The sequence below is a fragment of the Carassius auratus genome, chromosome 25, assembly GCF_003368295.1.
Source record: "Carassius auratus strain Wakin chromosome 25, ASM336829v1, whole genome shotgun sequence".
NCBI classification, from domain to species: Eukaryota; Metazoa; Chordata; class Actinopteri; order Cypriniformes; family Cyprinidae; genus Carassius; species Carassius auratus.
The window spans coordinates 18592741-18664829 of NC_039267.1; the positions used below are offsets into that span (position 1 = coordinate 18592741).

Below are 72089 nucleotides of genomic sequence, written 5' to 3' on the forward strand. Positions count from 1 at the left end.
TGGTTACCAGATGTTCGGGGTGGTTGCTAGGGTGTTGTGGTTCCTTTGGTGGTTACCAGATGTTCGGGGCGGTTGCTAGGGTGTTGTGGTTCCTTTGGTGGTTACCAGATGTTCGGGGCGGTTGCTAGGGTGTTGTGGTTCCTTTGGTGGTTACCAGATGTTCGGGGCGGTTGCTAGGGTGTTGTGGTTCTTTTGGTGGTTACCAGATGTTCGGGGCGGTTGCTAGGGTGTTGTGGTTCTTTTGGTGGTTACTAGATGTTCGGGGCGGTTGCTAGGGTGTTGTGGTTCTTTTGGTGGTTACTAGATGTTCGGGGGGGGGTTGCTAGGGTGTTGTGGTTCTTTTGGTGGTTACTAGATGTTCGGGGCGGTTGCTAGGGTGTTGTGGTTCTTTTGGTGGTTACTAGATGTTCGAGGCGGTTGCTAGGGTGTTGTAGTTCTTTTGGTGGTTACTAGATGTTCGGGGCGGTTGCTAGGGTGTTGTAGTTCTTTTGGTGGTTACTAGATGTTCGGGGCGGTTGCTAGGGTGTTGTAGTTCTTTTGGTGGTTACTAGATGTTCGGGGCGGTTGCTAGGGTGTTGTAGTTCTTTTGGTGGTTACTAGATGTTCGGGGCGGTTGCTAGGGTGTTGTAGTTCTTTTGGTGGTTACTAGATGTTCGGGGCGGTTGCTAGGGTGTTGTAGTTCTTTTGGTGGTTACTAGATGTTCGGGGCGGTTGCTAGGGTGTTGTAGTTCTTTTGGTGGTTACTAGATGTTCGGGGCGGTTGCTAGGGTGTTGTAGTTCTTTTGGTGGTTACTAGATGTTCGGGGCGGTTGCTAGGGTGTTGTAGTTCTTTTGGTGGTTACTAGATGTTCGGGGTGGTTGCTAGGGTGTTGTAGTTCTTTTGGTGGTTACTAGATGTTCGGGATGGTTGCTAGGGTGTTGTAGTTCTTTTGGTGGTTACTAGATGTTCGGGGTGGTTGCTAGGGTGTTTCTATGAGGACGTTCTAAATGTTCACAACAATGGTGTCCTAGGTGGTTGCTATGGCATTACTTGGTTGCTGTAGCATAGCTCTGGAATTCAGGGTGTTGGTGTGTGGTTGCTAGGGCGTTCTCGATGAGTTGTTTGACATTGCTTTGCCGGTTTTCTGACTGGTGGGTTAATAGGGCGTTGCTCTCTGGATGTTCTGGCTGGCTGGTTAGGGCTGTTGGTAGAAAGAGTGTTCCTATGTTGTTGCTAGGTGTTTACTAAAGTGGTCTGGGCAGTTGCAAAGGTGTTCTAGGAGTTTGCTCTAGGTGTTCTATGTCATTGCTAAGGTGTTCTGGGTTGTTGCCAGGGTAGTACTGTAGGATAAAGTTGCTAAGTGGTTGATGTGGCATGGCTGTCAGTTTGCTAAAGTGTTCTAGGTGATTGCTAGCATATTCTGGGGTGTTGCTAGGGTGTGTTATTATGTAGTTGATGGGTGGTTTCTGTGGCAATTCTATGAGGTTTCTAAGTGTTCTAGATGGTTGTCAAGGTGTTGCTAGGTACAGGTTCTGTAGTTTTTACATACTGCTACTGTTTTCTGTTACTTTTCTCTTACTGGCAGTGCTTATGAACATTTCTAGTAACAAACGTGATTTGTTATAATAAATAAAATGCTGAATGACTTATGGGTTGTTCTGTTTTCTGGCTGCATTGTAATTGGATTGGTACCTTTTAAAAAGCGGGACACATCCTCCAGCTGAGGGATGTTATCAGGACTGTAGCCGCAGTGTTTCTCCAGTAAGCAGAAAGCCTCTAGATGTTCACTGCAAGCATGGGTGGTGTACAAATCCCTGAGGGTGGAGTAGACCTCACGCCTGCACACACAATTGGTTGCATGTGAGAAGTCTGAATAAAAAACACGGCGTGAGGATCTCTGGCTGCGTATCATCTTGGGTTGTTTGTTTATTTCAGTTGAACAAACCATGTTTCGATCTCCTCTTCTGTATATTCCACTCTGGGAATCGGTTCTCCACTGGAAAGAGAGACAACTGTGTGTCAAAAATCTGTGCCAACATTTCCAGACATGCAAATACTGCATGGTAAACATGGTTGCAACATACTGTTTGTATTTGAAGGCAATGTCTCCAATCATCTTCCGGCGTTTTCTGTAAATGGGGTCAGTGAATCCCTGCAAAATAAAACCAAAAACCAGTGCTTGTTATAGAACATTTTGAGGCTTTTTCACTCGTTTCCTGCCATTGAACATCGCTATCTCATGGCCAATTCATGCATAGTTTAATTCCTACAAATGTTCTACCTCGTAAAATACTAATGATTATTCACAATTCGTATGAATTCATACGAGTGAGGCTGTACAGATTTGTACGTTTTTGTCAAAATTATCAAAATTGCTGGCAATCTTTTTAAAAGCGCAGGCAGGGAAAAAATTAAATATGAAATACATTACATATTTTAGGTAAATGAGTGTATATTTATTTTAGAAATAGAGAAGAGCTAATCCAACACTTACTGGATGATCCTGATCCAGATCCGGATCAAATTTGGTGATGAGATGATGGCATTTATTCAGTTCAGCGATTTTTCTTGGAAACCAGTGAACTGGAAAATGACAAAAGTAGAAAAGCTAAGCATAACTGACATTCAGATAAGCAAAAGATAAAACAGAGCAACGTTCTGCTTTAATAGACTCACATTTGACCTCTTTAGTGGTTTTGACGTTCTCTGCACTTCTCTTGAGAGAGCTGACCAGTGTGCTGACGTCTGAGAGGTGCACCTCACACTGAACATAATACTCCAGATCCTCCAGACCGTCCTTTGGTTTTCGGCTCGGTCTGGTCTCAAGGTGATGGATCTTGGCTTCAAATGTCTGTGTTGTTCAGTAGTTGAACAACAAAATAAAATGTAAGAGAAAAATACAAGAAGTGAAGGCAATAGCACTTGTTTGTTTCATAATGTTCAGTTTATTTTATATGAATGCGTATGGATATATATATATGTGTGTGTTTGTGTGTGTGTGCGCGTGCGCGTGTGTGTGTGTATGCATTGAAAGATGTGTACATATATGTCTGCATATGTCTAGCTTTTATTATTGTTTCTTGTAGTCTTATTGAATATGTTTTGAATATCTATTTTAATACTTGAGTATTTTGCAATTTTTCTTGCAATTTTATCTTTCAGTGTACTTTCTGCAATAATTAAATCTCAGTATTGCTTAGTAGAAAAGTAAATGAACTAATGTATAAAAAACTATTTATACACTTGTTTTTTAAAGAATCTAAATACATAAATAAATGTTCACACACACACACACACACACACACACACACACACATATATATATATATATATATATAATATTATTAAATCTAAAATTAAATTAAATGATTTTAGTTACTTAAAATCATAAATCAAGAATATTTTCTTCTCTTCTACAGTACATATTTTTAAAAGTATTTTATGTTATAAATTAATAAATACATTTTAGGTGTATATTATTTCTTTAGTATTTTATGTTACTCAAGAGCATTTATCAAGAAAATAATAGTATTCTTCTTCTTATTAAGATAAGTAAATCAATTAATAAATGAATCTTTTAGATTTCTATATATATATATATATATATATATATTATTTATTTTTTATTTTTTTTCTTAAGTGATTCATATATGATTCTTATTTGAGCACATTGTGATTCTTACTAATATAGAATTTCCAAGATAATTTATTTTACGTTTTTCCTCAGGAAATCTTACCTCAAAAACCTTAAGCGTGCGGGACAGCGCTGGACTCTTTGAACTCCTCAGAGAAAAGAAGAGACTGAGCAAGGCTTTTCCATCGCTCTCCTCAAACACGATCTGCTCGCTGAGTCCCGCGGACTCCGCCGCCGCGGCCGCCGCCTCGCGCTCCTTGCGCGCATCCTCGATCAAACTCTGCCGCCTTCCCACAAACTTTTGAGACTGTCACAGAGAAGAGCACGATTCATTTAAGATCACACATTTCTATCCATTTCAAACTTCAATCTAGACCAGAAATAATAATAATAATATAGCCCTGCTTACCTTTTGGACATCAGATGGAGGTGATTTACATCTCCAAAATCGCATAAGAACGTCAGTGCATTCTACGTAATCCTGCCATATAGCTCAGACTTAATGAATCGCTTATGATCCAATGATACAGCCATAGACTGCTTTCCTTGATCACCGCGTAATGCTGTGCGTAATGGAGAGTCCATTTACGCACAGCAAAACAGTGATCTGTAGGAATGGAGGTGCATCAAAAATGCTACACTATTTTTAATAATATCCGAAAAGTTATTTCACAAAATACTACTCAACTGTATGCATTTAATTGCATTATATAACATTAAACTAAATAGCACTTGCAAACAAATGCGAGGCTAACTTCATGAATTCTATAGATTGTTTTATTTATTTATTTATTTATTTATTTATTTTTTATAGGCTAACAAGAAAAATGCCACTTGGTTCGATGTCTTGTTTTCTAATGAAATAAAATTCATACATTTTAGATGATGCAACATACTTAATTTTGGGATTACTGTATTTGCATACCTGTATGAATTGTCATAAAAAAGTACATTTATTTCCATGACGAGACTCCCGTGTAGTTTATTTTATTTATTTATTTTTTATTTTTTTTATCATAAAATATTTCGAATTTGACGAGGAGGGTATTTCAAATTAGTCATTTTTTTATTCTTAATTCTAATGCTATTAATATGGGTGTAGAATAGAGTTGAAGACTCTTACCGTGATGGAATCGGAGCGCTCGAGCTCAGACGCAGCTCTCCGGATGCTCTTTGTGGAAGATGTGGAGCTGCTTGAATTCGGCATGTCTGAACGGAAGAAGGGATCTTGTGCTCTCTTGGGACTGCAGCTCACTTACTTCCATCTGCAGCTTTCTTTCCCCCTTATTTATAGAGATGATTTCTCCTGCCTGACGTCAAGCTGGCCTCCGTCATTTAGCATCTTGAAGCTCCTCACACCACTCTCGTTCATAATTTGATTCCGACTTTGCTATACGTAACTGTCTGTTTACATTGCCAGCGCCTGTCTCACTAAATCATCTGCTAATTATCAATGTAAGAATGAACAATCTGCACTGTAAAAATGTGATTACCTGCATTTGTTACCTTAAACAGTATTTTTTTTTTACCTGACTTGACTTGAAAAGTTAAAAATATTGTATTACTTCCTATAAAATGAATTAAACAACTATATATCATTCATAATCTGTAAATGAAGGTCAGAATCTCTCTCTCTCTCTCTCTCTCTCTCTCTCTCTCTCTCTCTGTTTCATAGTCTGTGTGTGTGTGTTTTAACTGTGTTAGATTGTGCTGAAAAGCATAAAATATATACTTCAAAGTAATGTATGTGGCTATAGAGAATGACTGAAATAAATATTATTTATTTTTTGTTAATAACATAATAGTTAAAGCCATCCCAGTTATATTTAGTGTAATATTCAGAAATGTAGGCTGGTTGATTGATTGGTTGATTGATTGATCGAATGATCAAAAATTTGATTTGTCAGCCATTGGGCATCATTAATATATATAACATATTTCTATATTATTTTATATTTACTGTCTGAAAAATGTAAACCCATCTTAAATATTGTTCAGAAATGTATATTCATTCATAAACGCATTCATTTATTTATGATTATGGGGCAGCTGTGGCCTGATGCTTAGAGAGCCAGACTAGTTACCAGAAGGTTGCTGGTTCGAGTCTTGGTGCTAGCAGGAGTTGGAGGTGGAAGGGAGTGAATGAACAGCGCTCTCTACCACCCTCAATACCCATGGCTGAAGTGCCACTAAAGCCCCAGTTGCTCCCTGGGTGCTGGATATATAGTGCACTTGGATGGGTTAAATGGGCTGCCATACTTGGCAAATCTAACGACTTTAACTTTTCATTAAAAAATGTGATTTGCCACCAATTTAGAGCCCTGCATTTCAGCCCGGGCTGACGGGCCATACTTTTCTACGCTCCTAGGGCCGGTCTTCGGGCCAATGTTCACCTCATAGTTCAGACGCGGGCCGGGCCTCAGGCTGGTTTTAGGCTTCTCCTATTTTTTATGTTTTAGACATCCATCAATTATTGATTAAGAAAAAATGCTGCGCTGGTGAAAACAATACCAGACCGTACTGCCTCTGTCAAAGGCGGCTCAACAGTGTTTATTGTCCAGCCGGCAGCAGCATGTATGGTGTGTGCCATCAGTGCAGCTGAAGAGTTCTGCGTTCAAATGCACTCAACAGACTAAAGCTTGTCACAAAGCACAGGTGTCCTGACATTTTATCCTACCCGTTAGATCGTCCTACCAGGGTTTACTGTTCATGCACACATCAACATTGAGTCCCTTTTCTCATGCTAAACAACATTTAATGTATCTGTATTACTGTAAGGGTAGGTTTAGGACTTTTGGTTTTCTATAGCTGTATCCCTTCTAACTACAACCGTGAATATAACATAATTACTGTATTTGCATTTCACTGTAAGGTTTAGGGTTGTGGTAGGTGTAGATGTTGATAAACCATCATTTTACAGATAGCATTTTCCGGTGTCGAATTACCATAAATGTGTCAGGGGTAAATAGTAAGGAGATTTTTTAATTTCTTGTAATAAACTAGAGTTTTTAAGTTGGCAATCCTTGGGTGCATTTTCTAAAAGCATTGTTAGACAACTACGGTCGCAATTTCTGTCATTACCAACACACTGCAGTTCAACATTTCAGTTTCCGGAAACCATAGTTCAAATGAACATTAGCAAACAGCATAGTAAACTTACATGGAACTACAGCTATCGACCTGTGGTAAAAGCATGGTTTCTTGTTAGTAACAAAACATATTAAATTAGTAATCGGGTGCCATGTTCAATATAGCAGCAATTTAGAAATCTTGAATAAATTAATGAGCAGAAGTTATTACTCCACCACATGCATTTGACATAATTAAAAACAGCCCTAAATTGTTGAACTAATGTGGGTCAAACTACGGAGATGCGACCATGTTCGGGAAACAGTCGTGACCGGCTAGTTAGTTTCCACAACACTGATTAACCTACTATGGTGGTTAATCAGTGAATTGTATTGGAAATACACCCAACTCGCCATCTCCTCATTAGACGTGCCTTTAGAGAGAAGTGCATCTTTACCGATTATGATTATAATAAAAAAGGTTTTGTTTATGATTTGTTTTATTTCGTTAAGTGGTAATTTAAAGCTTTCTGTAGATATATTTATCTTGTCTGTGAGTCATGTATTCACAGAGTTTCGATTCATTTTTGTGAAACACTCCTGTTCCAGACGAGATGGCAGAAAGCGCATCATGTTTGTTTTCTTCATTTTATAAAAGCACAACATTTTGTTGATGTTGTGAGTGCACACAAATACAAGAAGACCCTTTACAGTTCTGAATGATGTATTACTCCAATCTTTATGAGCGAAAATTATGGTGTAGGCTGTAAGTTGTTTCCACTGAAAAGTAATGCAAGCGATCTCGCCGGCACCTCCTTGTCTTGCAAAGCGCGCTTTAGCTTCTACGTGCACAAACCTTTTTCTAAATTAACTCAATTAAAAAAAAATGCATAAAATGAAACGAAATATAATAATTTTGCCATTACATACAAAACTGAACTTTTAAATAGCTGAAACTGTAGTATAAGCCATTTGGGGAGAAGAGAAAAAAAAAAGACAGGTCTTGCTCGGGCCGGTAATTCTGATAAGCTGTTCAACATGGGTCGGGTTAGGGCCTATATTTGAGACTCATGCAAGGCTCTACACCAAATTAGCATAATTTTATTTTTTATTTTTTTTAATTTACAGTGTACAAAACAGCTGAAAAAAAAATTACAAATTCATTAAAATTTCCATGACAGTTCATTTTACAAGAACCACTGTTTCACTTCCCTTTTTTAATCCTATAGACCATACAGGTCTAGTTACTCATCTATAGGTCTTAGACACGTGGCATTTAATGTTTTTAATGAAATGACAGTCAGCCTGGAGCAAGCTGTGGTTGAGGGCATGGTGATGATGATAAAATAGGACTACTTTAGATTGAACCTCCCAACCTTTGTTATAGAAGCCAAGACCCTTAAACATTATCCAGTCACCCTTAGGGTCTAACATTTATGTTACATGACATGAGCCAGATCTGGTTACTTTCAAATGTAATCAGTTACCTTGTTGAATACAAATCAGTTTGCAACTTAGTGGGTTGTATGGCGCTAAAATGGTATGGAATTCAGAAATATACATTTCTTATCAAAATAAAAACAGCAAAAGAGCTCTTCTAATCCACCATAAAAGCATTCATGTGACTGACAAAATGTCTTCACTTTCAACAAAAGTCAACTGTGGAAAATTAAGTCACTTTATCAGCTCAACCGAAAATCCATTGTCATTTTCCTCAGCAAAGGTAATTGTGATTAAAAGCTGCCAGTTGTTTTCTGTCTTCTACCTAAACATCATGTGTTCTTTCCAGCCGTGAACAGTTTGATGTGTAAATTGATTAAAGTCGCCATGTGCAGAGCCCTGCGGTCCAGACGCTAAAAGGATTACCAGCAGTTTCAGCCACATGTGCAGCAACAGCTGGAAAAGCGCTTGGGTGCTGGGGGTTTGTAAGATAAAATGCTAAAGAGTACTTACGTACCCTTGGGCCATGCGCTGGAAGACTGTCCTTTACTGGGAGGGGCAGAGGAGAGGAAAAGATAATGCATGGTGACATTAAAAGAAAGCACACTGATTTTCTGCACTGTTCAGTCAGTTTGAGGATGAAATGCAACTGAACTTGTGCTTCTCTGATCTTTAATGATCTGTACACAAGAATACAGTGGATGTTGATTTGGATAACAGGTCTAACAGGCATTTCAGTGTTTGCTGTTTTCATACTGTGGCTTTTGAAAGTGAAGAAGAATGAAGAGTGAAGAATGATGAAAATATGTAGTTTTTATAATAAACAACAACAGCATTTGGTTCTGGTCCTCAAATCAGTTCTGCCTGTTTGTGTTAAATTCATGTCAGAAAGATTGTACGTATGTAGGAGTTGAATGCACATAAACGGAATGCAAATTACTGTGAATTTAACGGTAAAAGACTGTAAAAATGAAACAGAAATATCCAGTTAAATGGTTAATGGTAAGTTCCCCTACTACATACAGTGAAAAACTGTTTGTATACCCATATACTGTATACCGTTTTTGGATGTGGAAAAAGAACATATAATTTACAGTGAATAACCGTAAATTGACATTCACAGAATTCTCTGCTTTACATTTCAAATCTGGTGAAATCGTCATCCTAATTGTACAGCACTGTACGGAATCCCACACATGACATGCAAGAAAAAATAAATAAACTGTGCGCACGATTTACTAATTTGTTCCCTCAATGTATTAAAACGTGCTCACAATTACACAATTACTATTGTGTTCCCTCAATTTACTATTGTGTTCCCTTTAATTGTGCGCGTGATTTAGCAAATCGAGGGAACGAATTAGTAAATTGTGTGCACCATTTATAAATAGAGTGAACGAAATAGTAAATCGAGGGAACGCAATAGGAATCGTGTGCACATTTTAGTACATTGAGGGAACGAATTAGTAAATCATGCACACGATTTAGCCTTATATTTTTTCCTGCATGTTATGTGTGGGGCTCCGTTGCATTGTTACACAAATGCCTAAAACTTTTAACAGTACTATAGCTTTGCAGGTTTTCTTGAAGCATCTTGGAGACGTTGCAACAGTTCTTCTGGATTGAGTCTGTCTCAGTTTGTTCTGTTTCTTTTTTTATTTTTTATTTAACCTTTATTTAACCAGGAAAGTCCCATTGAGGTTAAAAACCTCTTTTTCAAGGGAGTCCTGGCCAAGAGGCAGCAAAAACACAGTCAATTACATTTATAAAAGTTATACAATACAAATAATTAAAAACATTTGCAATTTAAACAGGTCATTTCAGGTTCTCTCAATCTGGACTTAAAAGCATTTAAGGAAATGAGTTCAGATAATTTCAAGTCTTTTTGCAAAAAGTTCCATGCAGAAGGAGCTGAGTATACAAAAGCCCTTTTTCCCAGTTCTGTACGGGCAAATGGAACAAAGAGCAGCAAGTGATTTTTTGATCGCAATGAATAAGAATCAACACTTCTCCATGTGATTAAACTACAGATGTAGGATGGCAAAAGACCAAGCATGGCCTTATAGATAAAAGTATGCCAGTGCCCTGATCTCCTGTTGGACAATGATGGCCATCCCACTCTGGAATATAATTCACAATGATGGGTCAAGTTTTTACAATTCGTAATAAATCTCAGAGACGCATGATAAACAGTGTCAATCTTATACAGACATTGTGCTGAAGCGGTCCTATACACCAGGTCTCCATAATCTAAGACAGATAAAAATGTTGCAGTGACTAGCTGCTTTTTTGCTTTAAAAGAAAAACAAAATTTATTTCGAAAGAAAAAGGACAGTTTAAGTTTGAGTTTCTTCACAAGGTTGTCTATATGAGGCTTAAAAGTGAGAGCATCATCAAGCCAGATACCAAGGTACTTATAAGAATGAACCACCTCTATGACACTTCCAGTCAAAGTGAACACAGGAGGAGGAGCTTGAGAAACCTTCTTAGTATTTCTAAACAGCATCAGTTTGGTCTTATCAGCATTGAGAACCAGCTTAAGCTGCATAAGCGTACGTTGAACCACATCAAAAGCTTTCTGCAAAGACTCAACCGCTTTAGCTGGGGATGATCCAAAACAATAAATAATCGTGTCATCAGCATAGAAATGCATATTAGCATCTGACATATTGTGGCCTAGTTCATTTATATACATAATAAACAATAGAGGACCTAATATTGAGCCTTGTGGCACCCCCTTTTGGACCTTCACTAATGCAGAACATAGACCATCACATTTAATGCACTGAGTCCTGTCACTCAGATAATTCATGAACCAGGAAACTACACAATCAGACAATCCCAGACAAAGAAGCCTTTGCTTTAAAACATCATGGTCCACTGTGTCAAAAGCTTTCGACAGATCAAGAAAAAGTGATGCACAGAATTGCTTTCTATCAAGAGCGACAAGTATGTCATTAATTACTTTTGTAACAGCAGTGATGGTACTGTGCTTTTTCCTGAAGCCTGACTGCAGTTTAGAAAGGAGTTCATTTGAGTATAAAAACTCTTTTATTTGGTCTGAAACAAGGGATTCTAAAATTTTTGACAAAACACACAAATTAGATATAGGCCGATAGTTAGTTAAAACTGCTGGATCACCTCCTTTAAACAAGGGAGTAACAAAAGCTGACTTCCAAACTGATGGTATTTCATTGTTTTGAATTGACAGATTAAAAATAATTGTAAGGGGCTCTGCAACAAAATCAGCCGCCTTTTTCAAAAAGTAAGGCTCTATTAAATCTGGTCCAGGAGGTTTTCTGTGATCTAATGCTTTAAGAGCTCCATGCACCTACTGCACAGTAAAAGAAACAAAATTAAAAGGCTCTCCAGAAAACACTGATGAGTATGTGCATGGAGTGACAGCGACTACTCCTGTCGACTCGGACAGAGAACCAACTGATACAAAATGCTCATTAAAGCAATTTAAGACATCAACTCTGTCTTACTCTGTCCATCAACTTCTTCATATCATTCCAGACAGACTGGATTATGATTAGATTAAATTTCTGTGTGGAGCACTGGCTGTTGTCAGACATAAATCTCTGGATTATTACAATTAATGGCAAAAATGAATGTTTGGAAATATAAACTAATATTTCCCACTGACACACTACAGCAAAAGATAAAAATAACTGACCATTTTTAGCTGGTGAAAATACCAGTGTTCCAATAATTTTGGCCACCAGTATATATATATATATATATATATATATAAAACAACAATAAATGTCCAGGTAATGGAAAAGATTCAATTTGAGATTCAAAGCTGTAGTCCAATACCACTGATTATCTATTTAGTTTACAAAAACATATCTTGGGAACATATCTGTGTTTGCTCTGAATAACACATGGATATTAACTGACGGATATAGGCACAATGGTTATCCATGAACCACCTGATGCGCTGACTCACCGTCGTTCACGGCCAATTTCCCCACACTGCAAATTGAGTGTCTTTGTTCTAAATGCCGTACCGAACTAGGTGGCATCACTTTGGCATTCATTGCGCACTGTTTATTCATTTTTCCCCTTTTCTGTAAGTTACAGAAGAACCCACACCGGCATAGGGACAACAATTATCACAATTATGTATTGATTGGTTGTTAGCCTCCTCCCGAAGGGGCCCGCAGCATAATTGTTAGACTTCAGACAGAGTAATTGCAGCACGCTCACAGCTGGCCGATTATTCTTCATCCCCCACAATTCTTTTCTCTTTCCTTCATTCGTTCTTTCTCTCGCTTTTTTTCTTCATTGAATGTTACCTTTCATCTCAACAGTGGTCATTAAATACACAAAATGGGAGGGACAACAAATAAATATTCTATTCAATGTAATCAACTGTATTACTTATTAACCATAACAATGAGTATTTTTAATCAAATGCTGACAATAACGCATGAATGTGACAGGTTTTATGTAGTAGTATATCAGGTCTGTGAAACCTTTGGGTGACATATCTTGCTGTAGGTTTGTCTTGTTCACTGTGGTTTAAATGTATAAATCATGTTTCCTGATACACCAGTTCTTAATATCTATGGAAAACAAGGCTTGTGGCACCTGTGGATTGTGCTAGACATACTTTATTGAGGAAACATTACTCTAGCAAATTGAATACCACTCCACTAAAAATTGAATTATTTACCATATTTAAAGGCAGCTTTGAGGGTTTAAAGGGTTAGTTCACCTAAAAATGAAAATTAGGCCATAAATTACTCCCCTTAAATTATCATACATAGGTGTATATGACTTTCAGACGAATCCAGTCGAGAGTTATATCAAAAATTGATATTGTTGCAGTAAGCGGGTGTTGCAGTGCTTCAGTCCAAAAGAAGTTAAATAAAAAGTGTCCATCCAATAAAAAAAGGGTCTCACATAGCTCCAGGGGGTGAACAAAGGCCTCCTGTAGCGAATCGATGCATTTATGTAAGTAAAATATCCATATTCAAAACATAATAATCACTTTAATCTAGCTTGTGCCAACAGTTGTACACGAAAGCAATTCCTGGATGACGACATATAAGGTCGGCATGGAGATTTTAGGGTTAAAATTAAAATGCATTCATCATTTGACCCTCATGTTGTTCCAAGCCTGTGTAACACAAAAGGAGACATTTATTAGAGTGGCGCAGGTGCTCTTTTCCATAAAATGAAAGTGGACAGTAACTTTACTGTCACGCCTAAAAATTTTAAAAAATTACCACAAAAATACTTTTAATGCTGTCAGGATTCTGGACTGTCTGTGTCGTGTTTTGCCCTTGTTTCTGTTTGTCATTATTTGGTCATGTTCCTGTCCTCATTTGGTTTGATCCTATGCATCTGTATTTCCAAAGTTATCCATTAAATTTAAGTCTCAGCCTTTGCCTTCAGTGCTTATTGGGTCCACTTGTTTCTATGTGTTTTTGCTCAACTCCTTTTGTGTTCTGTGTCTCAAACGGTCTTCCCACAGCAGTGTACTGTGACAAATACAGTCTTATATGTATTTTAAGACACTGACAGAGCTTCGTCGGAGGCTAAAATTTATCTCAAAGACCATTAATTTACATCACCCTGGGTTATCAAAAACTCTCTATTTTACCCTTTGACCACAGAAATCCTATAGGTTATCAGAAATTTGTCTCTGACATCAAAATTGTTAACCTTGGACCTGGAATAGTGGAAAAACTATTGTTCAAAATTGCACACTTGTATAATACTTGCAATTTCTCATTAGAAGCACTTCATGGTTTGTGTATAGCCTTTAAATTGAAAAATTGGAATTTATCAAATTTATAAATTAGGAAAGAAACTTACTTGAAAAAAATGGAAGGATGGTTGGATGGATGGATGACTAAATACTAACTTTTGTTGAGCAGAGTGCAATGAAAACTTATTTTTGAGCAACAAAACCATATCTGTAGTATGTGTTTTGCTGGTTATGGTGTGGATGTAATTACCCGTTGGCATAATTGCACTTCAATGTGTCAAAATACAGCTGCCAACGGCTAATCAGAGTGCACCTCCGTTAGTTTTTGCACATGTTATTTGTCAGAGGTGGTTTGGGCCATGACTGCGGTTGTGTCGTGACAGCTTAAAATCCCCATAAGGACCTTGTAATTGATTTTGATGCTCTTTAGTAACTGTAGTGTCTATTTGAAGTGTCTTTAAAAACTGAAACATATTGAGAATATATTGAAAGGGATAGTTCACCCAAAATTTAAATGCTGTCATCGTTTACTCTCCCACAAATTGGTCCAAATCTGTATGAGTTTCTTTCTTCTGCTGAACACAAAATAAAATTGTGAAGAATTCTAGTAATGAAACAGTTGCCCATTCCAATTGACATAGTAGTATTATTATCATTTTTTCATTCTATGTAAGTCGATGGCAACAGTTTGGTTACCTGCATTCTTCAAAATATCTTCTTTGATCTTCAGCAGAAGAAACAAACTCATAGAGGTATGGAACAACATGAGGTTGAGTAAATTAAGGCAGGATTTAAATTTTTGGGTGAACTGTACTTTTAATGCTCATTATGTACATGCATGAATGGTTCCAGTTTGATCAGTGAGCACTTAAGGAAACAACACAGTGTTCTTGAAACATTATTATGGAGTAATGTGTACTATGTAATTACTTTTCTGAAACCTTTCATTTTGACTTTAATGAGATGATACTATTTTTGTTATTGAATTGCCACCTATTTTGAGTATAGCCAAAGTGGAAGATTATATTTAAGCATACTTAGAGAAAAGCCCACAAGAGAACATTAAAAACAACACAAATCTTTAAAATAATGTCTAATACATGTATACATTAAAAATGTATGTAGTTAAGAAGTTATGGTTTAATAATTGTTAAAATAATGTAATGATTAGTTTGTATTTTATTAATATTAATAATTAGTGTTAGAGACTGGCCATATTCTATGTACTTCATGTACAATGGCAGTACATTGTGTCTGTTTTGTTTTGTTTATTTATTTTTATTTTTATTATTATTATTTTTTGGACATGTACAACTTATTAATTCATTTATATTTATTTCATTAAACTGGTAATATTTAGTTAAATATTATTAAAGTTAGTTATATATAATTGTATGTTCAATGAATTATTATGTGTTTTTATTTATATGTTTTTAAGCTGCATTTCTTTAACACTGAATAAAAATAATTTTCACTTCAAAATTGCAAGTAATTACAGGAACGGCAAATAACACATTGGATTTAACATGAAATACATCTTAGAATTATTATTATTATTTACTGTAAAATGTAATTAATTAAAAAAAAAATAATAATTTATACCACGTATGGATTAAATATTTTACAGGGATTTGCTTTTTGCCTCCAGTGCCACTGGTGTGTCATATTTGATCAAGAACAGGGTCTTCACAAGTCATATCAACACAAACAACTCATATGCACCATTATATGTCGATCAAAGTTATTCAGCTTGTCTGGGCCCATTCAGAGCAGAACTTTTGTTTTGCTGTAGATAATAGTCGAGTACATTTATGTTGTAACTTAAACCCAGAAGACACATCAAATGTATTGTACTCATTATAACCGCTCTCACCTGAGGGGATATTTTGGTCCAACAGCTCTGCCTCCCCTCTCCCATTAGTCCCAAACCTTCTCCACGAGTGAGTGTGTTATTGAATTTACCTCCTGCCGCAGGCAAAGATGAAGCTGGATGTGATAATTATGACCACCCTAAACCCAGAGACGCACCTCCTAATTAAACTCTGACATTTTCTTGCCACCGAACACACACACTGTTTTCCTCAGTCTTATCTCCTTCCTCTTGCTCTTTGTTCTCAAACCAGCTCTTATGATAACGGGGGAAACAACTAGAAAATGTTCTTTAATACCTTTCTTGAAATGTTAATGAGCTGAGAAAATGTTTGGCATAATTCACAGATAAATCCACAGCACTTAAGTACAGCAGGAATTTATTTTGCTGGTGAGTTTTACCCTCGAGTCATGAACTGACAGTAGGCACATTTCCATTACAAATTTGTGCAAATCTTTGCCAATATTTTATAAATGTAAAAATTATATTTTATATATATTTTATAAAAGTCATGGCAATGGATTTTGATGGGATTTTGACGGATTTTGGCTGAACTAGCTATTATATTTAATAGAAGGAGGTGCATATGCACATATATTGACAGAAGCAGTGTGGACAGCAACTTCTGGGATGTTAACTCGAGTGGCCTCGATCAGCTCCGGTGGCCGTTTCAGAGCCTTAACATGCTGCAGACAAACAGTATGCAGTGTAAATATTCTAAGCATTTCCTGGAGAACCACTTCATGCGAACTGAAAAACTATTTTGCGATATATGGGCATTTCATTACCAACCATCATGCTGTTCCAAACCAGTATGCGTTTCTTACTTCTCTTGAACACAAAAGAAGAATGTTGAAGACTGTTGGTAACCAACACTGGCTTTTACGGTATTTTTTTCCATATATGCGGAAGTCAAGTTCCCTTTCAAGGGAACTTCAAACTACATCCTCTAGGGGTTGCTATGGGGGAATGCCTCGTCGTGACACGTGTCTAAAGCATACATTGGAAAAACACCAACAACATGTTGGCCGGCGACAGCCTATGACGTCACTACCAGTGTGACTATAGTATAAATAGGCACCAGGAGAACACTTCATTGTCTTCTTCGTCTTCATTGCCGGTTTGTTTGAAGCATACAGCATTTAGGAGGGCATATTTCTCGCCGTAGGCTTTGCTCTGATACCTGCAGTTCACACGGCTCATGTACTGAGGGTGTGTGTGTGTGTGTGTGTGTAGTGAAAAGCAAGCGTTCAGCTCTCGAGGGAGTTGGATGCACACTTCTGTGCTCATTGTGATGCATTCGCGAGACTACTAAGGGGATGTGACTATTTCACCATTTACCCAAGTTTGTAGACAACATTTGCATGTGTGCGTTTGCCTCCTGTGGGAATAGTAATGCATTCCCGGCATCAGTTTTGCTCGCGCTTGATTTCTGTGGTACTCTAGCGAGTGGGCAGAGCATGTTTAGCTCCCGCAGGAGCTGAATGCATGCTGCGCGTTGCGTCGCGGAGAGAACATGGAAAGGATTTGTCCCTATCAGTAATTTCCTCTTGTTTATGCTGCACTACGGCTTGAATTGTTTTAAAAAAAAAAAAACATAATAAAAACTCCACAGATTCCATCATACTAGTTATGCCAACATCGCGGGGATGCATGAGAATGGTTGTGAGAAAGATGCCACCTGTTGAGGAGAAATTGCCATGCTATCTGTCCTTGGGGGAAGCATCTTCTCTTAAGATGTATGTTAAGATGATCTCTTAAGATGTATGTTAAGGTGTTTTAGGATAATTCTTGCCTATTAAGCTTAGATACCTCTGTCGAGGTACCTTCAAATCCTTAGTTCTACGAAGGTCAAGGTCTGAACACGTACAACCCAGGATTCCTGGCCCTTCTCGATCTGAGGATCAGAAATGGGCACAGAAGGATAGTGTCATAGCTCGTGCCCCCCTGCAGGTAGGAGGAAATTGCAGGTCAAAAGGTGGGAGGCAAGTTAAGAGATGTGATCCAAACGAGGCATCAGAATTTTTGTCTGGATTAGAGTGATACTTGAGTATCTACTCATTACCTTCGGGGATTTAACATCTGCCTTATCTTCCCCTTCCTATTTCCCCCGTGACCACCATCTTGCCACCTAACCGAGGTTAGGTAGGAACTTTCTGCATTACAAACCCGATTCCAAAAAAGTTGGGACACTTGAGATTACAAATCTCATTAACATATATTTTATTCACAGTAGAATATAGATAACATATAAAATGTTGAAAGTTAGACATTTTGAAATGTCATGCCAAATATTGGCTCATTTTGAATTTCATGAGAGCTACACATTCCAGAAAGGTTGGGACAGGTAGCAATAAGAGGCCGGAAAAGTTAAATGTACATATAAGGAACAGCTGGAGGACCAATTTGAAGCTTATTATGTCAATTGGCAACATGATTGGGTGTAAAAAAGAGCTTCTCAGAGTGGCAGTGTCTCTCAGAAGTCAAGATGGGCAGAGGATCACCAATTCCCCCAATACTGCAGCGAAAAATAGCGGAGCAAAATCAGAAAGGAGTTTCTCAGAGAAAAATTGCAAAGAGTTTGAAGTTATCATCATCTACAGTGCATAATATCACCCAAAGATTCAGAGAATCTGGAACAATCTCTTTGCGTAAGAGTCAACACCGGAAAACCATACTGGATGCAGTTTGAAGTTCCCTTAAAAGAGAACATCTCAGGTTACTTATGTAACCATGGTTCCCTGATTAGGTTTATTTCCATGCTTTGGATGCAAGCTTCAGATGAAGAAGTGAATGACGTGTTCTCCCAGTGCCTATTTATACTATTGTCGCACCGGTAGTGATGTCATAGGCTGTCACCGGCCAACAGTGTTTGTGTTTTTTCAATGTATGCTTCAGACACGGGTCACGAGGCATTCCTTCATAGTGACCCGTAGAGGACGCAGTGTCTCGTTTCCTACTTAGGGAACCATGACTACATAAGTAACCTGAGACATTTTTCATTTTTGGGGTAATTGTCACTTTAAAATGTGCAGTGTGTTGTTAGGGTGTTCCCCAGTTGTAAATATAAAGTGCTAGGTATATTTCTTAGAAACTTTAGTCCATTAGTGATTAAAAATTATATGACAAATATTTGAATTAGTACTGCAATCTATTATATTACACATGTTGGTGTAATATAATTGGACTACTGTTGACCTAACTTGTTTATCACATTAATTTAAATAGAATTTAAATCTTATTGAATTTAAATATACAATATTGTACCATACTGATAAAAAGGTTACTGTAATCTGATTACAAGTATTTTCAAATATAATTACAAGTACTTAATGTTTGCAATCTGATTACGTAATCCAGATTACATGTAATCAATTACTACCAGCACTGCTTGATTTCTGACTCATATTAAGATAATTCTGATAATATGTGAAGGCAGGATAATAATAATAAATTTAAAGACATAGTTCACCACAAAATGTAAATTTCTTTCTTCCATGGAACACTAAAGAATATATAGTGAAGGGAGTTTCAACGGTTTTGTCCAGTAAGTCAGTGGTGTAAGCCAGTGGTTCTGAAACAACATCGGACATCACTGAATTTCATTAAAAGCATTTTCAAAGTATCTTTTTATGTCTTTTTAACAAAGTCACACAGGTTTGGAACAACATGAAGGTGAGTAAATGATGGCAGGATTTGAATTTTGAGGTGAATTATTCCTTTAAACTAAGACTCCAGTTTATTCATGGTTTTGAATCATAAAAAGGACACTGGGTCTTCTAAGTAATATTGTTTACCATTTTTGCATTTGGACAGTATTGAGTGACTAAAAAATTGTGAGAAATTACTAGGTAAGACAGATCATTTCTAAAGGAGAGGGCAGAATGATGTTTACATGTGGCGATAAAAAGCTTTCTGTCATGAAATGTGTTAGGCGACACAACACAAATAAGACATTGTGTCTGAAATTGCTTATTGGAGCAGATGCGAGTAAATTGCCTCTGAAATGCAGCATGACCGGAGAGCCAATGCCGTCATAAGGCTGGATCAATGGCTTTTCGGTAAACATGGCAGTCTGTGGCTGTGAAGTGGAAGCAATGGGTGTTATAGCTCTCATTGACAACATCCACTTCTGGATAATGGTTCCAGCTGCGGCATGCGTCCACGCCGGCCACCTAACCTCACACAAGTGGCTTGAGGTCTCATCAAGTCTCCCAGGGAACCATTACTGCAGAATTAGGCTCAAGAGGACCTAATGGAGACCAGGGGATGCGCAGACAGGCAGTCCATACTCTACAATCTGTTTGTATCAATAATGTGATCTCTCATTTTCTCCCCCTTCAGTCCAACTCGATTCCACGATTAGATGTAAAAACAGTGAATATACAGGGCAGGAAACATTTGCCAGACAGTTTCGATTTCCACATCCGTCAATAATTTTAGTTGAGTAAACATAAATTGGGCTGAAATTCATTGTAGCCTCCTCTCAATTTGTATATGCAGGGAGGACTGGAAAGGCCCGGCGCAATCTCAGTCTCATCTCTGACCAATAGAGTTGAGGGTCACGCAGACATCAGCGCTCGAGGGCTTTTGCAGCCTTTATCGCCTTTATCGGAGTCAACAGAGCCAAATGTATTTATGGGATGTGAGACAGTCTGAGTACTCACTGCCTGACCTGACCCTGGAACAGAGGAACCTGACATTTCTTGAACTCTCAATGAAATGAAGAAGTGCTGTTTATCGAATGTACAACCCTCAACCTTACCAGTTCATTCACATAAATCAACAAACAATTTACATTTCCTGAAGGAAATCCTGGCACTTGCAGGAAAGCAGTAGTGTTTATTTTTTGCTGGCAGAAAACAAGTGTCATATAATTTTCATTCCAGTGATTTCCATTCCTGCATATGGGAGTTCGGGAGACCAAATACACAATCTCATGCACATTTTACTATAATCTAAAGTTTTAGTTTGGTGAATTTTGACCTGCAAAATTGCCATGTAAAGACATGTGACCAAATAAAGGGCAATACATCATGGCATGAATTAGTTTGCAAACTTTAAACACACAGGATTGTAGCATTGCAGGAAAGTGATTGTATATTTTTACATTTTGTATTTTTAATCAATTGTTATATGTTCAATTTACATTTAAAAATTGTGTGGTATCCCAGCTGTTACAGTGTCTTATACATTTTTTATTCAAAGTCTAATGGGACTGTGGGTTAAAAGTGGCTATATATGGTTAAACAGAAGAGCATTTACAATTCAGTATGAAATTAATTCATGAAAAACTATAACAATTTATTTCAACACTGATTAATATATTGTTATAACTAAATCATTAGAGTTTTTGGCTTCAAAACCCAACAATAAGCAATTAATTGATAGAATCACTTTTAACTCAAAATTTAACTTAAAATGATGAATTAATCGTTAGAATTACACTTAATTAGACAGTCCCACTCTCTCTGCATCAGATGCCTTGATCCGTTAGCACAAAGAATCGTTACTCCTGGAGACTTCGTGTGCTGCATTGGATGGCCATGCTTACTTTTGTGCTCTAGCAGGCCCTTTGCACTCCACAGTGCATTACTGCTTCAGCTTTCTTTCGCTCAGTCTGGCAAGTGCAGTCTTCACATGCTGGGTGAGCAAAGCCATAAATCACTGGGGGTCTGTGACCCGACGGCTACCCTCAACCTGGTTCTGCCTGCCTGGCGAAGCCGTTGCCTGGTGTGTGGCCGTTGCGGATGCTACAGCCACTGGGAGCCAGAGGTGAGGGATGGGTGACCGGTGGGGACCAAAGGTGAGTGAGCTATGAAAGAGCACAACAAGCCCTCCACCAGAGGTGTTACCCCTCCTCATACACCCCTAAATGTGGCTTTGTTGTAGTACAGGGCAACTATTATTAGTCACAGAGCTGCGAGGGCATAACTTCCTCTCCCAAAATGCTGGTCAGAACTTCATGGAATCCCTAATGTGCCTAATGTGTATTTTCATCAAACCAGTCCTGATGAGTGCATTCCTTGGGGCCTAGCGCCTCCTTTGCTGTCTCCTTCACTACAGTACATACCTGAACTGGTTCCATTTCTCAGTTGGATTTCCAGTTAGTGGTCCATTGGCATACAGCTTCTTATGCAGGGTGGACTGAAACTTGTGAAGGTAGGAAGGAAATTTGAATGCTGTGAGAATGACCTTAGCACACTTTGGGTGGTGAGGGACGTTAGTTATCTTGTACTTATTTGCCATCCTGAATATACTGTTCGTGATGAGGAGCTCGAACTCTGCACATTTGCTGAGAAGTAGTAGGCCATTGCTGTTTGTCTTTTCCACTCCATGCTTCCCAAGAACTTCTTTACACATGGTTTTATCTTGGACGACACAAGCACTGAAATCTCCTAACAGGATCAATTTATCGCTGGCTGGTACAGAGCGAAGAACGGAACAGAAGTCGGAATAAAAATGCTAAATTTTCCCCTCTGTGCTGGTTAGTGTGGGGGTGTATGCACTGATGACTGTCGCGTACTGCTTGTAGATGAGAGGTAGGTGGATCTTCATGAACCTTTTGTTGTAACGTACGAGTTCTTTTGCAACAAGTGCCGTTCTCCTTTCTGGTCTTGCTGTCTCTTCTCTGTTCAAAAGTGTTCTTATGTTCCACGCTCCCAGCAGGAATTTCTTTATTGGATTTTGTTTTTGTTTAGACGGCTTGATGGATGATCTGCCAACTGGGTCTGCTGGCCAGATATACGTAGGGCAGGCAATGTTTGGCTACCTTTTCTAGGCCCCTCCCTTATCAAGGGTGAGCAGTGCTATCCTGAAAAAGGCTGCTCAGATGCCCAGAATGCTGCCAGACTTCTTCTCTGCCCCGGATGTGGAGCACCGTCCATGGGCCGCCTATGTGCAGGGTTGTGACTACAACTGACAGTGCTGCCCTACAAAGGCCAAAAAAGTTTTTTACTTCTCCAGACAAATTAATTATAGGTAGGACACTGGTAATTTAACAATTAGATGTTTTAGTAATTACATTTATCTACATAAAATAATTGTGAGCTCAAACTTGATTTTTACCCCTAATTTTAAGTTAATGTTCTCCGCCTTTGCATTGTCTGTGTGTGATGTGACGTGTAATGTGAAAAGTCACACAAAGTCAAAAGGCAGTAACTTCCAGATAATTAATATTTGTTTGCTGATCACCATTTACAAAATCATTATAGTAACACCTGTATAAAATCTAGTGATCATGGGCTGTCTCATATAGGATATTGTAATGTGACTGTATTAAGGTTTTTTTATGTATTTATTTATTTATATAATTGCTTTTATATTGATTTGTATGAAATAGCCTAACCTAAAAGAACGGCTTGTGGATTGATGTGCACGCCAACAAATGGGAATAAATCTCAGTGCTTGTGGATTAAACATCTCCGAAGACATTCATCGCCATGGATTGATTTTATCGGTTACAAGAATAGGTAGGAAATAGTTTTAATTGTGAACTGTTCATAGGCTACTGATTTTATGATTGATCATGCTAGCTACGACATTTGAGTCCACACACATCCAAATAGAAGTGACAGCCTGATGATCAATCTGTTTTACAAAAAGAAAAAAAAAATATCTAAAGGTTATTAATGATTACATATTGCTGGCAAGGTATCTTGTCTTTACAGTGCTTTGTTATATGGAGATGTTTGGTTTCAGATTTGTTTGTCTACTCCATAGTAAAAATGTGGCAGACTTTAATGGACAGTCAAACAAAGGCAGAAAAACGTATAACTGAAAACTGGCACCGTAACTTCATATTGATGTACAGCTAAACAAAGTCAGAACACGGTAACTCAATGTGAACATTCTAAACAAAGTGAAAGAGCGGTAACTGATGTAATACAGTGTTCTGCCTTGGTTTCTCCAGGGCTTTTCGAATTTACAGTCACAGTTGAATTTATGACCCATTATTTTCTCAGAAAAACAACAAAGTTGACCCAAGATACTTATAAACATTATGAAGGATGTCTGAATGTCCCAAAAATATCAATAACTCTTTTTCGACAAAAAAGAGAAGTTATGGTCTTTTGCCTTTTCATGGCAGAGTGGTCATCTCCACCTGTTGTGTCGCCACTCGCCCATCAACATAGGAATTTGAATTTGCACAAAGAAATCTGTGCATGAGGAAGATTAAAGTGGAAGAGCCTGTTAAAAATGTGGAGGAGGATTTACTTGAAAAAAGCTTGGAAAGTTTTTGAACTCAGAAAAGGCTAGTAAATTTACAAACATTTGCCAAGTAAAAGCCTGAACATAATTATAAGTAAGTTTAATTAGAAATTTTGTAAGTTAAGTTTACTTTAAAATTCCCAGTTAATTTTGTTGATTCTTTGTTTGTAAATTTAACATTAGGTAATGCTTATCACTTTAAAAGTGTAAAACAAAAAATTATTTTGCAAATTCTGCACCTTTTAAGATAACATACCCACTTAATAAAATGAATAATAAATTGAACACAGAGACCTCAATAGTTGGTACACCACACACATTGACGGTAACAATCAGTGAATAGTGTTTGAGTAACAATGGGTCATTTTGAGTAGAAAATAAACTCCAGGTGTCACAAAACAGTATGCTACTAAAACAAACAACAACTAACAACTAAACTAAACAACTAATAACCAAAGCAACCATAAAACAGAGTACATTTTTAATTATAAATGCCCCATTGCATGATGGGAAATATGAGATCAAATCTTTGATATTTACTTAAAGAATCCTTGTAAAAATAACAAACAGTTCCAAGTAAAATATACTTTAAACTTGTATTTCTACTTAGGCAGTTCAATTTGAATCTACTTCTGTATTTTAAGTTAAATAAATAAAAACGAAACCTCAAGTAGCTTATTGAATTAAACGTGATATTTTGAAGTAAAAAGACAAAATAATATTTGTTTGTAAAATTTACTTAACTGATGCTATCTTTATTTACAAGTTAAAAAAATCACAGTGCACAGAGACAGTCCCACAAGAAGTCTGCGGCAACTACAGAGGTATCGCTTTACTCTCCATCGCAGACAAAATCCTCTCACACATTATGCTCGACAGACTTCTGACATCAGTCTATGAACTGGACCTGCCTGAGTGCCATATATCACCATCAATAGCACCCAGCTCTCAAATGTTACTACCTTCAAGTACCTGGGCAGCACAATTTACAGCGACGTTGCAAGCATTTTGATAAGAAAGGATGTTGAATACGAAAATGTAAGACTCAGTGTGCGAGGACTTTTAGGATTTCTTAAATTGTAAGAACTTTCACCATTCAAAATCTAAACAACAGTAATGACGTCCTTGTAATATTTGCATACTACTGCACGACTGGTCTGCTTTCTTGTATTTGACTGCTTTCAGAAATCATTTTAACTAGTTGAAGGCCAATGGCCATGGTAAAAAGCACTACTAGCTGCTCAACCTCCTGCTTGGGCACAAATTAAGATGCATCAACCATCGTCACATGTTTAGAGCAAACCCAAAACATCTCCTCTGCCTATGACTCAGTAAAGAGAGAGACCCTTAACCTCCCAATTATCCCAAAAGGTGTCCCAAAAACATATTTTCACACAAATGATGTACTTTACTAATACCTGATCAGGCAGATGTTTAGAATGTGACATTGTTTTTTGGCCACATGTGGTTTAGGGGGCACAGAAGGGCAAATGACATGGGCTATGCCACTGTCGGGCTTGTTAAAGGGCCTATTGTCTGTCACAGGTGTCTGCCATCATGCCATCTTGTTTGAAAATTACACCCTTCACAGCACACAAGCTTCTTCCTAGTGGGAATGGATACTCTGTCAGCGCTGGTTTGCGTGGGGAACGTGTAGCACTGGTAGTTTTATAGATTATCGTGTCAAACAGAGATGATCTGTGTTTTAATGTAATTGCTGTTGATGTAAATGGTGGCTATTTCACTGTGACACTGATTAGACAATAATGAGCACAGTTTTAGGGAACACAGTTTATCACCCCAGATACACACATAAACATGCAAATGATCCGCAGATAAATTTAAATCGGGCAAATTCACTTAATGTTCTTACATAATGCCTTTTTTCTTTAATGATAATGCTAATTACAAATAGTTTTTATTTGTAGTTAACTCTTTCACTTTTTGAACTACTGTACATTGGTACATGGAGATTTTTTATATTGTTTTATTTGCATTGTAATAGCAATAGATAAATTGTCATAACTAATATATAGACAAGCTAACAACCATCTTGCAACATGCTAACAATCATTTAAAATATATATCCTTCCAAAATATACCCTTTTTTCAAGTTTTCCCTATAAAACAACTAGTGTCTTCCTAACAGAAAACATATACTATCTAAAATATATTTTTTGCCATGTTTGTATGGATATTTAGAAAATGTATTTTTCAAAACCATTTTAAAATATTATTTTCCTCCATATATTTCAATCCATGAAAATTCATTCACATTTGTCACGTCTGAAGATAAGTTTTATGTGAATATATAACATATTTGAATAAAAATAAATAATAAATAAAACCTAACTGTAGGCTATACTGCAAGACTGGGTTTTTTTTTTTTTTTTGAAATACATTCTGAAATAAATTTTGGTATATGAATGTTAAAACGAATTATATTTTAAATATATATTTCCTACTTCATTGAGCTTCACTGTATTTGTATAGAAATATTATGTCTATTTTGTTCTTCTGAGGTAGTTTCAAAGAAACATCAGAAACAATATTGATATTCAGATAAAAATTATGGAGAACTCCATTAAGCTTTATAAACTATGAAAGCAAAGGCTCTCAGAACTAAACACTTCCTCTATAGGCAGAATTAGCATTACCATTATACAGTCATGTTTGGTTTAGCATCCAGAGTAACCGGTAAATGTCACTATGTTCCTGAGATCATCCAGACACTCCACATTCGGCCCCTCAGGCTGCACACCCTGTCACTAGCTGTTCCACATCTGTCAGGCAGCAAAAGAGCACATAGCACCAATCATCCCTCAACCCAACCCAACTGAGCTAAATGTGCAAACATTATTAGCATAATAAAGCACAGTAGTCATTCATATGTTGATACCAAAACAATATGTATTTTATCAGAATACACAATTGTTTCTGAATAGAAATAAATAGAAAAACACACAGTTTGGTTCCAGATGGTGTAATTCCATTGTCTACCAGCAGGGCTAATACTAATCAACCAAACACTGACACCCATACTACCAGCACCAGACTAGTAAGGAGTATTTGAAGTGTTTTCAAGTATTTTGGGGGATGGGGGGCTTGTTAACACTTCTTAGGATTCTGATGCATTCACTCTTCAAATCTGACGAAGAAACAAACTAATCTATATATCTTGGATGGCCAGAGTAAATATTCAGCAATTTTATGTATTTTGGGGCAAACCTTTTTTTTCTTCATTTTCTGTATATATATATTTTTTATCACTACTCAGTTGATATCTAAATAAAAAGACTTGTCCAAACGCCTAATTTAAACACTCCCACATGTCTATGTCACGATGTGGGGAGATTTTCATAATGCCGCCCAAATGTTAATGCAAAGAAAAAGGTGTAACTTTTATTCTCGCCATGTTGTGGAGACGCTGTGTGACACTGTGAAAGTGAAACTACTTTGTTTGGCCTTCCAAAAGATTAAGATATGCGCTTCATCATGCCTAGAGCTGATCCGTGCAGGTCGCTGAGGAAATACATCGACTTCAAGCTGTGGATTGTAGGATCGGGTCCAGCAAGGGGTCATCACATGTGGTTGCCGCAAGCTCCTTCGTCAAATCCACCAACAGTCTGGTGCTTCTGACTCGCAGTCTGTAAGTGGCAGCGTAGAGTAGCAATTGTTGTTTGTCATTTCTCCGATCACAAATGCAGACATGGTCTTATGTTTATGCAGTGCAATACGCAATGCCACGTGTAAAAAGACAGCATAAGTCATTCTATTCAGTAATAATGTCCCCACTAGATGTAGCAAATGCCGAGTTTGTAATTGATTTTACTGTTTTCGTCTCGTTGTGCCTGGAGATGGCATCACAGTATGTTAAGGGGCGTAACATTTCTGTCACATGCTTGAGGTATTCGGCCAGTCACAACACACTGGATAACTGGCCAATCAGAGCACACCTCACTTTTCAGAACGATGAGTTTAGTAAAGTAAAAAGGCGGAGCATTGAGGAGAAAATATAATGTACAGCGTGTGGAAAATAATGTGCTTTTTAAACCACATAAGCACATTTCATTACACCAAATACACAAAATAATGTTATTTTTAGCAACATCATCTGATCTCTTATAATAATTAGAAATTACTTTTATTCAGCCAGAAAATTAGTCAACATAGAGGTTCTATGCAAAGCCTAAAGACAATAGTGCACTATGAAAAAGGATTACGTGCTTTCAGAAGATGGATTTCCAAAATCAAAGTAAAAAAACTAAATAAATACAAAAATAAAAAAATCTTATAAATCCAATATTTTTTCATAAATGTTTAAAATAAAACATTAAGCTGCCTTTAGATTTAGACAGTTTTTTATTATTTTTATTTACTTTTTTTTATTACTTTCACTACCAAATTAATCTAATCTAATGGAGTCTAATCTAATCTGATTTTATCTAAAATCTGCTGGTTTCTAAACCACTGCTCTCAAGAGGAAACCCTCCTGTGGTGTAACATGGAACAACAATACAAATATGTCTTGTCTGTCCGAAAACATATTGCGTTCATTTTTTTTCTCAAGCAATTTCCACAACATACATTTTTAATTACATTTTAATATTTAATGTTACATTATATATTAAACTGGTGCTTAGCATTTTTTTAAAAGACGAATATATAACTAACAAACATCAACTGCTAAGCAGCTAATCACAAAAAGGAACATATAAGACATGCATTAATATTAAACCTCTTTGAGAAGTTATGCAAATATACCTAAACCTTATTGTTGGACAGTAACTTGAATGCTCTAATGCCCGCTAGAGGACGCAACACGACAACTAACTGCTATAATAACATGAACAGCAAATAAATCTAACAATACAGTTTAATAATTGAATAATCCGTATAACAATCCTATTATATATATTATATATCATATTATTAATATATAATTTTTTATATTAATCATGTTATGCATTGTATTATTAGAAATGTATAATATATAACATATTTAAAATAATAATAATAATAATTATTATTATTATTATTATTATTATAATGGTGATATTAAAATAATACATGTATGAATTCATTTTTTTAATGATATTATTTAAAATATGTATATTTTATCAAATGCTCTTACATTTAAACTAGAACTATTTCTGCACTCTGAGCTGCCTGTGAAGCGAAACTGCGCGTGCGCTCGTGTTCTCACGCTCGGATCAGTCAGAGTAAAACTGGAGTCTCGTCTGTCCACGCTGAGCGGTTTCACTATGAACACGCATGTTATTTACTAACAGCCTGAGCAGCGCAGAGCGTCTGTTTTCAAAGGTAAGACATTTCTTTGGATTATACTGCTGTTTTGTTCCCACTCAGTTTGATGAGAGTGTCTTTTATCAGCCGGTGTTGTTACTGTCGCGCCCGTGCGTGGAAACAACTCGGATGAAAGTCTATTGATCTTACTTGGAGCCTTGCTTTAGAAGTGTTTATTTTGTCTAGACACTAGAATAACTTGGTCTTGTTTTAAAATATAGCCAGTTCACAACTAAAAGTTACGGGTAAATAAACTTAATGTGACTTTAGTTGCAACACTTGTGAATGCGATTGATGTTGCCGTTGGAGTCTTTTATCTTTTATATTTACATCAAGAGCTCAAATAAAACCCGCATTATTTATCTAAACTGAATTGTGTCAGCCATAAATCTGTTTTAGAACTCTTGCATGTCAAATAAATCCATCCCGGATCACGTTCAGCTTCCCAAAATAACATTTTATCACTAAAACTACTTTAATTATATGTTTTAATGTTTAAAATGTGAAAAATGACTTATTTTCAGAATGGAAATGAGAAGGTAAATAGTGCTTCAGTTCCAGTGCACTACGCCATTTGCTGGCAGCTCCCATGAGACATGAGCTTCGTGGTGAAACCTTGAACTTCAGAAGGACGGGATGCATTGTGGTCACCAGCCTACTTCCTTACCTTCTTTCAGGGCGCAAGGTGTGGCCCACGCCTGTTTCCACTTGTGTGTTTAGCTACCTAATATCAAACCCTTCACTGTGTCCTCATATCGCATTCAAGGTGTTGCCAGAAGTCACTGGACTAGATGTTCTTTTGCATTGTATTAAAATACTTTCACCAGAGGATGTGGGCCAGCGGAAACCATGCGATTCTTTCTCTGAAAGCCTCCAGTGAGAACTAATGAACCACAGTCACACTGACATGTGTGGCCTGCTGCACATATGTGTAACCTCAGAAAGAGGATAATTGTGTCGGAGACACTTTGAATGAGCCTTACATCGTTACATTTCGCTTGTCATAATGTTGGAGGGTTAAATGAAGCATTGAAAGATGCACTGTGACATTGAGCATGTTTTGCAGACTGCTTAATTTGCATTGTGCATGCAATACACTATTAGATCATCTGGGAAGAAGGTAACATGTTGCAGCCTGTCATCTAATAATGGGTTACGTGCTCTGTCTCATTTTGTGTCGCTTCTAGAAATACTGTTGTTTAAACTTTGTGCACGCAGCTGGAAAAGATCTTTCATCACCAAAAATTCATATCTGGCTAATTTTCGACCTTTTTTAAAGTTGTTTGGATATCTGCAGCTGTAAGATGTTTAATGTTTGTAAAGCATCTCAATAAGTTTGGTGGACAGCTCTGCAAAATGGTTAGCGTTTCTGTAAAGTGGTTTTTGGTCTTCTGATGAAAACTTTGTGACATTAAGAGGCCAAACGTTCCAGACGCTCAAATTTTTCACACCTCACACCTTTTCTTCGGTGTCCAGAGTTGAAAAGGCCAATTGAGTTTTCCCTGTTGAAGAGTCGGGGAAATAAGCTGAGCTATTTTAACTTTGCTTTTGTTGTTTTTTTGCTAGACTTGAGCAACACGATGAACCGTTTTTCATTGTGTCTAAGCACAGGGCTCAGCCTGATCCATCAATAATAATAATAATAATAATTATTATTATAATAATAATAATAAAAGGCTATTTTTGATTAATTGTTACAGTTCACAGTCAAAATACCTGTCTTGGAAAGTGCGTTCGAAAAAACTGTAAGTGAAAGTTAAACAGTCGTCTCTTAAAGTTACCGTGCCTGGTTTAACATTTGCTGTCGGTGTCTTTAATGTAATCCAAGAAGATGAAAGACAGAAAATCACTCACTGCTCTTGACTTAATTACTTTAACTGTGGATAAATTCTTATTAAAATTACAAACCAAAAATTATTCAGACACCAGATGTAACTGTTTATATTGTTTTACTAGTCGGTGCAGGGCACTATAATTCACTTCACAAGTGAGTACAGCAAAATAAAGCGAGCTGTGACATATTATTCCCCAAAATCATTTATTTTACATTGAAGACTATGCAGTGCTATTTTACATTCAGTTATTCATTTTCTGTACCTGGACACCTACAAACTTGAAAAAAACTTAAACATTGTGTAAATAGCACAATTAAAAAAATATAACGAACATACAAATTAAACAGTTTCAACCCCAGCTACGGCCCTGCTAGCCTACTCCATACAACTAATTAAAACGTACTGTAAAAATATAAAAATATAAATAAAATACACTATATTAATATAAGAAAATATTATTCCTATTTCCTGTGATGAATTACTCTCGGTTTGGTTGAGTTTAAGTTAGGCTTATGCACATACGTTTAAGATATTGTCATATGGACTTTAAGTTGTGACATTATGTGTTTAATTATTAAATCACTTTTTGTTTCCCAGGGATATTTCATATGTGTATCACATGCTAAACTCGTGTAGGCTGTGATGTAGGCTGATTGTTTTGATTTTACAATATTGTACTCCAGACAGTTTGAGAAGATCCATGGCATACAGTACATGAGATCTTACAAAACCCCTATTTATTTGTGTTAATTTATTGTCTGTTTGACTCTTGGGTTTCGGTGAGATTCTGCAGCTTGGTTACATATCTTCAAATTACGTGGTCAGTCCGGGGAAAGTCTGAGCCTGATGTGAAACTTGATGTGGCTAAACTTCACTTTTGTACACAGTTTTTTTTATATAACCTACACGGGAAAGTTCAAGTGTTTGTTGAAGTCGTTCTCGAAACGATCCCAAAGCTGTCCCAAAGGTGAATATTCACACTTCCATATAAACTGTAGTGCATCTCTGCTATGTGCATTGCTCTTGTCTGCATATTAGCTACTTCCAGTAAAATCTGCTGAATTGAGCACAGATCTTTCCCCATCAGCACCTTTTCATTGCCCTCCTGCCGCTGACCTGTGATTAATTGTTTTAACAAAGGAAACGCTCCTGCTGTGCAAATGACAGCCTGGTGGTGGTGACACACCTGTATGGCTTTGGCTGTACATCCCATGGTCTTTTCAACAGGATCCAACTGTGGCTTTAGAGCTTGCATTTCGTTTAAAGAAGTAATGCATGATGCATTTTGTAGTTGTGTAAATCAAAATTTAACATTCAAGGCTTCTTATTCCATTATGCTTTTGTGTCAAAAATGGATAAAAAAAATAAATAAATAAAAAAAAAAAAGTCTGAATTATTAACATTTTGTTTCACTTAGACCTTAGACCTTTAGCATCTCACATAGTTGCACTCAAATTGTGCCACTGGTTTCATCTGAAACTTCAAAGAATGACTGCATCGCAGCAGACTTATAATTGGAAGCATGCGGTCATTTCTTAAGACCTGTGGGAAACTTGTCTTCTTTAGTTTCATGAGAAGTTTTAAGCAGAGCTTTGGTTCTAACCTTTGCTTGGACGGTGAGACACCTGTTTATTTTGTTAAACCTAAAGAAAAATGGTTCATAGTTTTAAGTACCATTTATTGCACAAGGAAGGACGTTTCTACTGACATCAGAAGCACTGTTGCTCAAGTTACTCTGAAAATGTAATCAAAGTACTAATTACTGATTATTTCTTTTAAAAGTAATCACGTTACTGTTATGATTACTTTATTTCAAAAGTAATAAGTAATTAGTTGCATTACTTGGTAAGTTACTTTTTTCTCCATGAAATTTATGAAATCCCAGCATAAGCTACACGCTCCTAATAAATATGTTATAACAGCATCAACATTCACAGAACAGTTATTTTTAACTAAAGCAAGATGCTGCTGCGTGCATGGTTTGGATGGCAGAATGCCAGCAAAGAGCGCTGCATTTATAATCTCTAAAAGACATCTCAGTTCATCGCAATCTCATAAATCTCTGTTCTAACACAATAAACATCATCTTTCATAATGTCTACAATTCGTGTATTACAATGAGAGGATTTGTGAGCATGCAAATTTCAGCACTGCATTGCTCAACGCTGCAAACGTGTGTTATATTCTGACCCATACTCAGAATTCGTGCTCTGCATTTAACCCATCCAAAGTGCACACACACATCAGTGAACACACACACACCGTGAACACACACACGTCGAGCAGTGGGCAGCCATTTATGCTGCGGCGCCCGGGGAGCAGTTGGGGGTTCGGTTCCTTGCTCAGGGGCACCTCAGTCGTGGTTTTGCCAGCCCAAGACTCAAACCCACAACCCTAGGGTTAGGAGTCAACTCTCTAACCACTAGGCCACGACTTCCCCTTTTTAAGAAACTTCCCATTTATTTGTGCAATAGATGAATAACCATTTATTTGTTTAGATATTTTATCTTTAGATATTTCTATTTTCGGTAGTCCTATGAATCATTTTGTTCTCCCGCACATACGAGTGTCCACCCTCTTGCACCAGCACTCGTGCATCTTCTCCCGCGCTGATGTTGCGTAGGGGCTCGCTGGAGCAGGTCTCTTATACACTGGTACTTGACTTGACAGTGCGTGTAGGCCTACTACATCCTTTTTACCATCTCTAGATTATAAAACACTGCATTCTGTCAGCAATGTAATGCTGCAGTAACGTATAGAGACCTCAGCTTGTAACTACTCTAATTACTATTTCTAAAATTATAACGCATTAAATTTCTGTTACTAAAAAAGTAATCAAATTACAGTAAAGAGTAACTAAGAAATGCGTTACTGCCCAACACTGATCACAAGGCCTACTTGTAGTGGCCCACATTTTTGATCACATGATTTCTGTCAAGCCATTAAGTTCCCCAAGTCATAGACGAGACTCACTGTGGTAAATAAATTATGCTTGCATCTCTTGCTAGCTGTGACCTGTTTTCTCTGGTCAGCTCACGGGAGACTTAATGCTTCTCAGAGAAGCCTTTCCCTACAGAAATCAAAGTGTTTTTAGCACAAGATCAAGTCTTAAGACTGTGATCTGTTTATTGTGGCTCATTTGACTTCTCAAGAGGTTGAGGATAGTGTTGTTTCATTATTTAATCATCTAGCCTACATGTTGAAAATCTGAACAGCATATGACTCTTTTTCTTCCGTCGAACACAAATGAACGAATGCTGAATAATGTAGGCTAACTCCAATGTTTTACATATAATGAAAGTGAAAGGAGATGTGGGCTGTTTATTTCTACATTATGCAGTATATCACAGAAGAAAACATCAGTCTATCACATTAAGAAGTTTAAAATACTGTCAGGAACAAAAATATATATATTTTTAAAGTACTTTTATGGGTACAAAATCTTGTTTTTTTCACATTCTCTACCCCTGAAGGTGCCTATTAGTACCTTAATGTAGTAGGCTAATATGTTCCTTTAATAATGTATACATTGGGGTAAATAAGGTAAAATAAGGGTCCTGTATCAGTGACAAGCTGCTGTACCCCTAAAGGTAAAATTTTTAGCCTTTTTTTCCCGAGAGTGAAGGGAAGTATGAAAGGGAATTTTAGATTTCCATGATCTAAGTGGGACAGGTGGTTAAACAGAGAAAGGTGGCCATGTGTCTCGGCAGAGCAGTTGTCTGGTGAACTGTAGACTCTGTAAGAGTCCCACCTGTCCACAGAGAATGTGAACTAACAGACCTCGACAGTTTTCAACACATGGAGGAAAGTATCAGCTGTGAAAGTCCTGCTCTGTCAATTTTGGATATAGTTCATTTGATTCCTCAAACAAGAGGAAACTTTTTTGGACACACTTTTGAGTTGCATTTGTATTCAAATTGACTAACAGACAACGTATTAATGGTTCATTCACCCTGAAATGGCCTGATTATCTTGAACAGTGGGGCTAGTGACCAGCACAGAACCAAACATTTGGTAACACTTTAGTAGGGACCTATTCTCACTATCAGCTAGTTCCTTATTACCATACCTATTAACATCTTGGCTGTTTATTTTTAGTACTTATTCTGCAAGACCATATTCTAATCTACATCCCTAATTCTATACAATATTTAAACTTAACATCTACCTTAATACCTATTTATAAGCTGCATATAAGGAGTTTGAAGAAAAATTAATAGTTTGTTGATAGGGAGAATTGGACTTTAAAATAAATTGTGACCAAAAATGTCCTTGCTCAAATATCAAATTCCCATCAAAGCTTGGGTTTGTGACTGAATCTGACCACATTGGTTCATCTACATGCTGAATCGATGGTCTGCACAGCGGTGCGTAATAGTTGATGGATTGCCCATGTGACTTAAGTCCTGGTGTCCCTGTGCACTCTGTGAGTTTGTCCTGCACAAGAATGTTGTCTGAAGAATTAGCTGACATCACAGCACTTGTCTGTTGGCTTCAGGCAGAACTTGGATAATACTGATGGAATGTGAATGCATCCTGATCATTTTCATGTGTTTCAGCCAAGCAGACCTGATTAGTAAAGCATCATATTCAGACTCTAAGAAACAAATTTGCCCGTGCCTAGATGAGCCAGTTTACTGAAAGTCTTCTGTTTGTTTTGTTCCTTTCCCAGATTTTGAAATGAAGAAGGACATTGATACTCTAATAGCGGAAGAACGGGCTGAGATCATCAGAAAATATGAGAAGGCAAGTTACATCCTTTCAGTTGTCTACCTTCTGACTGTTCTATAGTTTTGATCTTTGGTTGAGCCGATGTCCAGACAAGGGGAAACTGGTTAATGATTGTCAGCAATGCATATTGACAAAGTAGCCCAATTAAAATAGTAAGTGGTCATTAATCAAATCAGATGATTTTGCAGTAAACAGTCCTTTTGGAGATGCCATGATTTGAGGTAGGACTGCTTGATTATGGAAAAAGCATAATCATGATTATTTTGGTCAATATTGTAATCACGGTTATTTAACATGATTATGAGGGTGACAAAACTTTATATGAGTGATTTATTTATAGATAGTGATAGATATCAAATATGCATTTCCTGTAGGTGTGCACCTTGAGCTAAGAGATGACTTTACATGTCGCATATCTCTTCCTGAGGAGCAGGACAAGTTCTCTTTCATGCTTTTAAATGAATATATGTACAAACCCGATTCCAAAAAAAGTTGGGACACTATAAAATTTGTGAATAAAAACAGAATGCAATGATGTGGAAGTTTCACATTTCAATATTTTATTCAGAATACAACATAGATGACATCAAATGTTTAAATTGAGAAACATTTATAATTTTAAGGAAAAAATAAGTTGATTTTAAATTTCATGGCATCAACACATCTCAAAAAAGTTAGGACAGGGCCATGTTAACCACTGTGTGGCATCCCCTCTTCTTTTTATAACAGTCTGCAAACGTCTGGGGACTGAGGAGACAAGTTGCTCAAGTTTAGGAATAGGAATGTTGTCCCAATCTTGTCTAATACAGGCTTCTAGTTGGGTCTTCTTTGTTGCATCTTCCTCTTTATGATGCTCCAAATGTTTTCTATGGGTGAAAGATCTGGACTGCAGGCTGGTCTTTTCAGTACCCAGATCCTTCTTCTACGCAGCCATGATGTTGTAATTGATGCAGTATGTGGTCTGACATTGTCATTGGAAAATGCAAGGTCTTCCCTGAAAGAGACGACGTCTGGATGGGAGCATATGTTGTTCTTGTACTTGGATTTACCTTTCAGCATTGATGCTGCCTTTCCAGATGTGTAAGCTGCCCATGCCACATGCGCTCATGCAACCCCATACCATCAGAGATGCATGCTTCTGAACTGAGCACTAATAACAACTTGGGATGTCCTTGTCCTCTTTAGTCCGGATGACATGGCGTCCCAGTTTTCCAAAAAGAACTTCAAATTTTGATTTGCCTGATCACAGAATAGTTTTCCACTTTGCCAAAATCCATTTTAAATGAGTCTTGGTCCAGAGAAAACGGCTGGGCTTCTGGACCAAGTGTAGATATGGCTTTTTTTGTCCTATAGGGTTTTAGCCTGCAACGGCGAATGGCACGGTGGATTGTGTTCACCGACAATGTTTTCTGAAGTATTCCTGAGCCCATGTTGTGATTTCCATTACAGTAGCATTCCTGTATGTGATACAATGCCGTCTAAGGGCCGTAGATCAGGGGCATCCAGGATGGTTTTCTGGACTTGAGCCTTAAGCACAGAGATTGTTCCAGATTCTTTGAATCTTTGGAAGATATTATGCACTTTCTGATATTGCTTCACTATTTTTCACCACAGCATTCATCTGCCCATCTTGACTTCTGAGAGACAATGCCACTCTGAGAGGCTCTTTTTACACCCAATCTTGTTGAACTGTTAGGTTGCAAAATGGTCCTCCAGCTGTTCCTTATATGTACATTTAACATTTCCGGCCTCTTATTGCTACCTGTCCCAACTTTTTTGGAATGTGTAGCTCTCATGAAATCCAAAATGAGCCAATATTTGGCATGACATTTCAAAATATCTAATTTTCAACATTTAATGTTATCTATATTCTATTGTGAATAAAATATAAATTTATGAGATTTGTAAATTAATCCATTCCTTTTTTACTCACAATTTGTACAGTGTCCCAACTTTTTTGGAATCCGCTTTATACTTTGATGAATCAAGCATGTCCCATTTTGCAAATGTCACGTTACACGATTTTACTGATTGGCACGGGAAATTGGTCTTATATGGCAGAATGAAAGTGCAGCGCTGCGAAAGGGGGCGGAATGGGGTGTGATAATCATTTAATCTGGATTATTGCATTTTCATAATCGTTAGAGGCCAAAATCAAAATCGAACCCTTTTTTTCCCCCGATTAATTGCAAAACCCTTATTTGAGGCTATGCCACTGCTTGGAGTAGCATAGAGTGTATTTTTTATTGCTCAAGAGAATGATTGTGATAGCTCATGGATCAACTATCCCAGATATTTAGCCACTAGGCAACACTACCCAAAAGTTGTGATCTAAAACAGGGGTGTCCAGTCTTGCTCCTGGAGAGTCAGTGTCCATAGTGTAACTCCAACACACTTACCTCAAAGTTTCTAGTGAGTTTGAGGACCTTGATTAGCTAGTTCAGGTTTGTTTATTAATTGGGGTTGGAGCAGAACTCTGCAGGACTTTTATCTGAAACTCATTCAAATTAAATTTAGATAAGACCAAGTTCAAATGTAAATATCTCTGTATTAGTTTCTTCTGCTTTTAATTGCTCCATCAGATGGCAGTTTATTGTGTATAAACTGCCTACACAGGCTTGTGGGATATTATTGAAGGTACATCTGTGCGGCATACTGTACATTTGAATATGTTAATGTAACTTTAAAAAATCATGCAAACATATTGCCTTTGAAAAATCTATGTAAGGTCACTCAATATATTAAAATTTTATTCAGAGACCAATTTATAAAAACTTGACTATATCATGTAACCTTAACTAGATTTTTCTGAAGCAATAAGCGCCAATAAGTGCATTCACAGAAGCTTTCCCAGGAGAAGGCCAGATCTTAGTAGACACTATGTTATGTGAACATTGGACAATCCTTTGTGCCTTCATGCTTCCATATACAGCTTGCAAAACCAGCAAGTTTTAGCTTTCGGACACAGCCAAAATCTTTGGAGGAGGAAGTGTTTTGACAGACAACAGCTGGATGTCATGCTAACATTGCTGCTACGCTCAAATATTGACTACTGCATATTTGGAAGTTCTCAGCGTTCTTCAGATACCTTTAGATAAGGCTGTGGAGACAGATTAGATGTTCAGGATAGACAGAAATATAATCTGTTAGCAGAAATTTTAGATTCTGGGGGTTTCTTGTATCAACTCTTGTTTATTTTGGAGATCTGAATTGTTCGATTCAAGAAGTGGGGCGTTTTCAAACATTCTTCCTTAAAAGGAATAGTTAACCCAAAATAAATATAAAATTGCTGGAAAAGTTATTACTTGCTCACCAGTGAATCCTCTGCAGTGAATGGGTGCCGTCAGAATGAGAGTCCACAAGTAATCCAGACTCCAGTCCATTAATTAACATCTTGTGAAGAGAAAAGCTGCGTGATTGTAAGAAGCAAATCCACCATTAAGGCATTTTAACTTTAAACCATCACACATTCGTAATCCATAATAATGTTCCCTTCAGTGAAAAAGTCCAAAATCCATATCAGAACTAATTTAGACTGTTTTGGCTTGTAAACGGGGCTTTATATGTAAATATATCTCTCATAATTCATACAAGACAACGTTTTCGACTGGAGAAAATTTGGTGAACTATTCCTTTAACTTTAAGAGTTCCAGTCATCTCTTGGTTTGAGGGTCTTTTGCCTTTGCTCCAGTTTCTCAGTTTGTTTGTTGGGCCGGTTGCAGGGCAGGCAGGAGGGTGTGCACATTAACCCATGGGAGGATGCAGACTACAGCATCTACAAGGTCACGGACCGCTTCGGTTTCCTGCAGTAAGTCTCTGTCCTGGCAGTTTTAACACACAATAACCTCTTTCTTCAGTTGAAGATGTTAAACGCTCAACTGTTTCATCAGAGAATATGTGCGAACTATGTTATGAAGAATATGGCTTTTATGTGTATTTTGGTTAACTGACTGACCACTAGAACGTGTTGTCAGGATTATTTTTCATAAAGCCACAGTAAAATCTCATGTTATTTGAATGGAGCTTCTGATTCTTGTACAGGTTAAACAATCATTTCCTCTTTGTAATTTGTTTTTCCCAGTGAAAAGGAACTGCCAACACCGACCGCAGCGGAGGAGAAGGTGACTATTAGGATATCGTCTTTCTTTGCAGCTGAAATTATTGTTAAATCTTTTATGGCAAAAAACAGTTTAGAGAAATTAGCCAATTGAATTATGTTGTTCTTGGTGAATGTCCTCTTTGTTTTATGAATATTTTGGATGTAAGATTAAAATTCAGTGTGCTGTTTCCCTAGTATAAACTCCAGGAGGTTGAAAGGGAGGAAAAATGGGTTAAGATGGTGAAAAGTTGGGACAAATACTGCACAAGTGAAAAGGTAACTTCGCTCCAGGTTTAACTGGATGACTCACATTTGAAGAAGTTTTAAAATAGTTTGCTCAATCAACTATATTATGAATTGTGTATCATTTTTTTGTATCATTAACATTGCTTAACTTAACAATGTTGCTGTTGCTGCCATTGTATTCCTATATAATGCCCCTCAAGGCTGCTCTGCTCTCTCAGAAACTTGGAGACTCAAAAATAAATCTTACCATCTGTTTGTTTCCTCTTCCCATATTTTGCAGATGATGAAGCGGGTATACAAGGGGATTCCCTTAAAGCTGCGCGGTCAGGCCTGGGCTCTGCTGCTGGATGTGAAAAATGTGAAAGAAGCGAATTACAGGAAATACGAGGTAGGAGCTTTGTAGGAATCAAGTTTGTGAGATGTTTTAGGTCTTTTGATTGAAAAAGTGTCTGTTTGATGTTCATTTATTCAACGACTCGCTTGTTTGGGTTTGGTTTGTCCTGTGTGGTTGTTTGGGTTTAAATTAGCCAGATGTGTTTTGTCTCCAGTCTGCCCTTTTGGCACAACAATGTTTTATTTCACAACAAAGGTTTTCTGCTTTGCTTGCTTTGTGTAGTCTGACAGTTATTACATAAGATCCAAGGTTTTACATAAATAACACAATAAAAGGTGATAGAATACAGTAAGCTGCATTAAGTTGCCCGGTCTTTATATCGCAAACTAAAAGTCTGATAAACTGAAAACTGGTAGGCTATACACTACCGTTCAAAGGTTTGGGGTCAGTCATTTCTCTTTCATTTTTTTTTTAAAGAAATTAATACTTTTATTCATCAAGGACACATTCAATTGATAAAAAGTGAGAGTATATTATAATGTTAAATAGTTTTTTGTTTTTCAAATAAATGCTGTTCTTTTGAACTTCTATATCTCAAAGAATCTCAAAAAAACATTGATAATATAGATAATACAATTCAACGTTGATAATAAGCAGAAATGTTTTTTGAGCAGTAAATCATTATATTAGGACGATTTCTGAAGGATCGTGTGAAACTGGAGTGATGATGCTGAAAATTCAGCTTTGATCTCAAGAATAAATTACATTTTACAATATATGAAAATAGAAAACCGTTATTTTAAATTAATATTTCACAATATAATTTTTACTGAATTATAATATATACTAAACAAAAAAAAAGAACTTGAAAACATTAAAAAAACAGATTACTTTCTGTTATCATGGTACCAGAACTTACTTTTGTTTTCAGTCATTTCTGAATCTTTAGCTCTAAAGAGTTTTATTTATAACTAGAAGTGTATCTATATCTGAATTTCTAAATATATCTAGGTGCAGCTGTAATATTTATAACTTGTTTGCTGCTCTAACGAATGTAAGTGACAGAAGTGTTGCACTTAAATGGAAACCAGTGGCTATGAAGGTTCCGGAATTAAAATTTAGATGCAGGTTTGATGGTTTGGTTTAGATGCACTGTAATTCAAGTAACGGCGAAACACAGTGTGCACTGAAGTGACAATCAGTAACCTGCTAATTTTCTAAATATGTAAAAGTAAAATCAGCCTTTATTAAACATGCATTGTTTTAAAAACTTTCACTGTGAATTTAATTAGACGGGAAGTTCATCCCAAATTATAATGTTAGTTTTTTCAACTAGGGATGAAAAATATCGATTATTTCTATGATCGATTGTCATTTAAATTAACGATCAATTAATCTATTAATCATTAACCATAATGCTGCAAAATGTGTCTATTTTATGCACACAGTCACAAATCACAAACACACACACACACACAAAATGCTTTCTCACTTGAATTAATGGGGTTTTAGTCTGAATAAAATGCTAGTAGCAGGATTAAAAAATGAATAGATGTGATTATGATCATTTGATAAAATGAAAAGAGTGTGTTGTACGTTTGAGATCATTTTACTTTGTTGACTGTTTTCTGGCACGGAGACCGCTGAATGCGCCTTTTTAAATGGTTTTGTGGTGCTCGTTGTTGTATTTTAAAACACAATTGCAATGTTCTGACATTATGGCATTTAAAATAAAATTATCCCAAATGTAACTGTGGCGCGTGTGTGACTGCGCTGCGCAGTAACTGCTTACACTGACGCTGATGCAGCAAAACACTGTTGTACACATTAATTTGATCCTGCTGGATTCGGTTCTGGAAAATGTTGTTTAAATTGATAAGTCGTAGGAACGAATTAACAAGTTGTAGGAATGAATAGACTATCTGGCATGTGTCCCGCAGCCCTGCAAAGTGCAGTTATCTGATTAAATGACTTAGTTACTACATTTCTATTGCTTTTCATGTTGAATAATTTTGTGTTGTTTCTATTTTAACGTACGTTTTAAGTTTAAATTATATTAAAAACTTAATTAGTACATTGTGGATTAATGATGATGCATTTATATACAGTCATTGCATGAGCCGCAAGCAGTCCAATATTAAATCTGTTAACCGACCATCGACAGCCTTCATCGTTTGCATCTCTCATGATCATCGATTAATCGTTGACATCCCTAGTTCCAACCCTATGTACTGTATATACTGTTGTTGTTTTTCCTGTGGAAAGTTAATGCAGCTCTATCTGTACAACAGTTTATAGTGACAATGTTAAAAAATATATATATAATATGTGGCGATAACCATTAGTAAGCCATTTGTGGTTTGACATTCTGTTAAAGGTGCTGTAGGGAACTTTTGTAAAAAAAAATATTTTTTACATATTTATTAAACCTGTCATTATGTCCTGACAGTAGAATATGAGACAGATAATCTGTGAAAAAATTCAAGCTCCTCTGGCTCCTCCCAGTGTCCTATTGCCATTTGCAGAAACTCCATCTTTTAGATTGCTTCGGGGGTACCGCGGCGGAGTAACCCAGTACCTTTGTGATTCTTCATAGACATAAACAGAGAGAAGTAGTTCCGGCTACGATGTTCTTCCGCAAGACGCAAGCAGTTCTGTTTATTTACTGCTAGAGTGTCAAAAGTTCCCTACCGCAGCTTTAAGGATCCGCCGAAATAAAAATTATTGGGTGATGCCAAAACCAAACAAATTGAAACACAGACAAAAGGCAGAATACCAATTACCAAATGGTTTTTCATGATTCCCCTCCCCCATATCATCGCATAAATTAAATAGCCAAAATGTGCTTCTTGCTGTCTTGTCCTGCTTTTCAAAGGAAGAACCAATTACAAAACAATTTAGAAATATTTACTTAACACTGAACATTTTTTTTATTTATTCTAGCAGATATTATACCAAAAAAAAAAAACACAGATGAAGTTAAAATTAATAAGTTAGTAAAATAATATTTGTTGGCCATTTTGAGGCCTCCTTCTTAAATCAGGTATGTATTTTTTTTACTGTACAGATAAATGTGGCCTTGTTGAGCAGAAGAAAATCTTTTAAAACATTAGAAAATATTACAGAATCCCAATTTGAACTACTTTGTTAATGCTATAATAATTGTATTAAAAGAGTTGTTGTAATTATTACTATAATTATTATTGTATTTTTAATTTTATTTTACAAAATCGTAAAATTACAATAATAACTTATGAACGTTGATGGAGAGATTTTGGAAGGAAATCTGCAGGAAGATTAAAACTTTTTCAGTGCAGATTTTCTTTGCGCTTTGGTCTTTGAACCCTGGCAAAGTGAGCTTGTGCATTGCTTTAATACATGCAATTCATGCGTGTATTAGAAAACTACATTCTGCAGTTTATTTACTAATTTTTTAAGACCATTTAGCATTTTCAATCATTATACAGTAACCAGCAAAAACCACCCCTTCCTCTTCTCATCGAAGATGTGATGCAGTACCAAACAGTCTCTCTCTGTAATGTAATGATTTTATTTGTATGGCTTGTACACGACTTAACTCTTGTGCGTTGTTCAAAATCACTACCCTTTTGTTATGTTTAGGATGAAAACATCCACTAAATTAAACTGCTGTAAAAATTTATCAGATAATTTTTTTGTTTTGTTTTTTGTTTTTTTTTGCATAATTTTTTGCATATTAACCTATGATATAACCTATGAGTCATGATCAAAACTACTAAAAAAAAAACAAAACAAAGATTTTAACACTTTAATTTACAAATTCATAAATGATGTCACTGATTTGGGGGGAAAAAACTAAATGACTTATTTTCAATATAAAAGTAATTGTGGCTGAAAGGCTTTTTTTTTTTTTTTTTTTTACCTTTAATCACAGTCTTGGGCATGTCAAAGATTAGTAACAACATTTTTAGTTTTTGTGCAGCATTAGATTTTCATTTTTCCTCCCTCATTTATTGTTCATGGCTGTTTTTGCCCAATTGACTTCCATTATAACAAAATGTTTTGATTGCAACGCCATGACACCATAAAATCTTCCATTCTTGATGGTTGGTGGTTTTCCCTGTTGGGAAGAGGTAACATTTGTAATTTTTACGGTTGTTCACTAGGTTGGACCATTAACCCTTTAGATAGGCCTGTGCTAAAAAAGCTTTGTTTCTGACTTGTATATGGAGTATAACAGTGTAATGATAAGACCTTTGTAATCATCAGGGAAGAAGGAGGCTGGAACCGGCCCACAATCAAAAATCACTTTAATATTAAAAATAAACACAAAACAGCGCACCAGCCCCTCGCGGACGACTGGTGCGCACAAAATAAAAAGCAAAACATAAAATAATAGCCCAGGCCTGGTCCTCTCTCGTCCTTCACTATAGTCGCTCCAGTTTTATATCCTTCCATCTCCTACGTGGGACTCGATACTGGCGGTGGGGCGCAGGTGCAGCTCATCTTCAATCACTACACCTGGCCTCACTCCTCATTCCCACGCCTCTCGGCCCCGCCCCACTCGCCACAAACAGCATACTATATTGTAGGGCTGCACGATGTGTCGTTTAAGCATCGATATCGCAATGTACGAATCCACGATATTCACATCGCAGGATGTGCGATGTAGGCTGTCGTAGTTGATCTGTTATTCATTAACTGTACAGGCCAGCTGCTCCCCGGCCCTTGATGAATGTGATTCGCAGATTAATCGCACAGATTAACCATCATAGAGTGAAAGTTTATCATTGACAGGACTGAAAAACACATGCAAGTTTAACAGGGCAGAGAGAGAGAGAGCGCGAGAGAGAGAGAGAGAGAGAGAGAGAGAGAGAGAGCGCGCGAGAGAGACAGAGAGAGAGAGAGAGAGCACGAGAGAGACTGAGAGAGAGAGCGTGAGAGAGACAGAGAGAGAGAGCGCGAGAGAGACAGAAAGAGAGAGTGCGCGCAAGAGAGACAGAAAGAGAGAGTGCGTGCAAGAGAGACAGAGAGAGAGAGAGCACGCACGCGGGAGCGACAGAGAGAGAGAGAGCCGTCTTCAAACAACACGAGCGCTGTCTTGCTCTCTCTCCCTCGTACATATTAAACAATTGACACAATGGTGTCGATATTTAAATCATTTAAAATGAGAATGTAAGTATGCTCACTCCATTTTGGTTTGTAAGAAAAAATATCGCAATATATATCGCAGAAAAATAAAAAAAACTACATGGAGTAAACAAAAACAAAGTAAGTGTATTTATGCACCTGCTGCCTTTTAATGGTGGTGACAAGTACAGACAAAACAAAAAACAAGGTACGTGGATTAAAAAACCTGCATGCCATCCTGCTGGTCATTTGAAGGTGAGAAGAGCAGCAAGCAAGATGAGAAAGGGCTTGACTTTTACTGAAGTTTTAGAAATGATTGTTTTGTTTGGTCTGTACTTTTCACCATCAAAAGGCAGCAGGTGCATAAATACACTTCTTTTTTTGTTTACTCCATATAGTTCTGAGTGCTGAGGTGTATTTTGATTTTTTTCATATACATCAAAGTAAGTGCACAAAGGTCTCTCTCACACTCTCTCTTTCTCTCTCTCTCACACAAACACACACACCCACACACACACACACACACACACTATAATTTGCTGCTATACTCCATATAACTCCATATACAAGCCAGAAACTAAGCTTTTTTTGCACAGGCCTATCTAAAGGGTTGGTCCCACCTAGTGATCAACTGTAAAAACAACAAATTTGACCTCTTCCCAACAGGAAAAACCACCAACAGTCAAGAATGGATGATTATATGGTGTCATGGCTTTGCAATCAAAAAATTCTGTTATAATGGAAGTAAATGGGGCAAAAACAGCCACGAACAATAAATGAGGGAGACAAAATTTAAATCTAATGCTGCACAAAAACTAACAATGCATCAAAGTCAATGTTGTTACTAATCTTTGACATGCCCAAGACTGTGATAAAAGGTAAACAAAATATCCAGTCCACAATCTCTTTTTTTACATTGAAAATAAGTCATTTTGTGTGTTTATCTTCCCCCAAATAAGTGACACCATTTATGAACCTGGTAATTAAAGAGTTAAAATGTAATATATATATATATATATATATATATATATTTGGTAGTTTTGATCAAGACTGAGGTTGATTAATAGATTTATGCAGAATAAATTAGAAAAAAAAAACAGAGAAAGTTGTGGCCAAAATAAGACTCAACTTTACCCCCATGTTTGCTGCTTTTATGAACACCTCTATTTGATGTCATCACATCATTGTTTTGTACAATTCACTCAGTCTTTTCACTTATTTGGCCGGACACTGAATTTACTTATTTTTTTTTTATTTTTTTTTGACAAATAATTTTGGTTGCCAAACATTTGGTGCATCCCTACTTTGAGTATATTGCTATATTTACAGCACTTGTTTGTGTTGGGGCTACCTGTTTGTCTGACCAATGGCAGATAGGGGAGTGCTTGGGAAATGAGTGCTTGCTAAAATTTTGCATTTAAAATTCAAAATTGTTCATTGTCAACCTTTTTTGTTTTAATTTTGTTGTAGACAATGAAGGAACAAGCCAAGAAGTATTCAACAGAAATTAAGCAGATTGACCTGGATGTCAACAGGACCTTCAGAGACCATATCATGTTCATGGAACGCTTTGGGGTCAAGTAAGATATTTCACAATTTCATGCCTACACATGCACAAGAAAGCCTTTCTTTATCTTCATTTGACTGTTCTGATCTGATTTCTGATCTGTTTAGCAAGCAGACTTTGAGTCAAACAAATATAAAGAGTTTTGAATTAAGATGTTTCTGAAATGAAGTGCTCAGACTTTGTGAACTTAACCAAAACAAGAGCTACTTCCTCTTTGTGACTGAGTTTTTGTTCAACTTCCTGTTACTGTGAGCAGCCTCACAGGAAATGACACAACCGGTGACTTCTAACCATTATGCCCAGAATAAATATATACTTTGATGTTGTCCATAACAACGAAAGATCTGCCACAGTGTCATGAAAACCTTTTGTACAGGAAAATCATAAAGACCCACTTGGGATTGTATATCCTCTTAAAAATTGACAGACATCAGAAACATTTAGGTTATTTTTCCATTTTTAAAATGACAATTTGACAGAAAATGAGTGCATAATGATTTTTTTTTTAACAAATGTTGGCCAGATGCCCCTCAATAACCTTTTAGTAAATTTGACATTTAATAGTCATCCTGCTTACTTAACAAATTGAAAGGAGCTTGTAGAACAAAGTGCATGACGAAAAGGTTTCAGCCATGTGGTTTGCATGGGCGGCACACCCACAACAGACATAGATCAACCACCAGCCTCTCTGCATGGGGTATCTGGTGGATGGAAGCTTTGAGCAATGACTTCTACATTTTTATTAGCTCTGCGCAGCCAATAAGAGGATATGGGGCGGAAGTGCTCTTTAACACATCTGTTGTTTGTTTGCGTTGCTCCTAAATGTGTTTCTACAACACACTAGTCCCAATTCTGCTTTCCTCTGGCTTCTCATGAAGGGTCTTGCTCTGCATTACTAAATCTCAAGTCTGCAGACATTATGAATTATTAACAAGCATCTCCTGATGTGATGGCTTATGCATGAATGGACCCTTACTGCTACTGTGAGCTTTTTTCTTTTTGCTGTTCGATTTGGGCTGGTCCCTCAGTGCTTTTTGTACAAAATTTTGACAAAGATGGATCCATTATGGGGAAAAAAGGACACATTTTAAACTTTTTATAATCACTGGATTCATGTTGGGTTCATATATTTTGGAAAAACATATTTTAATAGAAAATGGCAGCTTTTTTACCCAAAATGTATTTAATGTATTTAAAAAAATTATCTGATGGCATAAACATCATTGACCAAGAATAGGTTATACCTTGCCATCACATGAAAAAATCAAATTAATCTGAGATTTTTTGAGACTCACAGTTATACCACAGTTTGTTTTTCAAGATAATATTTTTTTTAATATTAAACATTTATTTCACTATTTCTTATAAAATCGAACAATTGAAAAACTACTTTTTCCAGGAATTTACAGTCTTTTATATATATATATATATATATATATATATATATATATATATATATATATATATATATATATATATATACAGTACAGACCAAAAGTTTGGAAACATTACTATTTTTAATGTTTTTGAAAGAAGTTTCTTCTGCTCATCAAGCCTGCATTTATTTGATCAAAAATACAGAAAAAAAACAGTAATATTGTGATATATTATTACAATTTAAAATAATTGTTTTTAAATTTATTATTCTTTAAATAATCATTTATTTCTGTGATGCAAAGCTGAATTTTTAGGATCATTATCACATGATCCTTTAGAAATCATTCTAATATGATGATTCATTATCAAAGTTGGAAACAGTTCTGCTGCTTAATATTTTTTCAGAACATGTGATACTTTTTTAGGATACTTTGATGAATAAAAAGAAAAAAAAGAAGAAGCTATGTTTTTAAAATATAAATATTTTGTAATAATATACACTACTAGTCAGTAATTTGGGGTCAGTAATTTTTTTACTTTCTTTTTTTTAAATAAAATCAATAATTTTATTCAGCAAGGATGTGTTAAATTGATAAAAAGTGATAGTAAAGAAAATATATGATTAGAATATATAGTATTTTTTTTAATAAATGCAGTTCTTTCTAACCTTTTATTCATCAAATATATTAGACAGCAGAAATGTTTCCAACACTCATGATAAATAAGAATATTAGAATGATTTCTAAATAATCATGTGATCGACTGGATGTTACATGTGACACTGAAGACTGGAGTAATGATGCTGAAAATTCAGCCTTGCATCACAGGAATAAATTATTTTTTTAAAGTATATTCAAATTGAAAACTATTATTTTAAGTTATAATAATATTTCACAATATTACAGTTTTTTCTGTATTTTTGATCAAATAAATGCAGGCTTGATGAGCAGAAGAAACTTTTCAAAAACATGTTTGTGTGTGTGTGTGTGTGTGTGTGTGTGTGTGTGTGTGTATATATATATATATATATATATATATATATATATATATATATATATATATATATATATATATATATATATATATTTATATATATATTTATATTTATATATATATAATTAAAGACTGTAAATTCCTGGAAAGAAGGTAGTTTTTCAACTTTTCGATTATTATATATTATATTATATGTTTCTGCCATAGAAATGAAAAAAAAAGGTAATTGGTTAAAAATATATATAACTTTTTTATTTTTATTTTTTTCTCACCATTATCTATTTGTTCTCGAATCATTGACAAGAATATAAATTCAGAAATGTAAGATATAAACCTAAAACTGTGAGAATTGTGAGATATAAAGATAGAATTGCAAGAAAAATGTCTGAATTGTGAGATTAAAAGAAATATTAGCATCATGTCATTGACCTTGTTACTGCATACACTGAAACTTGATACAGTATTTGAAATCTTAATAATAGCCATCATCTAATATATTGGGAACAGTTTGTTTGACCTTTTTTTCTTGTTGTTTTTTTTGTCCTTTGCAGACAGCAAGCCCTGTTCAATGTGCTGGCAGCGTATTCAGTCTACAACACGGTAAGAGGCTGACAGAGTTTGAATGTTTGTGTGTAAATGTGTTATGTAACTCAGAACAGCATGTACTGGATGAACCAGTGCAGAGGGGAAGAAGGGCAGTCCGGTGTCCCACCCAGTCAACACACACACACACACACACACACACACACACACACAATTACTGCACTAATGGCAACTTCCCATCGACTTCTATTGTTCTTACAATAAGCTAAATATAATGACTGTAGACCCTAACCTGAAAATAAAACTTGTATTTGTATCAGTGAATAAAGACATGGCTACATGCCAATGTGAATACCATCCGTACTGTATAAAATGCAAGATAAGGAGAACTGTGTCCCAAATGGTCGCATGTTAATAATAGTAGGTACTATAAACCCAGATGATAACATTTGTGGTTTTTGGGTTAACTTTCCCGTAATCCCTTTTGTTTGCAATTGTATGTGCTTAAAGATAATAATGGAATAAACTTAAAGCTAAAATGGATAACATATCTCTTAAAACCTGGTTGTAAAACACTAGGCATCATAGACTTTGTAAATGGTTACAGAGAAAATCTGGGCATTATGCACTAAACGACTGAAGATCAGTCCCAAAATATCAAACATTAAGTCTTTCTGAACACCGCGAACTTATAACATGCACCTCATTGCTAGGAAACAAATGAAAACAATGCATGATTTAGAACTGGTTTTAGAACAAGTTTGATATCCTTCTGTATGGAATCATAGTCTGTTTCAGTCTTTGCTGGTTATATATTATAATGATCGTCTTTAACAACACAAAATCTGCAGACTGGCTCTGACTTTTGCCAACCCCAACAACTACTCAACTACAAACCAGCTAACAAACCAGTTCGATCTGGCCGAAAGACCAACAAACCATTATAGGCTTTATCTAACAGCAGGATCCTTTGTGAAGAAGGCGAACTATTCAAGACAGACAAAATGAGAGAAATATTGATTTAGAAGTTAGTGGCAGTAGACTGCGAGGCAGCTCACAAGGTTTAGAAACAATATACCTAGTGTGTGCAGAATCTGGTTGGAGAACGACTAATCCAGAGACAGTGACTCTGATGTTGCCCACTGGTTATGGGTGACCAGGGTCTTTTGGACAATAATAGAGGATGTCTGTCTGGTGCTAATTGCATGATATGCTATTTTATTTATTTACTGGGAACCTACTGGGAATTAACCCTAAATATAGATGATTTAGAAGCTGGACAAGACAAATGGAAGAAATTGTTTTTTATAGTGGTTTGACAGGATGTTTGACAAACCAACTGGGACACATGCACATAAATTTCATTGTTTGCAAAAAAAAAAAAAAAAAACGAGGAGCGCGTCAGTCTCAAAGAAACCGGAAATGGTACTATATTCCTTTTCCTTCCCGATGTTGTCTAGTAGAACGTGGGTCAACTGGGCAAGAAGAGGGTGATGGTGGGGGGAAGGAGAGACTGAGTGAGTGAGAGATATGGAGAGAAGCATGGGACTTTGAATTTAACCTCTTTCATCTTGTGTTCTTTCTATTGAAAAGAAAAGTACTATAAAGTTATTGTTTTGTTATTGGTGAAATCGGCACTATTAATCCTTAGGCCATTCTCTATCTATGTGTGAATCTTGAGTAATGTTTGTGACAATGTGTACTCAGTCTATCTGGTTATGTGGTTTTGTGTAGGAAGTGAGCTACTGTCAGGGCATGAGTCAGGTCGCTGCCATTCTGCTCATGTACATGAATGAGGAAGATGCATTTTGGGCTTTATCACAGCTACTGACCAATCAGAAACATGCCATGCATGGTGAGTAAGTCTCTCGGAATCTGTTTGTAGATAAATACATCTCTTTGTTTTTGTAGTAGACTCTGTAATTGGTGATAAATCTCTGTGTCTTCCTCTGTGGATTCTTAAAGGATTCTTCATCCCGGGGTTTCCCAAACTCCACCGTTTTCAGGTTCATCATGACCAAATACTGTCCAAACTCCTTTCCAAACTGAGGAAACACTTGGTGAGATTTCTTATTTTAAACCCGGGTTGTTTGACTTTAACAAAGTATAAGCACTTTCTAAATTTTTCAAATGTTTTCTTCAACTCAGGAAAAAGAACAGATGTCCACTGGTATCTACACAACCAAATGGTTCCTTCAGTGTTTTATTGACAGGGTGAGGCATCATTTTCACTGTTTTTAAAGCATTAGTAAAGGTGTCAGTTGTGGAGTTGAAACTTTCAGTGAATCACAAAGAAATCTAAAAAATTGTCACAAACATTCTCTTTTTCTTGTATTACTATAAGTGGCGTTGTGTTGGAACAGGTTTTCCAGTCCATTATAAAAGTGCCACAATGCAACCTTAACAAATTTATATAAAAAAAAATTACATTTAGGGGTTCATCAGCTTGTAACTGGGTAGTAACCTTAAAGATACATCTTTGTAGCTTATGTACCCCTAAAAGGTTCATAGTGGTACTGTAATTGCACCTATTACCACTCATAAATATGGACCTTTTAGGTGTAGATAAATGGTGAAATTGTGCTCTCTTTCTTGACCACCTCTCTTTGATCCTGTCCAGGCCCTGGACAGAAGGTCTTATTTACCACCCTGTCGGTGTCCTTGCCTCGACAGGACATAATTTTTCACCAGCCGAATCCAAAGAGAGTCCAAATTTTGCAACTCTGTGCTGAATACTCAGTGAGAATTACGTCAGCAAGTTTTTGTGTGAAAAAGACTGGAAACATCATCTGCTAAAAGTTTCATATGGTCGGGCTGAACCCTTTAGAGAATCCTGTGTCAATGTTTTATTCATGTTGGAGCTCTGCTTAGCTGGTTGATGACTTGAGTCTGTTGTGTTTCTACTATATAGACACCCTTTACACTCACCCTGCGCCTTTGGGACATCTACATATTAGAAGGAGAAAAAGTTCTGACCGCCATGGCCTACACGCTCCTCAAATTGCACAAAAGTAAGAATGAATCCCACTCTTGACCTCTATAGACCCACATGAGCTGTTGTACAGCATATAACTGTATAGTTTCTGGTAAACTGTTAAAACTATGTTTAATTTGGGCAGTAGTGCTCAAAAACAAGTTGTGGTGGTAAATCAGCTGCCAAGATTTTCTATCAGGCGGAAGTTCTTTAATTTTCATGTTTGGGTAGTTTAGATGAGCTTAATTAAAAGCTTATGAAGTCTAAAGCCTCATTGTTTTCCATCAGAGTGTCTTCTGAAGATGTCTCTGGAGGACCTGAGGGAGTTTCTGCAGGAGCGTATTGCTTCTTCCTTCAACATGAGCGATGATGCAGTGATTGAGCACCTACAGTCGTCTATGTCAGAACTCCGCAGGATGAAGCTTGACCTTCCTCCTCCAGGTAAAAGACAGAATGTGTTTTCTTGTAAATGAGACCATTCTGAGTGAGCAAATACCAGAGGGAATAATTAAGGAAGCCATGTTCACAAAATTTTGAATGTCTTTTGGAGTCATAAAGTGTGGAACAGGGGTTCTCAACTCTGGCACCCACGATACACTTTCCTGCAGTATTTAGCTCGAACCATAATCAAACACCTCAATAAGCTAATCAAGGACTTCAGGATTACTAGAAAGTTTCTGGCAGGTGAATTTGATCAAGGAGCAAACATTTGGAGCTAAACTCTGGACCTTTAGGGCCAGAGTTGAGAATCCCTGGTGAAGACTCAAAAATAAAGGATCAGGTTAGAGAAGCTTCCACAAAGCACATCTTATGCCATAGATGTTTAGAAAATCATTTGGACAGGTGACTCAAAGAAGTTAGAAGCTTTCACAAAGCTATAATGTAGGGGCCCTCAACTCTGGACCTCGAGATCTACTTAACTGCAGAGTTTAGCTCCAACCTTAATTAAACACACCTGAACAAGCTAATCAAGGTCTTCTTGATTACTACAAAGTTGCAGGTATGTGTGTTGCATTCAGGTTGGAGCTAAACTCTGTAGGAAAGTGGAAGTCCAGAGTTGATGACCCCGCTATAATCTAACATTAAGACCCATGTGGTTAGCTCCACAATAAAAATGGTCCTTGATTAAAAGAGGGTTACTTGCTGAACCTTGAAAAAAAAGAAAAAAAAAAAATCTAAAGAGTGTACTGTGGTTTTATGCAATTCTAGACTATTATAACAACTCTTATTATTTATTTATTTAATTTTTTTTGCTTGACTTGTAGCCAAGGGAGATGAGTTCCCAAAGATACCCCTGGGTGAAGAACGTCCAATAGAACTGCTTCCAGTAAACAAGACGGAGTGTGTACCCTTACCACCATCAGCACACAACAATCAAACCTCAACAAAGCTTCAGACAGAAGGCAACACCACCTACAAGCAGAGCAACGAAAAACACATCCCTACCATTACCTCATCCAATTCCCCACTTTCAAAGCACACCCACTTAAATTCCAACTCTTTATTGTCACAAGCTACTCCTGAAGAACCAGGAACCACAGTGAAGGATGAAGCCAGTGCACCTGTACAAAGACCAGATAATTTACTACACCCAGAATCTGCACCGCTTTCAGCAGAGACTCTTTCGTTGAAAAATGAATGTGTTAGTAGACCCCTATCAGCGGTGTCTGACGATTGGCTTCCTCCATACCAACCACCCATAACAGATTCATCCAGTATCCACTCTTTGAATCTCCAAGAATTACCCCCTCCACCTCCTCCCTGTACCGAAGAAGAGGATGAGCTTTCACCTCCAGAGGAGGATGTCCCATTTTGCCTTGCTCCAGCTCCACCACCAAAGACCCAACCTTTGGATCTCATCGTAGAAGATCCATTTTCGTCACCTTCCTCGTTTAAATCCTATCGCCAGCTAAACAAGTTTCCGGTCAACTTTTATGTGCCACCATCACCAGGTGACCGGAGACCTTCGTATTACGACAACCTCTCAGAAGAGGAGCATCAGTCTGTGGAGAGGATGCTGGAGATGGCGGCCACAGCACCACAAAACTCAAACTTGAGTCTCATGAACACCACCCTTCCCCTTCCTCCAGAAGATGCCATGTCTCTTTCTCTACCGCCCCCATCTATGTTCTTCTACACGCCTGACTCTTCGCCACTTCCCCCACCTCCTTCATGCATTGAGGAGGCAAACAGTTGGGGGTCTTCAGACTGCATTTTTTCCCAACCACCTATTGACTTTGCAGATAAACCCATCCTCGTATCTTCAGTCCCATGCAATCATGTGGTTCTAAACCAGACTGATCAAGTTAATAGCCAGTCACAGCTCCCAAGACTACCGCCCAAAAAATCACGACCCAATCAGGTGGTTTCAAACCAGACTGATCAAGATAGGAGTCAGTCCCAGCTCCCAAGACTACCGCCCAAAAAATCACGACCCACAATGGTCTCTCCTGTACACTCCAATTCAGACTTCTGTCAAATGCATGTTTCAAGTCATTAGTTGCTGGAGTCACACTTAAGTAGTGTGAACTGAAGGCATGTTTCCATCGTTTGGACTTTTGTGTTTCGATGATATCAAGTGAACGTATTTCAAACTTTTAGATGTTGCAATGTGTGTTATATATGACAGATCTAAACAGAATGCTAGAATGTGTTTTATCAGTGTGCCATTCAAATTTTGTGTGTTGGAATCCCCCTTTCTAAGGTGAAGCATCTATAGTTGTAGCAGTTTTCAGAAGAACCATTTAGCTAGTTGAGCAACCAGTCTTCCAGGTAGTCGTCATGTGGTTTGAAATGAAATCAAATCCGTTTACTGAGTTACTGATATTTCCACTGGTCACCACAAAATACGTGACAGTGACCATTATTTTGTTTGTTTCTGTTGTTTTATGGGAGATATTACGTTCCCCGCAATTTGATCAGTTGTTATTTCTTTAAGTTTCTTTAAGTTTGTATTTTATTTTATTTTTTTATATATCTTGGTGCAATTGTTTTCTTTTTAAACTTTGGTTATTTTATGAAAATGCATCTAACGATGCACATTAAATATGGAGATGTTGTGGAAATGTAAACAAGGATCTTACCACACTGACATGTGTTCCCTGATTACATTGAAAGGTTTTTCAGTAGTCTCTGATTTGCTCAAAAAGTAAATTTAAAAAAAAGGAAACCTGTAAACCTTATTGCTGTATACTGCCCTATTGTGCCATCTTGTGGGAGATGATGAAGCACAGCTTGGTCAAAAATTATATACTGGGAAATACAGCCACCACAATGAATGTTTAAATGAAGAAACTGTATATTCAGGGTCATTGTATGGCTTTGCTGTGTAATTGTATATAGAACAGGTTTGATTTGCACTTTGTTGTTTGTATTAAGAGCTTATATTTAATTGCATTTATATTATGCTTCTCAGGTTAAATGGTCTTGATGATCAGTTTGTTTAAACTTTTAAACAGTTTAATATTTGAACTTTGTTCACTTGACTTATTTGATTAACAACTAAAACTTTTGTTTTTGTTACAACAAAGTTGAGTGTTTATTTTAATATTTACATTATTGCTGTTGTCAATTATAATTTCACATTCAGATGTACTGTATATGGCACAAGCACAACGTGATATAATATAATACCAGGGTCAAATATTTCTAGGGATGCAACGATACAATTTTTTCAGAACCAATCTGATCCCAAAAATTCTGAGTATCTTCCGATACCGATCCAATCCGTTACCAGCACAGATTTTTTTTCTTTTTTAAATCAATGTAGAATTTCTGTACTTCTCTGTGTTGACCTGATCATTAGTCACAATCTACTACATAAACACAACTTCATTTTAATGAAATATAACAAAATAAAAAATATATAATCATAATCTATGACAAAAATAATATTATAAACTAGGTAAGTGGATAATTCAGCAGCAAAAGATACTCTAGATTGTAGAAAAATCATGGGTGCACAATAATTGTATAACATTTTTTCAATAAAATCCACATGTTTTTATTGTTGTTTACATGAATGTATTTTACAATTATATAAATTTATATAGAAATCTAAAAGACGTTTCTTTTAAATGTATAGCACAGTACTAAAGGCAGCAACATGTGATAGATAAGACAGAACTACAAAGACTATTAATAATCTTTGATTGCGCAGAAAAGTATTATAATACTAAAGGCGCCTATAGACATTGTCCGTTTATTACTGTAACAGTTGATATGCAATATGCATAACACTGATAATGCAGGAGATGTGGTTCATGAATAGGTAACATTTAATGTAAGTCTGTCAAATCGATTAATCACATCCAAAAAAAAGCTGTTTATATAACGTACATTTCTGTATATTTATATATATACAGTCAGGTCCATAAATATTGGGACATCGACACAATTCTAATCTTTTTGGCTCTATACACCACCACAATGGATTTGAAATGAAACGAACAAGATGTGCTTTAACTGCAGACTTTCAGCTTTAATTTGAGGGTATTTACATCCAAACCAGGTGAACGGTGTAGGAATTACAACAGTTTGTATATGTGCATCCCACTTTTTAAGGGACCAAAAGTAATGGGACAGATTAACAATCATAAATCAAACTTTCATTTTTTAATACTTGGTTGCAAATCCTTTGCAGTCAATTACAGCCTGAAGTCTGGAGATCAATTAGACATCAGCGTACGCTGGGTTTCATCCCTGGTGATGCTCTGCCAGGCCTCTACTGCAACTGTCTTCAGTTCCTGCTTGTTCTTGGGGCATTTTCCCTTCAGTTTTGTCTTCAGCAAGTGAAATGCATGCTCAATCGGATTTAGGTCAGGTGATTGACTTGGCCATTGCATAACATTCCACTTCTTTCCCTTAAAAATCTCTTTGGTTGCTTTCCAAACACCAAACTACCCGGAAGACCATGGAAAACAACTGTGGTGGATGATCGAAGAACTCTTTCCCTGGTGAAGAAAACCCCCTTCACAACAGTTGGCCAGATCAAGAGCAATCTCCAAGAGGTAGGTGTATGTGTGTGTCAAAGTCAACAATCAAGAGAAGACTTCACCATGTGAATACAGAGGGTTCACCACAAGATGTAAACCATTGGTGAGTCTCTAAAACAGGAAGGCCAGATTAGAGTTTGCCAAACAACATCTAAATAAGCCTTCACAGTTCTGGAACAACATCCTATGGACAGATGAGACAAAGATCAACTTGTACCAGAGTGATGGAAAGAGAAGAGCATGGAGAAGGAAAGGAACTACTCATGATCACCTCATCAGTGAAGCATGGTGGTGGTAGTGTTATGGCGTGGGCATGTATGGCTGCCAATGGAACTGGTTATCTTGTATTTATTGATGATGTGGCTGCTGACAAAAGCATTAGGATGAATTCTGAAGTGTTTCGGGCAATATTATCTGCTCATATTCAGCCAAATGCTTCAGAAATCATTGGTCAGCGCTTCACAGTGCAGATGGACAATGACCCGAAGCATACTGCGAAAGCAACCAAAGAGATTTTTAAGGGAAAGAAGTGGAATGTTATGCAATGGCCAAGTCAATTACCTGACCTGAATCCGATTGAGCATGCATTTCACTTGCTGAAGACAAAACTGAAGGGAAAATGCCCCAAGAACAAGCAGGAACTGAAGACAGTTGCAGTAGAGACCTGGCAGAGCATCACCAGGGATGAAACCCAGCGTACGCTGATGTCTAATTGATCTCCAGACTTCAGGCTGTAATTGACTGCAAAGGATTTGCAACCAAGTATTAAAAAATGAACGTTTGATTTATGATTGTTAATCTGTCCCATTACTTTTGGTCCCTTAAAAAGTGGGATGTACATATACAAACTGTTGTAATTCCTACACCGTTCACCTGGTTTGGATGTAAATACCCTCAAATTAAAGCTGAAAGTCTGCAGTTAAAGCACATCTTGTTCGTTTCATTTCAAAGCCATTGTGGTGGTGTATAGAGCCAAAAAGATTAGAATTGTGTCGATGTCCCAATATTTATGGACCTGACTGTATATAAATGCACATACATACGTGTGTATATATCAGACCAAAGGGACAATCCTTCTTTTCCTTCTTACTGCTGCTAACCAACCCATGTGACGCCGCTTTGTTAACTCGGAGACCTGAGATCAAGATGTGGTTTTCCAGCGGGAAAGCTGAAAAATCGCACTCCATTCAAATGATTTTTCCATGCCGGTCATGAGTACGAGTATGGCAGTTAATTACACAACAAGGTTTTACCATTGTAACTTATTTTTTTAGCTGTAGAGAGCAAACAAAACAGTCTATTATCAATCCAATACAATACATACAGCAGCATCCGTGTCCTAAAGTCCCAGAATGCATTGCATTGCTGACGTCATGTTCCCAGACTCTATTCAGAGCAGCACAGACCGCTTATGTGCATCCTGTACACAGAATGATGAGCTTGATGAGTCACAGTGCGCAGGGTAGAGATATTGATACGTACTCTATTAAATCTGTGCGTTAGTTTAATGAGCCTTTTCTTTGAACAGTTTTAAACCTCAGTTAATGTGCACTCTTGAAAAGAGTTTCATCGTTTTGACTCTAGTAACTGAACGTGACACACAGTTTGATTGCAGAATGGAGGATGACAGACAGCTGTAGCAGAAAGAAGAGTTTATGTGAGCTTGAATTTAATGATTTCAGTATAAATCTGTACCTCACATTGAACTATGGAGCAGCTTCAGAACACTTGAAATATGTCCACAATATTTGGTGCTTTATAATGTTTATGTGCCTTGTGTGGGTCTCAACAATAACTCAGAATAGTATATGCACAATATCGGAGTTGGATCGGCCTCGTCTGACCGATACCCGATCCGCAGAAAATGTCAGTATCGGGGCCGATACTGATCCCAAGTATCAGATCGATGCATCCCTAAATATTTCTCTATAAATTAATATACATTCACTTGCATAAAGCACATCAGAAACCCATGCCCTTTAACTGATTTAAAGGCAAACTTACATCACAGATCTGCCTGATGGGTAACAGCATTTAACACGGACTTAAAAGCCATTCATTTTACCTTTCTACCATAATTTAACTTTCATAAAGGCACCATTAGATGCGTTTTCACTGTTGGGCCAAAAGCATGCATGCTAGTGAGACCAGGCCCATTGCATTATTCTCACAGGTAACCGCTTATAAGTCATATGACAAACATGATTGCATATACATAGTTTGTATTGTAAAAAAAAATGCAATAATAATATGCATAATGCTTCACAGTGAGCCAAGACAAAGTCTTAAGTGATATTGCTGTCAGATGGAGGACTGTCACTTCACAGCTGCTGTGAGAATATAAGATAAGTATTAAAGATAAGTTTTTTTTTTTTTTTTGCACATTTATAAACAAAAACAAAAAATAAAACTGAAATATCACATGTCCCTAAGTATTCAGGCCCTTTGCTGTGACATTTGACTCAGGTGCTGTCCATTTCTTCTGATCATCCTTGAGATGGTTCTACACCTTTATTTGAGTCCAGCTGTGTTTGATTATACTGACTGGACTTGATTAGGAAAGCCACACACTGGTCTATATAAGACTTACAGCTCACGGTGCATGCAAGAGCAAATGAGAATCAGGAGGTCAAAGGAACTGCCTGAAGAGCTCAGAGACAGAATTGGGGCAAGGCACAGGGATTTGCAATGTTTTCATTGCAAATTCCCAGAAATGTTTAAATCAAAGCAGATTTTAAAGATGACATGTTTTGTTTTCTGAGAAATGTATCAAAATGAAGTGATGTTATATTGTAAAAAAAAAGGACAAATATCTGAACTCAGAAAATGTCTGTTTCTTCTAGACTAATTTGGTTACATTTTTTAGATCTTCAGTTTGCATCTTAAAACATTTATCTTGATTTAAGAATGTTTTGATAAATGTGACCCTGGAGCACAAAACCAGTCTTAAGATATTTTTAGAAATATCCCAAAACAACATAGTATGGGTCAAAATTATAGATTTTTTTCTTTTAGGCCAAAAATCATTAAGTTATTAAGTACAGATAATATTCTAAAAGGATGTTTTGTAAATTTCTTACCATAAATATATATAACTTTATATATATAACATAATTTTCGAGTAGTAATATGCTTTACTAAGAACTTAATTTGGACAACTTTAAAGGCGATTTTCTCATTATTTGGTTTTTTTTTTTGCTCTCTCAGACTCCAGATTTTCAAATAGTTGTATCTCGGCCAAATATTGTCCTATAAACTATAGATCAATGGAAAGATTTTTTATTCAGCTTTAAGATGATGTATACATCTATACGATGACCCTGGCCTGCTTGCCTGTGTTATTCGCCATGCACCAGTGAAATGTTGATGATGTGAGACAGTCTCTCCGAGTCCAGATTACAGCCCACACCGATCACCTGAGCCGGCAGATGAGTAATTGATTATTAAACATTCACTGTAAGAATAGAAGTATTAATAAAGAAAGTAAACAGGGCCGATTTTGAATTTCTGTTGTCAGCAGAAGCTGAGCGAGCTGATGATGTCTCTGTGTTTGTGAATCTGGTTGATAGGCGATGAGAGGCACAGCTTTCGGACTGAGCTGGGCGAGACCAGGGATGATGTACAATTTTAATCAAAATATTTAAAACAAACTAAGAAAAATTATAAAACATAAAAATGAAAATAAGAGCTAACAGTATTTAAAAATAAATATAACAGTATATAAATAATACGAAAATAACATAAATAATGGGAATTTGAAAATGATTGTCATAATGCAATAAAATAAATGAATATAAATCTTCTTATGCAAAATATAACGCTGTATTGTTTCCTTTGATTTTGGGGTGAAATATGACCCAGACGTGGACATATATTGTGAGATTCACCCTTGATTTTACTAATTAAGATTTTATCCTTCAGAAGTAAACTTAGCATAGAACTGAGCAGGCACGTGCACAGGTAGGGCTCAACCTGTGCAGAGCACATGCCCTTTTTGCCCTTACACTCCGAAGTGCCCTTTATTTTAATTTTTTTTTTTATTTTTTTTTTAAATCAATGCTTTTGGTAACCTTTTACGTCTGTCTTTCTGTTTTACAAATATTTCGCAAATGAAAGTTCTTAAAACGAGCTTGTGTAAATCTTATTCGATCCTCAAGCTGTCAGTAAGCTGATAACTCCGCCCCCTCTATATTCATTAAATCAACTGAAGTTCCACAGCAGCCGCACAGTAGACAACAGCTGAGCTGAAAAAAGTTTTGCGAAGGGTAAATAAATATCTTCTTGTTTGAATAAGTACTACTAAATACTTGTCTATAAAGGCTCATATTTTATTTATTGGATGTCTGTCTGACTTACTGAGACATGTGGGACATCGCCTGAGAGAGAGGGCTAGCATTTGCCATCTAGTCATAGCCAATACATAGCCAACACTTAAGTAGCCTGTGCATACAGTAGCATTTCATCTTTTAAAAAATGCGATATTGGCCAAATGCATTTTACCACAGGAAAAACCGAGCGCTCCGTCTATATAGCTACAAAAACTAGTTTGTAACATGTAGATGAAAATGTGATGTGACAAAGGACGCGATATTGATGTGCGCGTGCGCAGTAAACCAGGGTAGGAAAATCTGACAGGGCAGGATAAAATGTCAGGACACCGGCAGCGGCAGGTGCCGTCGCCGTTTTAATGACGAAAAAAAAAAATTTCACATTTGCACACATTTGCTGGTCAAAAACTAAATATATTGGTAAGTGATACAACAACATATCATTTGTTTTTACCATCGGAAAATCATAACAGGTGCGCCCCTGCGCTGTTTCGAACTGGAACTTACACAAAGCGACGAGTGATCCTCGTCACCTAGATAACATATTTCTAAGAAATTTCTTCTTTGATTTGTGATTGCTGATACACTTAATTTATTAACATTTAGGCTAATCATGTTATGGTATACTCTCCGCTCGTACTCACATGTATAAAATGTAGTAAAACATGGTTTTACTACAGTAATGTAGTAGTAACTAAAAAAAAATGACAGAAGATCACTGTGAAATCTTTATAGTTTATCATGGAGAATGTAATTCATGATTCATTCCAAGGCTTCATTTATTTGATCCAAAATACAGCAAAAACACTTATATTGTTTAATATTTTTAAAATTTTAAATAACTATTTTCTATTTGAATATATTTCAAAATGTCATTTATTTTTTTGATCAAAGCTGAATTTTCAGCATCAATACATCAGTTCTCTTCAGTGTCACGTGATCCTTCAGAAATGCTTTTCACTGCAACTGTACTTTTCACACTGTTTTTATTTATTTTTTCATTGCTGGCTTATTTTAGTGAAAGTGTAGTGGATAAGAGACCTTCAAGAGACCAACATCCCTGGTCCACCACAGTATCAAATTTTTGCCAGTTAGGCGGATCCATATTGGATATGTTATAGTAACGATATGGCTATAGTTTCTTGTAATCTGGAATTGAGTTGGACATAATTACTTAAATTATATTTCAAAAAAGTTTGTCAAAAATACTTAATTCATTGCTCACCTTCCCCTCTTCTCAATGTCATTCATAATCATGTTAACCAAATAATACAAATTAGCTTATAAAACCAAACAGAATAGCTAAAAAAGAGAATATATAATTTTTTTTTCTTTGCAAAGTTCATAAAAAAGGTGGATAAAGTTCAATAAAAAAAGATTTTGGTTTCTGTTTGGTTTTATAAGCTAATTTGTATTATTTGGTTAACATGTTTATGTATGAGTCAAGTATTTTTTTTCTATATAAATGGAATTTAAAAAAAGAGGGAGTCTATATTATCTATAGATAATATATATTATCTAATTATCTTATATTATTATTATGGTTGTTATTATCTTGAATAAATCTAAAGCTTTTGAGACTATTATTTTTTGTTATTGAATTTGTCATGAAGATGTGACCATTTCTTCCTTTTATGCTGGCTTACTAAATAATCTTGATATAATAAAAAGGGAGGGGGGTGCCCTTTTTTGGTTTCAGCACATGCCCCTCAAAAGGTCTGTGCACGGCCCTGGAACTGAGGATATTTTCCTTGTGTGGTAATGTGTTAAATGTGGGATTGAAAAGCACCTTTTGAGACCTCGAACTGAAAATCTCCAAATCCATTGTACCACCTTTAGTTGAGCTCTCAGGAACGTCAATCAAAACCAGTTTGTCAACGCAACCCTATAATAGAAAGTTTGACAACACAGATGGGTCAGAAAAATGCAATTACGTAAAAGCTATTTCTGGCCAACAAAAGACATATATGTAGTTACTTTAGCCATAATACTCAACACAGCGGCGATCCCCAAATCTCCTCCACCAATCACTGAGACCTTAACCTCCTGATCAAGACATTTCCACCTATAAGATCAGCTACAGATCAATTATGATTTGATTTCATAAAAGCAGTACTCTACATGCTCAGCGGCACATTTTCATGTCCATTCCAGACAAACCTTGGTTAAGGGTGAGATCTGACACATTTGCCAGAAGATGTTTGTGACTGTCCCCCTGTGCTGCAGATTTGGTGCCCAGTGGAGGTTCCTCCTCAAACTTAGCAATGATATCTGCTAGAAGCCCGTTCACAGATGACTTCGACAACAACAACATTTTATTATTTTCACTAATATTTATAAATATTTTAATTATATATATGCACTATTTTTATTATTTGTACACTAAATTTCACAAGTGTGCAATAATTTATATTTTTAATGGTTTTGCTCAACAAGGCTGCATATATTTGATCAAAAATGCAGTAAATACACTAATATATTTAATTATGATTATAATTTAAAGTAACTGTTTTCTATGTCATCCATTACTGTGATCAAAGCTGAGTTTCCAGCACCATTCCTCCAGTCTTCAGTGTCATATGATCCTTCAGAAATCATTCTGAGATGATGATTTTCTGCTTATCATCAGTTATTATTGGCATTTAATTATTTATAAAGATTCATAGTTTTAATAGGTTTAAAACAGTTTTTGCTACTTAATAATTTTGTGGAAATTGTTAAAATATTTTGGGAAAAGAATAAAAAAATTAATAATTGCATTCACATGAAATTGATCAAAAGTAACCATTATGTCATTCATACTGTTACAAAAAGTTTTTATTTCAAATAAAAGCTGTTCTTTTGAACTTTCTATTCATCTAAGGAAAAAAAAAAGAAAATCTAGGTTTCCAAAAAAATATTAAGCTGCAAACACTGTTATTTCATTTTAATAATAAGAACTATTTTTCAGAATTAAGTACCAGTAATAACTGATTACAACTGAGCAGCAAATCAGTATATTAGAATGATTTCTGAAGGATGATGTGACACTGAAGACTGGAGTAATGATGCTCCATTACATAAACAAATTACATTTTAAATTAAAGTAGCTAACGGTGGTTAATATTCATTTAAAGTGTTATATGTCAGTCATTTATGAAGTATGTACCAGACTTCCTACTGTCCGCCGGTAGAGCTAATACTGTAACTGAACGTGTGCATGTAGATGACTATAGTGGAACACATTGCATTTCCTGCTGCCAACAGCTGACGCTATGAGTATAACTGAAAATTGGCCTTTTGATATGCTAAAAGGTTATTTCAACCAAAATTGAAAATCAGCCCATGAATTGCTCATCCTCAAGTAATCCTAGGTTTAGTATGGCGTTCTTCTTTCAGACGAATCCAGTTGGATTTATATAAAAAGTTGTCTTTGATCTTTCAATCTGTTTAATGTCATTCAGCAGGTGTTGCAGTAAATCAGTCCAAAAGAAATTAAATAAAGCACATCCATCCATATAGGTTCCTCACACTTTTTTGTAAGAAAAATATCCGTATGAGCGTATAGTAGCCTATGTGTACGTTACTCGCCTTAGAGAGAACTTTCTTCACAGATTCCGAGTTTAAATCTATTTTCTTCGTTTAATTAAAACCAAGTTCGGTGAAACCGAGGAAAACAGGAGCGAATGTTTGCTCTCAACCGGGCAATAAAGTGAAACTTTCGCAAACACTTTCCAGCTGACTGCTGTCTGCAAGCCGAGGGGAGGTTTGTTTATTGAAAGAGATGAAAATAAAAGGGTTGGTATTTCGAAGACACTTTTTTTTTTTAATGTTATACAAATATAGTTTGTATTATTTATTTTTTACCAGATATGAAAAGAAATTTCACATAATTTTATTCCCAATGTCACTTTATCAATAACTTAAAACACACGCACACACTTCATGAATCATTATCACATTTATTCATTAGGTTTTATAATTTTAAGAATAAAAAGCTAAAATAGACTTTTAAAGAAAATTCATCATTTATGACCTAGCATGTATTTAAAAAAAAATGGATAACAGCACATTAATAAAACGGTGAGAGAATAAAAAGGTAATATAAGAAACTAGTAATTGTTTAATCAAATATGGAAACCAGTATTTGATGTAACTTCCCCATTCATGAATGTTTGGCTGTGTAAATGTATTTCTTTAAACCGCAAAGATTTTAAATACACGACGCTATTTTGTATTCCTGTACATCTCTATGTAGTGTATATCTATATTGGCTTTAACGATAGTTTTCACAATAGTGATCAAGTGGCAAACCAACACTACCAAAATTGTTTATTAAATGTAATAACACCTATTTATGTATTTTAATAGGTCCAACAACGTTCAAAATGATTAGCATATGTGAAGTTCTGTATTCTGATTCTAAATAGTTGTTTTGTGAACATTAAAATCTGTTTCCAACGTGATTTTGTTCGAGTTAGTAGGCCTAATGCTGCTAGAACTCAAACCCCATCCCAATAACAGCCAATGAGCAAAGAACCATACTATGAGGACATGGTTCATAAAGGGGATCATTTATTCATAAATTACTTCATAAGTTACCTGACCGTGTAAAAATATACCATGACTGTTAGCCAAGAAGGAATTATCAAAGCAGCCAGACCAATGCGTAAAATATCATGTGTCTTGCTTTGAAGCGCATAATAAAGAGATTATTGCGATATTCTTGGTCACTCTGGTCCATTGACAAAACCAGCAAAAGCAAACGGTACAGTAAATACCTTGATAGCACACGTTCATCATCACAGAGACATCTATTTGACATCTGCATTTACATTTCCTACCAAATGTCTTTGAGATGTTTATTCATTAGAATGAATGTAAAACTGACAAATATGTCTGTACACAGCAGATCCTTGCCAGATTAAGTGATCTTTACCAGACATCTTGCAGATATACGTGTGCTATCAGAGTAGAAAAGGTCATCCTAATATTGTCTACCGCTCTGTATTTCTTGACACCTTTGTTTGAGCATAATGCTTACTCTAAGTAGGTTGTCTGGATCAGTAGCTTTTGAACAAACGACTGTGCTGTCCAATTGATGTTTTACAGTTACCATAAGTACTTCCGGATTCTTCCCAGAATACCATGGTATTCCCATGTTACAAATGTTGACTAGTTTCGAGATGGTTGAAATGTTAATGATGTAATTTGCATTGTAAACATAAGCTGCGCAATGTGACCAATGTGTTCCACAACACAGTTAATATTTGAGTTTCATCCCAGCTCATGATAACCCATTTTCACTTCCAGGTTTATGCAACCAGACCCAGCATTACAGTAACAACACACGTAATTAACAAATGACAGGACAACAGAATCTGTCAAATCACTTTAACAAAAAAATACATTGGAAAAATGGCAGGCGTCTGTCTTTTTCACCAATTATATAGTACAAGTTATAAAATAACTCTCCCTAAATCAGGACCAATCTGGAAGTTGGCGCTTGAGTAAGGCATCCACATAGATATACTATCATGATTTCTACAGATACAAAAAATGCTATCGTGATTCTCAGATATTCATTTCATATATTATATTCTCCGAAGCTCAGCTATGTCAGATGGGCTCTTGGTAGTGCAAACCTGCTCCCATGGCTTGGGCATTCAAATAAATAGTGTAACAACATCAGCGGCACAAGGAAGGCATTTCCATTCCACTCTGTTCTTCCCAACCAAACAAGACGAGATCAGTCAAGCAAGGTAAACTAAATCTTCTTCTGCTTCGATTTCATCGCTAGTCTCCTTTTCATCTCCTCCTCCTCCAAACGCATGTCCTCTTCATCCTCCTTGATGCCCAGGCGTAAACTGAGGCAGAAATAAAAACAGGTGTCATTAAGGAACGCCATTTTCGCTGGTTCTCTGCGTAAAGGGAACACAACTATCACAATCATTTTCTCTTCTTGGCGTTCTTCAGCCTCATCTCCTCAAGTTCTCGTCTTTCCTCCTCCTGGTCCTCATACACTGCCATTCGCAGGCTAATCAGACAATCAGGGGCAAGGCAAAACAGAAAACACACAGAAAAGAAGGCAACAGTGTGATGATTTAATGAAAAAGATGAACCAAAAGCAGTTTGTCAGAACTACTATTGACCCACTCATAGTTTGCAGCTGAATTATTACCTCCTCGCTTCTTCTTTCTGCTGTTCTTTCCAGCTGCTCTCCATAAATTTCAGTGCATAGTCACTTTCATCTTTATATCTGTTGAAACGAAAGACAATTTTAACACAATCCTTGTGTTTTAAGGCTAGAAACATTCTATGCATGTATGCAAACATCTGCGAGTAAACGTCACCTATAAATAGCAAGATTTATTTTTTTGAATATTCATTGAATTTAAAAACAAAATTCAACATCCTGCCCCGCAAATAAAGTCAAATTTCTTTACCCACCCCAACCCGTTATGAGACGACCCGCGCATCGGTGACTTCACGCAAGTTACGTTGACCTTCATATTGTAACCTGATCAAAGAACCTTATAGTATATTGAAATATATATTCCAAATATTTAATATAGGCTAAAGAGAATTGCACGCAAAATACATGGATATTTTACATTGTTTTTGATGACCCGCCCCGATAATAAATTGCCAATTTCTTTACCCACCCCAACCCGCCGAGATCACTAGCGCCAAAATAAGTGCCATTGTATTTAAATGGTTTTGTTAGCCTATCCAGTTGAACCCACTAGAGGCGGCGCTGCTATGTTGTTCATTCAAAATATTGTAATTAAAAAAAAAAAAAGAGAGAAAAATCAATGCGGGGAAGAGGTTTACGTCAAAACTGAAACCAAGCCATTCACACTGAACAAAAATAAATAGCATCTTCTAGAGGGACATCTATCACCATTGACCTCGCATCTCGCACAAGACAGCCGTATGTTTAGAAAGCTATATAAAATTCATGCAAGCTCAACTTTTAAAAAATGTGTCTCAAGGTGGTTTTCGACCATCCCACTGCATCTCAAGATTGAAACAAAGAAAGTACTCCGTGTTTGGTTTTCAGTCCTTTGAATTTAACTATATATACATATGCATGATGCAGTTTTGTTTCTCATCGTTGAAGCAACATAATTATATAAGTTTAATAAACATTATGCAATTTTTTCCAAAGATAGTCATGTTATTTTTAATTATGCTTTGAAGAATTGTGCATAATATTTTGCTCGATGCACCCTCTTGTGGCCTCAGGAGAGAAGCTAAAAGCTATTTTTCCACCGAACTGAAATTAGAATTCAGATAATATTTACGTAAAAAAAAATATTTTTCAGCCATTTTGACAGCTTTATTTTATAGTAACCTTAAACTGCGCAACAACTCACTTGGTCTTGTCATAGCCAAATATTTCCCTGATATGTTTGGAAATTTCATCTTGTTCTCCTTCTTCGTCGTCGATGAAGTCATCCATCTCGGAGTCGTACTCTTCCTCTTCCTCATACTTTCGTTTATAACTGGATGTTATGGGGGGCAACACTGGTCCTTCAAAAAAAAAGCAGGAGTAGAGGGGACACAACTTTAAAAACATGCAACGTTACACAAAAGGCATTAATGTTGCTATAGATTACAAATGAAAAACAAATGTCCTTGTTCAACAAATGTCAAGTGTGTATAATCCAAATCAAATTTTTATCAGAATTGGATGGGGGGCACATTAGAGCTGAAGATCTTTGCCCGAACCCGATGGGACCCGTCGGGTTCGGGCTTAATTTCTATCATCTTACGCGGGCTCGGGCCGGGCTCGGGCTTGCGCTCCGGTTTGCGAGGTAAACGCGCGGTCATGTGATGTGTTTCGATTAGCGCGAGAAAGATGCGAAAATGAATGCTGAGCAGGTGTAAAGGAGGCTTGCCTCTGGTGATTCCGTTTTGGTGTCACCAGCAACTAAAGCAAACTCTGAAGTTTGGAAAAGTTTTGACCATGTTTATAATGAGAATAATGAGTGAATAATGATGCACCATCAGTGAGCGCAGGAACGCGCTGAAGACATCTACAGTGGATTCAATCATTTTCCTCCACAAAAACACGTAGACCTAGCCTAATCTCTGTGAGTAAAGGTTTTTCAAATGATAACTAAATATTCATTGAGTCTTAAATGCATAATGTTGACAGGGTATTTACGCTAATGTTGGCATTATTATTTTATTTTATATTATTAAATCCGGCGGAGCCTTCATCTTAATTTCATTATTGCCAAATACCCATCTTAATTTAAAATTTATCTTTTTTTTTTTTTTTTTTTTTAAATGACTCGTTTTTATTGGTGCGTTGGTCTATTTATAAGTTAAATGAGCCTATGTCTAAAATGCTGAGATGTTACGATGTCACAGAGGACTTATTTTATTTCTTTATTCCAACTTCCAAGTGGTCTAGTCTACGTTAGTTATGAGTAAATTATGTTAAAACATGAATAAATTACTCACTGTTGACAAAAGGCAAAAGAGCTGTGTGCGTGCGCACATTTGAATAATGTCGGGCTGTAAACGGGTTCGGGGTTTAAAAAAGCTGTCAATCAAAATGTACTTGTCGGGCTCGGGCCGAAACCTGTCGGGCTCGGGTCCTGTCGGGCCTAACTTTTAAGGCCCGATTACAGCTCTAGGGCACATACCGAAAACATTATGATCAATGGGAAAACAAGTGAGAACATATAAACTGTTGAATCAGAAGATATTCTCAATCGCATTTTAAGATACCATTATGCATATATTTACATAGCTTTAACATTATACAAACTATATGTTTGGTTTTAAATATTTTTACAGTGACTTTCTGACACAGCAACTATGCTTCCGTTGAAGTTTTGTTCGGAATACATGTTAAATACATGCACAGAACTTTCAAAACCTGAAGGCTTAATGAATTCAACTAATATAACGTCAGCCTAACAAACAAGAAACATCATTCCTAGTTTTGAAGATGATTCACCAAATCAACTGTTGGAATATCCGATCAACTTTTGTGAAGCAAAAAGGATCTTTCACAGTAACTGGATTAATAATATCTTTAACGGGATGTTGATTACCACCTTAAATACTTTCAACTTGTCTTCTTCGTTTGTAAAAAACAAAGTACGTAAAATATAAGAAACATTAACAGATTATTTTCTCTTCTACTATGACATATCCAAGTGAAAAGGCTCCCAAACAATAAAAAAAACTGTATCTGCCAAAACAGCAGTTCTCTAAATAATATATTAATAAACAGAAATAATGAAACACTTGGCCATTAAGAGTTTCTTATCGTGACCCTTACCAGGAGGTTTAACCAGGACTCTGTGGCCTGAAGGGCCAATCACTGTCCTGGGGCCCTGAGGTCCTGATGGTCTTTGAACCATCCCAGGTCTTGGAACCATCCCAGGTCTTGGAACCATCCCAGGTCTCGGAACCATCCCAGGTCTCGGTACAAAGTTCTTAGATGAAATAGTCTCTGAAACAACAGTACACTGAGATCTTCCAGGGCCAGAGTCCATGATGTTTCCCGGTCTCCCAGAAACGCTACCTCCCATTCTGCTTGGTCCATTTATGGTGGCCTTGGATCTTCCAGGAATCTGCTGACCTGGCAAACTACCACCTGGTCTTGGTTGCTTTGTGGGGTCACCGGAAGAGGGAACAAGTACATGTCCATTGCTCCCAGGTCGTGATAAATGTCCTGGTTTAGCTAGTTTCTGAGTTGGGACACCAGATAGACTAGGTCTAA

At 36.6% G+C, this 72089-nt stretch overlaps 3 protein-coding genes across 7 annotated transcripts in view; 1 reads left to right on the plus strand and 2 right to left on the minus strand.

Annotated features, from left to right (window-relative positions):
- The window catches only part of LOC113043589 (tyrosine 3-monooxygenase), a 7875-nt gene extending 2934 nt beyond the window's left edge, over positions 1-4941 (minus strand). The window contains exons 1-8 of one of the 2 annotated variants that reach the window (XM_026203073.1): positions 4732-4941; positions 4024-4095; positions 3718-3921; positions 2657-2831; positions 2475-2563; positions 2065-2132; positions 1926-1976; positions 1673-1818 (exon numbers count right to left, since the gene is read on the minus strand). In XM_026203073.1, coding sequence (XP_026058858.1) covers positions 1673-1818; positions 1926-1976; positions 2065-2132; positions 2475-2563; positions 2657-2831; positions 3718-3921; positions 4024-4095; positions 4732-4821 — 895 coding nt within the window. In that variant the 5' untranslated portion in view covers positions 4822-4941. The remainder of the gene's footprint in view (positions 1-1672; positions 1819-1925; positions 1977-2064; positions 2133-2474; positions 2564-2656; positions 2832-3717; positions 3922-4023; positions 4096-4731) is intronic. The other variant, XM_026203072.1, reaches the window with a different exon arrangement.
- A 24191-nt stretch (positions 4942-29132) lies between these two features.
- On the plus strand, positions 29133-57038 carry LOC113043590 (USP6 N-terminal-like protein). Its single transcript, XM_026203074.1, has 14 exons — positions 29133-29250; positions 35740-35813; positions 39521-39606; positions 39880-39919; positions 40093-40173; positions 40424-40531; positions 47057-47166; positions 50075-50123; positions 51801-51921; positions 52032-52126; positions 52215-52280; positions 52978-53077; positions 53329-53481; positions 54306-57038. Exons 2-14 carry the CDS (start codon positions 35748-35750, stop codon positions 55538-55540), a joined length of 2310 nt encoding a protein of 769 aa, XP_026058859.1. The 5' UTR covers positions 29133-29250; positions 35740-35747; the 3' UTR covers positions 55541-57038.
- A 10683-nt stretch (positions 57039-67721) lies between these two features.
- Positions 67722-72089, minus strand: part of LOC113043591 (protein SPT2 homolog) — an 8428-nt gene continuing 4060 nt past the window's right edge. For 2 of the 4 annotated variants that reach the window (XM_026203075.1, XM_026203077.1), the window contains 4 exons: positions 71646-72089; positions 69721-69877; positions 68523-68600; positions 67722-68208 (listed from right to left, as the gene is read on the minus strand). The exon at positions 71646-72089 is cut by the window's right edge. In XM_026203075.1, the coding sequence (XP_026058860.1) occupies positions 68109-68208; positions 68523-68600; positions 69721-69877; positions 71646-72089 (779 nt within the window). In that variant the 3' untranslated portion in view covers positions 67722-68108. Of the gene's footprint in view, positions 68379-68522; positions 68601-69720; positions 69878-71645 lie in introns of all 4 variants that reach the window. The other 2 variants (XM_026203076.1, XM_026203078.1) reach the window with 2 other exon arrangements.

Excerpts from the sequence above, each read along its gene's own strand:
- LOC113043590 (XM_026203074.1), top strand. The coding sequence starts at position 35,748 with ATGAAGAAGGACATTGATACTCTAATAGCGGAAGAACGGGCTGAGATC. Across the intron at positions 39,607-39,879 it reads GACCGCTTCGGTTTCCTGCA|TGAAAAGGAACTGCCAACAC; the intron begins GTAAGTCTCTGT and ends TGTTTTTCCCAG. Across the intron at positions 47,167-50,074 it reads ATGGAACGCTTTGGGGTCAA|ACAGCAAGCCCTGTTCAATG; the intron begins GTAAGATATTTC and ends TGTCCTTTGCAG.